Here is a 72089-nt window from a genome sequence, read left to right on the forward strand (position 1 = left end):
GTTAGGGACTTGCTGCTCATGATTGGGCACATAACGAGCTCAGTATTGGAGGAGGTAAATAGCATCCTGATCCCTGCCTTGGTTGACCTTATAAGGCTGAGAGCTTCAGAAAGTGATGCAGAGAATATGCTCCCCATCAGCAAAGACACCAACGAAGATTCAACCCAGGGCTCTGTCAGCTGTACCTCCCTACTCTCCAAAGTCAATGCGATCTGTCTCACTCAGAGTCCTGACAGTAGGTCCTCCCCAATCTCCATTGATGAACCAGTCACTGCTGTCCAGACTTATTGTAGCAGCAGTTCTCTGTCCAGTGAGGAACGAGCACACTCTTTCTCCAGTCAGATCTCCACTAAGAACCTGGCTGATTGGCCACGTTCTGCCAATCCACCATCTGCTAAAAACCACCACAATCTGCTAAACCACCTACTGCCACTGACTACTCTGGAACCTTATCTGCTGTGGTAGGTCGTGGGCATGTCATCCCTGTCAAACTGACCGTGGCCCCTTTCTCCTCCTTAATCTCCAGTGACGAGACCAACACCAACCTCTCCTCCAGCAGCCTCCCCTCCTCGTGCTCCATCAAGCTTTCAGACAGTAGGAGTGTAATTCCTTGCTCCCTGACTGTAAGCTCCATTTCAAATGTTCTTGGACCTGACTCTAGCAGCAGCCCTGTGCGGGAGAATCAATTTGCTACTGAGGTCTCGTCGATCTGCCTCAGCCAAGATAGAAATGGCCAAGGAGGGAGTGTGACACCTCCAGCCCCTTTGGATGTTTCCCTCCCCTCCATTATTGAGCGGGCTGGCGGACTTGTATGTTCCGTCATCTCCCAGTCTTTAGCAATTGTGGAGGCGCGGTCAAGTGTGAATGGTGAGGAGGGCTCTCCATCTCCCACCACAGTCTCCCATTCTCCTACAAGGGTGTTTGTCAGCCACTTAAGGAGTAGCCCACTAGGTGAGGACCTTGTAGATTCAACACTTGCGGATGTTATCTCTGTCCTGAAAATGGAGGGAATTCTTTCCTCCTCTCCGACTTTGGAGGAGGAGCTGCTTGATCTCTCCTCCAGTTGTTCTTCGTCATCAAGCGAAACACTGCAATGTGTGTCTGTTGGCCCTCTTGGCAGTGGGTCGGAGACGTCCTTCAAACTTCTTGGGGGTCGTACTCTGAGTATCGCCACCCCAACGGCCCATGTTACCACAGAGGACTTAGAAGTCTACAGTGATGAGATCATTGACGAAATCCTTATTATAATGAGGACCAAAAAAGATGATGACAGTGGAAGTGACGTCTCTGGTGCATCAACACCATGCAACACACCAGCACCACAGAGCCGGTCCTCTTCTGCACTGAGGGGAGTGCTTCCCCATGACAGGAGGATACTCAGCACAACACTGCTTGGAATCCAGAACACACTAGACAGTGAGAACCTCTCAGGAGAGTGTTCCACCTCACCACAGGACAATGCCAGAGTCCTGGAGATGATAAAGTTGCTGCAGAGGCGCCTTGAGGGGACACCCTCAGAGTCCTCCAGCCATATCACAGATGTGGCTTCACCCTTGGGCTTTCCTCTCCCTGTATCTCTCTATGCTGTTCAGTCGAGTGTATTTACCACTGACAAAGACCTGAAGGCAGAAAGAGTGAAGGGAGTCTTTGAAAGCCTGAGATCCCAGTTTATGAGCTACTCCATCAAGCCTGTGAGTAACATCATTACCAGGGCAACAACAAAGATGGCTGCCTCCAATCAGGTTAGTTCAGAGACACTCCAGGCAGCATCAGCAAAATCATCTGCTGTGGCTCAGAACCTTATTAGTTTGGTTTTATTTAAAGTTGCCAAGGTGTCCTGCTCTGATGACTTAGAGGGTCTGGGTGATCATCTCAGATGCCCCTCAACTTTGACCAGAGTTTTGACACCTTTGACCTCTGAGAAAGTTACACTGACACCTGCTGTTCTGAAGATCAGAAGGGAGATGTCTAAGGAAGTGGCCACCGAACTCCAGAGTTTCCTGATCAAGGAATCCCTTACTGACACCCAGACACCATCCAATGGACATGTTTGCACTTCTGGTTCTGCCCCAAGGGAAGCTGTGCGGGACATCCTGAGGAAAACCAAAGAGGAGGCTTCCAACAAAAGCCTGAATAATATTTTCTCTGTAAATTTGGATGAGCGGCTCACAGACTCCATTGCAGATGCCTTATATCCAAAGCTGCATGACAGATTGGAGTCCAAGAGAGAGCTGCAGGCTTCTTATTACAGCTCCCAGATAAGCTGTAGCCTCAGCCCCTTCAAAGTTGAGAGCAGCCTAGAGCTCCAGGAGTTCACTGACCCACTATCTGAGTCAGTATTGTGTCTCCTGGATAGGACATTTGGAGATAAAGCTCAGAACTTAAAGACAGGTGGGGGTGTTTTACAATATGTCACAGACCCAACCTATAAGAAGCTTTTGATTGGACCCCACACCAACGACGTCAATGTGGTTATGCACACGATTGCAGTGGAGGAGTTGCCTGTTGAGGGTTGTATTGCGCAAAGTGAGGCCAATCATGGCCTTCACAAGAAGCAAGAGTTACCTTCCAGCACCAGTGGCAGAGGGAATGAGACCCCGAGCCCTACTAATTGCCTACTGGAGGGTGTAGTGGGCAAACTGGTACGGAAGATGCTATTTGAGGGCCTTAACATCCCTGAGGTACCCATGAACTACAGCCGCTCTGAGAACTTTAAGCTACAGTATGAACTGGTTGCAAAGCTTTGTCCTTTGATAGTAAGGACAATCATGGCTACAACCATAGCCAATCAACCACCTACTATTCAAGAAGCAGCGATGTCTTCCGAGAACCTCCATGTGAAAGAGCTGTGTGAGGCAGGTATCAAACACCTCAAAGAGAACCATGTACCCAATGACTCAGAGACAAACATCATGGTCAGAGGGGCTTTGAGTGAAATTGAATCCTGTATGATTGAGACCTCCGACAAGGACTCTCCCAGTCTACATTCCACACCAGAGGTGGTTGTAGACCTGATCACCAAGCTGCTTCATGGGTATGAGCTTAACTCAGAGGACTTTGCATCACCTGTGTCATCCCCAACCACCACTCTCTCTGATGTGGCAATGGACATGGTGGTTTCTGTCCTTCGGGACATGTCCGATTCCCCAGATGTTACCTCAGCATTGGAAATGACCAAGGATCTCAAGACGCCTTACTCCCGCCCCTCAAGTGCAAGGATTGTAAGTGCCCTCTGCAGAGAGCTGGAGGAGCACATGGGCTCTCCTGATGCTCTGAGGCGAGCTTTGAGCCGTGGCAGCGGGGAGATGGCAACAGCCATTGCGAGTGCAGTCACCAGGGAAGTCAACCGTCTGGGTTCAAGCCTACCCAAAGTCTCTGTCAGGCCGCTCTCCTCAGACATCTGCCTAAGGACAGACCAGGACAAGGTCATGGTTAAGAGCCGATGTGGCTCAGCTGAGGTGAAGGCATCCCAACCGGTGTATATTATTGTTCATGTAGAGGCGGTGATGGATATCATTGTCCGGCTGCGGTCTCTGATTGTTCCTCGGACCCAGGATAAACTGGCCAGCTGGACCCTAGTTGAGGATGTGACCAACAAGCTGTCCAGTGCTCTGTGGGTGAGGGTGACTAACAGGTGGAGGGAAGCAAATGTCTGCCTGAAGGCAACAGACATCTTTCAGTTGGTGCTGTCTGTGCATAGAAAGTTGATGCAACGCTATGGCACAGAGGAAGCCCTACAGAAGATACTGTGCCACAAGGCACCCAAGCTGCACAAGGACATTGTCTGTCTTGTCACGAACGGAATTATGGATGCACCATCCAAACTTCAAGACACCAAAAATCTGGAATCTACACTCAACTTGAAAGAATTGACAGCCTTGTTTAATGAAATGACAACCCGTCAATCTTTGAATAAGAAAGCTGAGCAGAGCAGCATCAAGATTGAGATTGAACAGCCGGAGTGGTCCACTGTGGAACAAGTGACATCCGGTTCCACCAGCTTCATTAGGGAGCTTATATTAGAAGAAGTCCTGATGAAGCTTGTCAAGAAGATATGCCGTATGCCAAAAAGGACCAACAAGCGTCAGCGCATCCAGATCAGTGATCTGGTGACTGAGCTGATCCGATTGTTCGACGATGAGGTGGCCAAATATCTGATTGAGGAAATGGAAAGCCAGCAAAAAAGTTTCAATTCTAAGATGACATCGAAGCTGGCAGATGCCATCTACACTGACCTTGGGAAGGTCAAGCGTTTGAAACGCTCCTTGAAAATTGACGAATTATTTGAGGATCAGGAGATGCTTTCCATTGTCTCTGTCATTGTTTCCCACAAGCTACTGGCCATCTTGAAACCCTCAGTTTCCAACCCATATGACCGTGAGACCTCAGACCTTGAAGACTCATGCAGTAATGATTTGGAGGATGCGGAATCTGAGGGGGTGCATTATGCCACCGGCAGAAAGGTAAGACAAGCTCAGATTACTCTTGAATGGTCATTGGTTGTGCTTTTAGATATCGGCACCAGTAAGTATAGCTGTATAATTTATAGGAATATGTAAAGGAAGTGAAATTGAAGTTTAATTGTGCATTCTTGAATTCTGATCACAGTCCAACATGAGCATCGTCCTTAAAGACACTACAAACCAGCCAGAGATGTACATTGCTGTGGATTCTACACCTATGAGTGAGTTTTCCTGGGGGGAAATGTTCTTATGTGACAATTATATATAAAGAAGTAATAAATTGTTTTATCAGACAATTGTCCATCTGAAATTCTTACATATTTTCATCTTCTTGCCAGTTAAATTATCCAAGATGAGAAAAGGCATCCGGGACTTCTTCTGGGGAGTCCAGAAGGCCTGGAAACGCTTGGTCACCTGCAAGTCCTCTGGGTCCTCTGATGGGTAGCCTGGATGACGTGCAGCCCATGTCAGTTGCTTTTGCCAGGCTACATCTGAGGAGGACACCACAACTGGCCTCAATACAACATTTGTATTTTTGTTGTTCATTTCTGTTTTCATTTTGAATCCCCTAATGCTGCTATATTTGAACCAGGCTGTCAGTGGACTAGCTTACCATTAGTTTATACTCCTTAAGGAAGATCCACTATAGGCTACTCAACACCAAAATTCCATCTGGGTCTTTTGATCCCTTAATAGCTCCCACTCCTGTAACTAGGAATGTGAGCTTCTAAATGTCATTCAGACATCTACAGCTTCTCCTGTGATTAGGAAGATAAGCTAAGAAGCCCAACCAATTGACTAGATGTGCTGTACATCTGATGCCATCTCCCTATTGTAATCATTGAGCCACGTCCATTGCAGCCTCTAAATTTGATGTAGATATTTAGCCTAAATTAAAAAATGACAAGGAGGGAAGGCCGACAGCAGCTTCTACTCTTACGATTAGTGGTGCTAAACCTTTTGGGCTTTGAGGAACTATGTATTTTATTTTTCAATCACTTACATATTTTTTAATGGTTGTTTTAATAAAGCATTTGTATTGCAGATTTTGATTAATATTGTATCTTTCATAATTTTCCATTTTAATTTATTTAGGCATTCATTTGATGACATGGGACTAAAGCGTAGTTTATACCCTACATACGTACACAAGAAATAACTACAAGCAGCTACACAAAAAAACCTTTACACAAGAACGCAGCATCAGCATTTTGTGAAGCGTTCTTGTGTTGCACACGAAGGGTATGAACTAGGCTTAGTCATTTTATGACTTCTATAATAAGGGTATATAATGGTATCCATAGTGCAGTATTAAGATATTCATTATGGAGCTTTATATTATAGTAGAAATAATGTAAATGAATAAAAGTGAATTTAGGTATGTCAACTTGATGGCGATATTTGCTTGTTCAACAAAAGCTATATTGATGTCAGACGGTCTGAAGGTGCATGACATTCACATATTTATTTAATTGGCACGGCCCTGAAAGAGGTAGAAAAGGCCTCAAGATGGAGACAAATATCTTCTGTCAGAAAATCTAATCAATGTATTTATCACATGCGCTGAGTAGAACAGGTGAAATGCATACTTACATCTTCCTCTAACTCTGCCTTGGCAGAGAAGGGCTTGATGAATCATATACAGTATATTGAATTCAGAGTTTCTAGTGTGAAATACAACATTGCTGTCTGCCAAATGAATTAGCAGTATTAAAGCAGTGTAATATACACTGAGTGTACAAAACATGAGTGCTCTTCCCATGACAGATGGACCAGGTGAATCCAGGTGAAAGCTATGATCCTTTATTGATGTCACAGTGTAGATGCTGGGTTTTTGACACGCAACAGTGTCCCGTGTGTATCAAGAATGGTCCACCAACCAAAGGACACCCAGCCAACTTGAGGGGAAAAAAGGGTGCAACTAAATATTAGGAAGGTGTTCATGATGTTTTGTGCACTCAGTGTATATACTTCAGGTTGTATATATTTGAAGTTATCGAAGCATGTGAGTCTTACGGCCAGCTGCCATATTCTTGCATGTATTCTGTATCCGGAACAGTGAAGCCTGGCAAGCGAGTTTAGTATGATTTGACAAATGAAATTTATGCACCACATGTTTGTGTGACTACTCTCTGTTTGCCTAACTTGGGGAGACAAAGAAAGAGGACTTAGACATATTGAAAAAGAGGACTTTATCATGGCCCTTTCATACGAGCAGGGAAGCCCCTCTCAGAGGCTGAGGCGAAGAGGAGCAGTCATAAGCCCACTCCATGTGAGTGGCTTTACCGTAACCTCAAGCACAGTGGAACGGGGGAAACTCATCTGTATAATTGTGTTGAGGAGATCCAGAATGCATTTCAAATGGCACCCTATTCACTATACAATGCATTACTTTTGACCAGGGCCCATAGGGGTCTAGTCAAAAGTAGTGCACTGTATAGAGTGCCATTTGGGATGCAAGTTCAGACTCAGCTTTAATAAGGGGATTAGGTCTGCTAGCCAGTGTTTCTCTCTCTCTCTCTCTCTCTCCTGCAGGCATGCTCATGTACAATAAGGTGTTTTCAGGGCATGATGACTCAGCTCATCGGTGACCAAACTCACCTTTTGTTGTGTGGTGTTTATACTGCTGCTACACCTTAATCAGGACCTCACCCCCCAGCTAATTGGGGCGGCAGGGTAGCCCTAGTGGTTAGAGCGTTGGACTAGTAACCGAAAGGCAAGTTCGAATTCCCGAGCTGACAAGGTACAAATCTGTCGTTCTGCCCCTGAACAGGCAGTTAACCCACTGTTCCTAGGCCGTCATTGAAAATAAGAATTTGTTCTTTACTTAAAATTTAAAATAATTAAAGTATCTGGTGAACGAGATGACTTTAATCATAATTGATGTGCAAGTAAGTACTGTGGCAACCCTGCCTGTTAGTAGTTTGACACACATAATGCTTTACTTGAGGGCAACCTAGATTAGGACTTCATAAAATGAATCACCCATTTATACAACGGGTGGGTATAATCCGGAATGCTGATTGGTTAAAAGGTGGGTATAATCCGGAATGCTGATTGGTTAAAAGGTGGGTATAATCCGGAATGCTGATTGGTTAAAAGTGCATTCCAGCCGGTGTCTATTCCACAAATTACCACCAGCTAAATCTGACGTTAAAATGCTTATGTACTCTGTTCCATCTGACTGTCTCATCAGCCCAGGCAGGGAAGTTATAAACTTGATCTCCACTATAAAAAAGCATCTAGGCATTATCTCACATTTCTTTAGACTAACATTTAGTTTTCAACAGCAGAAATTTGTATAAACATGAGTCTCTCTCCGAAATCTGCAACATTGTTTCAAATATTCAAATTCGATCTTCAACTGTCCCATAGTAATGAACCTGCAGGGGGTCGGGAGTCGGGACGAGAAAGAGAGATGATATATACAAAGAAATGTAAATTGAAAAAAGGTCAAACGAAAGGAAGGGCAGCGAGTTTGCAGTCTTTCCAGCTCCAGTTTGAAGTTATTTTGTTTGCTGTGTTGTTGGCTAGCTCCTCTGAACAATAGTGTCCTAACAAGAGCACTTTTTTTTATGCCGGGTGAAATCGTAACTGATTAGCTCATTGTTATTGATGTATCCTCCAAGCCGGTGTTTGGAGGATATTGTCACGCCTGCTCCCACTTCCCCTCCGCGCCAGGCTACCTGTCTGTACATGCACCTGTCACCATCACAACGCGCAGCAGCGCCCATTGGACTCACATGGACTCCTTCACGTGGTTGTTTGCCCCTGTATATCTATCTGTTCCTCGTGGTGTTCCCTGTGTACGCATTACTTGGTGTTATGTGTTCCTGTCCAGACGCATTTCCTGTTCTGTTTAATGTCTTTCAGTTATCAAACCTTCACTCCCTGTACCTCTATTGACACTTCGTCTCAGGCCTATAAACACCCGTGCCCATATATCCACCTTCTCCGGCATTATCACTTAAATATCCACAGCCATTGGAGGCTGGAAAGTCCCACCAAAAATTGAATTTGCTCATCAGAGGGCGCGTCACTGCTTGCTTGAAACAAAGCACAACGCTGGAAATCTGTCCTCATCCACAGAAACTAGTCCCATCGTTCTTTGACGAACACAGATGGTTTTATATCAATTTCCGAGAGAGCGGTAGAGATACTCTGACACAAATGTACTGCCAGATCCTTGTTGGTTTGGCTGTACTCTGAGTATACAAAACGTATGCAAAAAGTATTTTAAAAAGCGTCCCATAGGGATACTGGCCCATGTTGATTCCAATGCTTCCCACAGTTGTGTCAAGTTGGCTGGATGTGCTTTGGGTGGTGGACCATTCTTGATACACACAGGAAACTATTAGCACCTACTACCATACCTCTTTCAAAGGCAATTCAATCTTAAATCTTTTGTCTTGCCCATTCACCCTCTGAACAGCACACAATTGTCTCTTCTTTGGTATTATGGTGGCCACAAATAAATGTCACAGGCGCACGCTGCTGTATTGGCTGTGTATCAGTCTACTATTCTATAGTATGAATTCCTTACACTTTGTGAATTAAAAAATATATAAAAACTAAAACTAAACACTAAAACAATTGCTTTACCAACTAACCCTGATCCCATTAAAACCTCACCACTATTCCACTACTTTGGCCCTATCTGATACTACTCCAGGCCAGCAGCCTGGGAGGATGGGACATTTTCATTCAAAACATCTTGTAACTCTTCGGCAGTGAAATCTCGTAAACCAAATTACTTCTCTTCAGCTGCCACCACATTGTCTATCCTCTGTGATTTACATTCTATTCCTGCGGTACAATTGACAACCATGACCATGAACGCCAAAAAACAAACCCAAGGAAGAAAACAAATACACACTCGCACACCAAAGCTTATGTTTGGAGGATACCCGTGCCAATATATCCTCCGAACACCGGCTTCTCGGACAGTATCACTTAAATAAACCACATTCATATGCAATTTCATAAGCAAACAAAAATATTAACTTGGGGTTGTTGTTAAAAGCAGACTTTTTCTAATGAAAATAAAATCTACAATGGTGCCCAGGGATTCCATTGGATTGTTTTGTGGTGACGTCCATACACATTAAAGGACAACAACGCCATATCCCCAGGCCTCAATTTGTCCCCACTGGTGCTCACTTTATTTATGTTTTACATCTAAGAAATGTTATGTTTCTTTCAACAGCTGAATATACAGTCAGCAGGGCCGGCTCTAGCCTTTTGGGTGCCCTAAGCAAGATTTGGTTGGGAGGCCCCCTGCCATGCGTAAACATTCTATAGTGGCCCCCCTCTTGAAGGTGGAGAAAAATGTAAGGTTTGAAGCAAGTTTTCTGCAATTCTACATATTTTGCTATGGGACAGCGAGAACTTTTTATAACAAATGCCATGCAATTATTCTCAGTATGCCATGGGGCACAGATTAAAAAAATAAAAAGAATTGACCCATTTTGCCATGGATAGAAATGTTTGCAGATTTAAAGCAAATTTCCTGCAATTCTACACATTTTGTAATGACTTATACCATGTTAATAAGATATCTGAGTGTGAATGACTAACAAAATAAATGGGTGTCCTCTGGAGGTCAGGGCCCCTGGGCACGGCATTTGGCAATAATTATTACTAGTTTAGATAGCCGGCTAAACTACACAACTTTACCAAAAGTATGTGGACACCTGCTCGTCGAACATCTCATTCCAAATTCATGGGCGTTAATATGGAGTTGGTTCCCCCTTTGCTGCTATAACACTAGATGTTGGAACATTGCTGCGGGGACTTGCTTACGTTCAGCCACAAGAGCATTAGTGATGTCGGGCACTGATGTTGGGCAATTAGGCCTGGCTTGAAGTCGGCGTTCCAATTCATCCCAAAGGTGTTCGTTGGGGTTGAGGTCAGGGCTCTGTTCAGGTGAGTCAATCTCTTCCACACCGAACTCAAACCATTTCTGTATGGACCTCGCTTTGTGCATGGGGGAATTGTCATGATGAAACAGGACAGGGCCTTCCCCACACTGTTGCCACAAAGTTAAAAGCACAGAATCGGCTTGAAAGGCATTTTATGCTGTAGTATTAAGATTTCCTTTCACTGGAACTAAGGGGCTGAGCCCGAACCATGAAAAACAGCCCCAGACCACTATTCCTCCTCTACCAAACTTTGCAGTTGGCAGTATGCATTGGGGCAGGTAGCATTCTCCTGGCATTCGCCAAACCCAGAATCGTCTGTCCTTCCAGATGGTGAGGCGTGACTCATCACTCCAGAGAAAGTGTTTCCACTGCGGCAAGCTTTACACCACTCTAGCCGACGCTTGGCATTGCGCATGGGGGCTTATGTGCGGCTGCTCGGCCATGGAAACCGATTTCATGAAGATCCTGACATACAGTCCTTGTCCTGACATTGCTCCCAGACGCAGCTTGGAAAGCGGTAGTGAGTGTTACAACCGAGGACAGACAATATTTACGTGTTACACTCTTCAGCACTCGGCAGTCCCGTTCTGTGAGATTGTGTGACCTACCACTGATTTTATATACCTGTCAGCAACGGGTGTGGCTGAAATAGCTGAATCCACTAATTTTAAGGGGTGTCCACATACTTCATGTATATGCACAACCACACTTTACTGTGTAAAAGTTTTGGGGGGTACGTTTATTTCTTTATTTTTGGTCAAGGGGCCCTCTAGCAGTCGGGGGCCCTATGCAACTGCTTATGTTGCTTATGCCTGGAACCGGCCCTGATGGTCAGTGTACAAAGCCACCTCTGTTCCTTTTGACATTCTATACCCTGAGTTGCTCAATATCAAGTACGTCATTTAGCAGACTCTTTTATCCAAAGCTTGAAAAAAGGATAAAGATTCCTTTTTCATTGTCTGATGTCATGTTTTAACCAATGGAACATCACAAAGAGAGCAGTCTCCTTGCCAGACAAATGCATGTGTTGAATGCAGTATACTTAGAGATGTGACTGACAAGTGTACATCTCCCTATATGTATGTGTCAGGGTTACAAATACTGTACATGTATTCCCTGAGAACTTGTGGCTCTTTTCTCTCCCTCATCTGCCTCACAGCACCTAATGAGAGATAGAGGAGATTCAGCTATAGTCTGAACACACACTCCAGAGCCCAACTGAGAAAAATCAATATGTGAACCTATTACCCCACTAGAGCACAGTGGCTCTAAATTGCTTTCTGCTTCAGCGGGTAAGCATTAGAAAGCTGATATCTCCTTCATGTCTGGAAAGCATGAATAAACATGATTTAAGGAAGGAAATTAATATTGTGTAATATGACTCTAATGACCAGAAGGAATGTATTGAATTAAGCTGCCTATTGTATATAAGCAGACTAAAATTATACTATGGCATTATTCATTGTCGGGTAAAATCAGTGATATGAGATATGGTATGTTTATTGAGGCAAGTAGAAAATGGGAAGAAAGGGGCTTAAAGTCAGACTTAAGAACATCCAACAGTTGTGCATCAGGCAAGTGCTTTACCTAAGTCAGAATTTTATGTGGAAAGCCCACTGATAATCTTTCTGTCATGTTATTATAATCTTTAAAGATTATTATTCAGAAAGTGATAGCATCATTGTTGACCGGACCTAAGGAGGATGGTAAAAGAGAAATGTTGTCTACCCTGTGTGAAAATAAATCACCCTACAGCTTTTTCTTGTATATTCTTCTGTGCTGAGACTAAATAATCATAGGCCATAAGGCTGCCTGTTAATCCGTCGTCTCTGTACTCTTTTCTTCAAGTCATCCTGGCCAGGGACGGCACTGGGGTAGGCAGGTCAATGACTTGTCTATCTCAAATCAAAAATATTAAAGAACCAGTGCTGCTGTAGGGGATCACACATCATTTCTTTAGACTGAAATCAGACATTCAAAATGAACCGTGGTAAATATCTGAGTACTTCAGAATAATTTATCACCTTTCTTCTGATTTGATGTAACATTTAATGGGCACACAATCTGACAGACTCCCACAGCAGTGGGCTCTAAATGGTAATATAGTGTTACTAACTGTGTTACAGTAGTTTAGAACAGTAAAGCACATAATCTAAATGACCCTAAAATCCTATTAGCCTTTTTCTTAACCTTTGTCTTTTCCTTTATATTTTAAATTATGATGTAATTATGTCAAATAAACAATATGTCTCACAGCAAATGACTATCACACTTCTGCTGATGCAGTGAACAGGATTTGTCTGAATTGTTATCAATAGATTCCCCAACTTTCTGAAAACCGTCCCTGTGATGATGTATGAATAAACAACAATGAAGACCTTTCAACCTGATATTCCTATCAGGGTGGGATTCTATTTGAAATTGAGATCAAATGGGAAGATTTGACATGAATCCTCCTATAGAGCCATACTGACAGGTTGCATTGAGCATCCCAAATGGCACCCTATTCCCTATATTGTGCACTACCTTCGACCAGGGTAGAGCACTATACAGGGAATATGGTGCCATTTGGGATGTAACCACAGATAAGACAGTTTGAGATATTCACAAATGTCCCAATAAGACAACCCAGTGAGTTATGAGAGACTCAATCACTTGATAACAGTGCCACTGATGACAATTTGGAAACTTCCTGTCAGTGCCAGATAGACATTTTAATTGTAGTAGCAGGCCTCGCTGAACTCATTGTCAACAGTGAGAGAGAGAGAGAGAGAGAGAGAGAGAGAGAGAGAGAGAGAGAGAGAGAGAGAGAGAGAGAGAGAGAGAGAGAGAGAGAGAGAGAGAGAGAGAGAGAGAGAGAGAGAGAGAGAAATGAACAGCACAAAAACAAACCAAATTAAACTGGAAAGGGGCACTGATAAGGCTTTGACATGTTTTAGAAAGGATTTTGCCTCAAAATTATTCTGAGCAGACATTCTTTCATTTCAGCCAGAGGAAGTCTTGACTGAATTCCATCTTAAAATGAGGGAAAAAGAAGACCCCAGTGTGCCCCTTCCTAAATAGCAATACAACTACATAAAGTTGGGGTCAAGTTGGGGTAAGTAAGCATTTCACTGTAAGGTCTACTACACCTGTTGTATTCAGCGCATGTGACAAAAAACATTTTATTTTATCTGATGGCACCTGAGGTCTTGACTGAATTCCATCTTAAAATATTGTGAAATTGTGATGTGACCACTGTGCTAAAATATAAATACATACATTTCCTGTCGAAAAATAGATTGTATTTACAACCACTGGGAAATCATTCTGCACTGTGTGAATCTCTTGTGTTTCCACAAGTTTCTTATGTTTTTAAGTTTTGAGCTTTAGCTGCCTACTTCATTTCCTACATGCCTTTTGAGAGCCCTCATCCTAGAATCTTCACTATGAATCCCCCGGTGACCCTTACAACAGTGTCACGCGGGACTAGGTGGGTGCAGGAATCAGACACAGAGAGAGTTCCACTGGGGTTAGGTGCTTTTTCTAAGGCACACAAAATAATAAGCCCAACAAATACAGGGCACTGACATTCAACTAGACAACCCAAAGACCACAGGGTGCCAAGTTTAAGAAAAGAAAATCCACCACTACCTAAAATGCACACACGTAACATAAAGACAATCCCGCACAAAACAAAGGCGTGCCTACCTACTAAATATAGGGGAGCTCATTAAAACAAACAACAGAAACACAGGTGAAACTAATAAGACAAAACAAACAGACAAACGAAAAAGGGATCGGAGGCGGCTAGTAGGACGGTGATGACGACCGCCGAGCACCGCCCCAACAGGCAGGGGAGCCAACTTCTAGTAGGACGGTGACGACGACCGCCGAGCACCGCCCCAACAGGCAGGGGAGCCAACTTCTAGTAGGACGGTGACGACGACCGCCGAGCACCGCCCCAACAGGCAGGGGAGCCAACTTCTAGTAGGACGGTGACGACGACCGCCGAGCACCGCCCCAACAGGCAGGGGAGCCAACTCTAGTAGGACGGTGACGACGACCGCCGAGCACCGCCCCAACAGGCAGGGGAGCCAACTTCTAGTAGGGTGACGACGACCGCCGAGCACCGCCCCAACAGGCAGGGGAGCCAACTAATAGTAGGACGGTGACGACGACCTACGAGCACCGCCCCAACAGGCAGGGGAGCCAACTTCTAGTAGGACGGTGACGACGACCGCCGAGCACCGCCCCAACAGGCAGGGGAGCCAACTTCTAGTAGGACGGTGACGACGACCGCCGAGCACCGCCCGAACAGGCAGGGGAGCCAACTTCTAGTAGGACGGTGACGACGACCGCCGAGCACCGCCCCAACAGGCAGGGGAGCCAACTTCTAGTAGGACGGTGACGACGACCGCCGAGCACCGCCCGAACAGGCAGGGGAGCCAACTTCTAGTAGGACGGTGACGACGACCGCCGAGCACCGCCCGAACAGGCAGGGGAGCCAACTTCTAGTAGGACGGTGACGACGACCGCCGAGCACCGCCCGAACAGGCAGGGGAGCCAACTTCTAGTAGGACGGTGACGACGACCGCCGAGCACCGCCCCAACAGGCAGGGGAGACAACTTCTAGTAGGACGACCGCACCGATCTCCCCCAACAGGCAGGGGAGCCAACTTCGGCGGAAGTCGTGACAAACAGTTCTAATAAAAATGGATGTACTTTGTTTCAGACTACTTGATCGTTTTTAGACTTCTATGTCCTTAGAGGATTTAAGCATAACTTCATGCACACCCACCCCTTTATAATCTATAACTAAAACATAATGACTGCCTCTGTAGCCAAAATGTCAAGGTTTATCCAAATCATTTTGCTTTTTGAAAAACTGTCAAACATCAACCAATGTGTTATAGATTAGGCAATTAGTAAAAAAAATAATCTGTTTGTTCTCAGTTCAGCTGAATTGATTATAAACTAGTTAGGAACTCTACATGTTTGTTTACTCTCCTTCCCCACATTGCCAGAGGCTAATACACAAATCCATGCTGACATTTCCTCCTTATGTCCCACATTATTGTTTCCCCTGCTTAACAGACATCCTGCTAATTAACCATGTAAAAAATAAAGGAGGGATATTGTTCCAGACTATTGGATTTGGGAGTCAGACATGAGTAAACGGACATGAGTCCAGAGACTGTCCAGTAAACAGTGGCTAACCACAACAACAAAGTGATACAATACGGTCAAAATCATACTGGCAGGAAAGGCCTGGTATGTCCTTTTCAGAAGACCTGTCAACTGATCTCTGTATCTCAAACTGTAACTCTAGAGGTCCAGGTGAGTAACACTGTTATCTACAATATTTTAAATACCATCCTGTTCTGTCAATGATAATCTTGGTATCTGACATACTGTAACTGTAGAGGTATTTTATTCCTATCCATATGCAATATTGTAAACACCATTTTTAAGTCACCACAAATGCATAAACTAAATCTATTTTCCTGTCATTTGCTAGGTTTCAGTCCAATTGGCTACAGATTTTCATGCAAATATTCAAACTTCTGCATGAAAAATTATGCATATATTCCCACCAGTGTGTTTCCATCAAATTGACTTGTTACAGATTAAGACGTAGTGCACATAAAATAACTTTTGCGGTTAAATTCCCATGTACCAAATAATAAAAAACAATTGGGTTTCCATTGCATTTTCAACTCTATTGATGGTTTTCTCACAAAATTGTTTGCGTTATATAGAGAATGTGCCCACTCTGGTCTAGGCACGTGTGCTCTTCCCAACAGCTCGCTGATAATTTGCGGGTATAGCCTATACTGTATGATTTTACTTGTCAAACGGCAGCTTGGCAGCCAAGCATCGATCATCATGCCATAAGAATTAGACCCTTGATATTTATTGGAAAGGAGCATCAAGATCATCAAGTTCATCGTAACTTATTTCATCTGTAGCCTAATAAACTGCATGCTTTCTCGAGTCATAGTGGGAGGACCACACAATATCATTGCGTGACTCTAAGTTTACTTCGATATAATGGTTATTATATAAATATTTGCGCATAAAGGCGTTTCCACCGCCATTTCTCGCATAATTCATTTTACAGACACAAAAACATCCAACCTTGTCTAGTGCATTTTGTTTTATTGACATTTGTAAGGTTGACCGACAAATTTGCTGTTTCCATCAGGCCTGTCATGAATTTTTTTATCCATCATGTCCTTTTGTCACACCCTGACCTTAGAGAGCTGTTTTATTTCTCTATTTGGTTAAGTCAGGGTGTGATTTGGGGTGGGCATTCTATGTTGTGCATTTCTATGTTGGCCTATGTGCAACCTGGTCAGGCCCCAGAACAACAACCATCAATGGCTACTTTGTGTCCTCACCCTGTTAGGACACACAAATGTCCCGATCATCTTAAAGACTTTGAATCAGAGCTTACAAATCAAATCAATCAAATCAAATTGTCACAATACAACAGGTGTAAACCTTACAGTGAAATGCTTACTTACGAGTCCCTAATCAACAATGCAGTTTCAAATAATACAGATAAGAATAAGAGATAAAAGTAACAAGTAATTTCAGTTCAGCAGTGAAATAACAGTAGCGAGACTATGTACAGGGGGGTACCGATCAGAGTCGATGTGTGGGGCACTGGTTATTTGAGGTAGTGTGAACATGTAAGTAGAGTTATTAAAGTGACTATGCATAGATGACAACAGAAAGTAGCAGCGGTGTAAAGAGGGGGGGGGGGGATCTTCGGGAGTCTTATGTCTTGGGGGTAGAAGTTGTTTAGAAGCCTCTTGGACCTAGACTTGGTGCTCCTGTACTGCTTGCCGTGCGGTAGCAGGGAGAACGGTCTATGACTAGGGTGGCTGGAGTCTTAGACAATTTGTAGGGCCTTCCTCTGACACGTCTGGTGTTGAGGTCCTGGATGGCAGGAAGTTTGGCCCCAGTGATGTACTGGGCCGTACGCACTACCTCTGTAGTTCATTGCGGTCGGAGGCCGAGCAGTTGCCATACCAGACAGTGATGCAACCAGTCAGGATGCTCTCCATGGTGCAGCTGTAGAACCTTTTGAGGATCTGAGGACCCATGCCAAATCTTTTCAGTCTCCTGAGGGGGAAAAGGCATTGTCATGCCCTCTTCATGAACGTCTTGGTGTGCTTGGACCATGTTAGTTTGTTGGTGATGTGGACACCAAGGAACTTGAAGCTCTCAACCTGCTCCACTGCAGCCCCGTCGATGAGAATGGGGGTGTGCTCGGTCCTCTTTTTCCTCTAGTCCACAATTATCTCCTTTGTCTTGATCACATAAATATATTTTCAATTTGAGGTCTTTCACTGTGCTGAAAATCAAGTATAGTTTGGTGGCAAGGGCAGTGTCCTGTTTTTTTGGGAGCAGTTTTCAGTTGTGTACATTGCATATGTCTTAGTAAAACGCCCTCGATGTTTGAAAATGTGAAGATTGAGAGAAGTGATGGATGTTGAGAGAATCGTTTGTAGATTTGTAAACAAAAGGAGCAAAACTAATTTAAAAGCAGAACAAATTATTTGGAAACTTATTTAAAAATAGTCTTTCATTTGAACTTTTCAAACAACCAACCCTATTGAATCCATTTCGCTCTTGCCTGCAGTTACTACCTTTGGTTAGTTGACTTGGATCTTTGCTTTCACTGCCAGTTTTTTTTCAATTGCGAGTTTTGGTGGTTTTATTTCGTCCTACTCAGTTGTGTAATTTTATGATTTCATGTCTATAGACTGTTTAGTGAGGAGCTAAACCGGAAATTGCTTCTGCTACATTTTTCAAGTACCATCCCTGAGATGACTAATACAAGAAATTATTAACAGTCATTTTCAGCGATCTATATAACCGGTCTAGTTTCCTGATCATATTGGAGCTCCCTGCTATGTGTTGCTTTGGATGTCTTAGTCTAACGTCTGTAACTAGATGCTTAAAAACCTGTAGAATGAGAGTAGTTACTCAATATTTTTCTATTGTTCAAGGCTCAAACTCCTATGGGTCCATTCGGCAAAACCACTCCCACCATCACCGACCGAGGTTGCAGCCATTGTGTCCTTTCCAAATAGCCTATATTTTTTGTATTTAATTACTTGTAAACTTCATACTTTTTAGTAGTTCCAATAGGCCTCCAGTGTTGTTGTTTGCTTGAACAGTCACTGAGGCTGTATTTAACATTAAACGATAGTTATTTCAGATGCATCAGGTTTAGATACTTTGCTAACTAGCATTGATAGCTTTGCACAAAAGATACAGGCTGAGAGACTAGGATTCCTGTATATTTTTCCTGTAAATGTTATTCTTCAAACAGGCTTAATGTTACATCAGAATTTCTGAACCAAGACGCGCAACATCACAAGACTTTCTTGAACGCTTACGAAACAAACCAAGCAGACCAGGGCAGGGTTTGACAAGTGAAAAATTCTTGCATTGGTTGTTAATTTTGTCAATCTACAGGCACAACCTGAATTCGAGCCAATAATAAGTAGTTGAACATGTTACTCCACAACCTTGTGAAAATGACATGTTTTTATTTTAGTCAAAAACAACTTTATTGAAGGAGTGCCTTTTGATATGACAGCCTGCGATTCGAGATTCTTGGATCCAACGGCCGTGTCTTTGTGAGACGCAGAGTAGGTGAACGGATGATTTCTGCATGTGTGATTTCCACCGTGAAGCATGGAGGGGTGGTGTGATAGTGTGGGGGTGCTGAGCTTTATTTAGAGTTCAAATCACACTTAACCAGCATAGCTACCACAGCATTCTGAGGTGATACGCCAGCCCATCTGGTTTTTGTTTAGTGTTAGTGTCATTTGTTTTTCAACAGGACAATGACCTAACCCCACTCCAGGCTGTGTAACCAACTGTCAGAGCAGCTCACAGATTACTGCACCTGTACATAGCCCACCTATAATTTAGCCCAAACAACTACCTCTTTCCCTACTGTATTTAATTTATTTATTTTGCTCCTTTGCACCCCATTATTTTTATTTCTACTTTGCACATTCTTCCATTGCAAATCTACCATTCCAGTGTTTTACTTGCTATATTGTATTTACTTTGCCACCATGGCCTTTTTTTGCCTTTACCTCCCTTATCTCACCTCACTTGCTCACATCGTATATAGACTTGTTTATACTGTATTATTGATTGTATGTTTGTTTTACTCCATGTGTAACTCTGTGTCATTGTATGTGTCGAACTGCTTTGCTTTATCTTGGCCAGGTCGCAATTGTAAATGAGAACTTGTTCTCAACTTGCCTACCTGGTTAAATAAAGGTGAAATAAAATAAATAAATAAATAAAGGGCTATTTGACCAAGATGAGTGATGGAGTGATGCACCAGATGACCTGGCCTCAACCCAATTAAGATGGTTTGAGATTAATTGGACTGCAGAATGAAGGAAAAGCAGCCAACAATTGCTCAGCATATGTAGGAACTCTTTCAAGACTGTTGGAAAAGTAGTCCAGGTGAAGCTGGCTCATGTCAAGAGTGTGCAATGCTGTTATCACGGCAAAGGGTGGCTACTTTGAAGAATCTCAAATATAAAATATATTTGGATTTGTTTAACACTTTTTTGGTTACTACATGATTCCATATGTGTTTCATAGTTTTGATGTCTTCACTATTCTACAATGTAGAAAATAGTAAAAATAAAGAAAAACCCTTGAAGGAGTGGGTACATCCAAACTTCTGAATGGTACTGTATAGCTTACACCAAAGGGTAAAAGCTATATATTTTGAGCAAAATAGTGCATCTCAGCATCTGTGGTCTAAGATTTATGCTTAATGATGTGGACTGCAAATTATATCATGATGGAAGTAGGCCTGGGCTCACAGAAATAAGAATGAATAGAATGGGCTTGGAACTCTAACCCTGGAAATTGACTGGTAACTTCATGGGTACACTCCCAATGGCTGCCTGGTATTGTGACGCAATAATTTCAATGTTTTTTTGGATTTTCTATTCATTCTTATTTCTAAGCCAGTTTAATATTCAGTAGCATTCAAGCTTTGGCAACCTCAGATGAAGTACGATGTTTTACCGGCTCATTTTGGAGAACGAATTAGGCGTGTAGCATGGACGGCGACGAGGCCCGAAAAGTAAGTCCATTTCTATCGCGACAGGCGTACCTTGAAATGATTGACTGTAGACAGTTTTTGTATTGATTACACTGAAAAATGTATGGAAACGGGTGCATGTCTGAGGTTATGTGTAAATCCCCTGTCGCCAGCATGGAGTCTATAAAATGGATCGATTTGGCTTAGATCATTGTGTGTTAGGAATTGCCATTTAATCAGACCCGTATGCCCGAGACCGCTCACGCACACCAGGCGTCAGGAAACATTTACTAAGGGGGCAGTCGAAATCGAGGAGGGGATACATTTTTGGGATGTTCTTGCATTGGAATTATATTGAATTCTGCTTATATCACAAACATAAAGTTCAAATGCTGAGACTCAGAGATCATTGAGTGCATTTGAAGTAAGGTAGGTTGGTGCAAAATCTGTAGTATTTCCGCTGCGTATCAGCACCATGGACAGTGCCCTACACACTAAAGCAAGGCCGTTTGGTAATGAATATACGCTTCAAGATAGATAGGATAATTCACTTATTACAAACAGCCTATGTGAATGCAGCTGTACAAAATAATACAAACTAAATGCTGAAAGTAGCCTAGTAGCCTAGTTATTCATGCATGCAAACAAAAATAGGCTACTGAATAGCAGTTTGGCTTGGAATAGCCTACTGACACAACTGTGAATGCAACGAATGATCGTGAACAGCGGTACCAAGTAGTATGACTAGTAAACAAAATGTAAGATTGATAAAGATATGACACAATCTACAGTATATTAAGGCTAGTTACATTAACAGTAAACAAATGCAGCAAACAAAAGGCAAATAACCAAAACATAGTCTACAGCCTGCTACAGTGAGATGCAGCCATGCACAGCTGTCTTGCCAAAACAACAGGCCCGCTTCAAACATGGAAAGTCGTGCTGCTCAGGGGTTCAGCAACACGTTGTGATATGGTACAATACACTTCTGTGGATCAAATTAGACCCACATAATCAATTAAGCAATGCCAGCCTACCATGAAATACGTTTCCAATATGTACTATTCCATTTACAACCACGAAACCAATAGGCTACAAAGAAAACCATAATAGAATGTATCTACTGTATTTCTATGATTAAACATACCAATATGTACAGTGCTTTCAGAAAGTATTCACACCCCTTGTCCTTTTCCACATTGTGTTGTGTTACAGCCTGAATATAACATTTATTAAATTGAGTTTTTGTGCCACTGATATACACATAATACCCCATAATGTAAAAGTGGAATTATTTTTTTAGACATTTTTACAAATTAATAAAAAATTAAAAGCTGAAATATCTTGAGTCAAAAAGTATTCAACCCCTTTGTTATGGCAAGCATTGGCTGATTGGGACAAATAATTCAGCCCTGGCAATTTAGCAACACATCATACCCTAGTGGTAACCACTATTACATATTATGCAATTGGCATTACATTTGTGTGTCTCTTTCTGTTTTCTTCCTACCGCCACTGCACCTACCTGTCACGATCGTCGTATGAAGGAGACCAAGGTGCAGCGTGATATGCGTACATTCTCTTTATTAAAAGAATGAACACCGAACAAACTAACAAAATAACTAACTAAACATTAAGCTATACAATATAGTGCAGACAGGCAACTACACATAGTCAAGATCCCACACCAGAAAGTGGGAAAAAGGGCTACCAAAATATGATCCCCATTTAGAGACAATGATAAACAGCTGTCTCTGATTGGGAACAATATCAGGCCAACAAAGATATACAATACCCTTAGACATACAAAAACCCTAGACATACAAAAAAACCTAGACATACAAAAAACTAGAGTACCCACCCTAGTCACCCTGACCTAACCCTGACCTGACCCTAGTCACCCTGACCTATATAGAAAAACAGAGATATTTAAGGTCAGGGCGTGACACTAACACCACTGAGCCATCTCTGCTAGGCCTAGCATCCTTTCTCACAGCTCTGGTACCAGTAGACCAGGGGACCACAATGCCTATACTGACCCAGCAACATCTTAGTTGTGAATGAATAAACAAATGTATTAGATAAAGAAGAAAAAATACTGAATAAATGCCTAATAGGTTACCATTGGCTCATAAAACCTTATATTTATTTGGCTAATTAGTGCCTCATCAAATCAAAATATATTGGTCACATTCCCAGAATATAGGACGTAAATGCTGCAGCAAAATGCTTACTCACAGGCTCTCCTCAACAGTGCAACACATACACATAGAAATAAATACAACCAAGTAATAGAAACATATTTTAAAAAGGAGGAAGGGTAGTAGGAATATATACAATGAATATACTATGAATATACTATGAATACTACAGAATATGCTGGGATGGAAAGGTAAAGAAAGAAGATACCTAGTCAGATGCACAACTGAATGCATTCAACTGAAATGTGTCTCCTGCATTTAACTCAACCCCTCTGAATCAGAGAGGTGCAGTGGGGTGTTCGTAGTAAGGATGATTGGCTACTATTTGGAACTTTGTGAGGTGAGCTTTCTGGTGCCCAGAAACGCTGAGGCATCACCCAAGTGGGTGCTACCCAGAGTGGAAGAGAAATCCAGTGGCTATAAGACTCAGGCTGGTTCCCAGACTTGCCCTCTACAAGATCATCAGCAAACTCCATCACCATCATTTACCATTCTCTGACCAGCTCTCTCCGCTCAAGCCATGAACGGATCCTCCATCTTCGGAGGATGCAGCTTTCAAAGACATGGCCTCTATTGGTTGACCTGTCCTGATATATTGCTTGTTTGTTTTTGTTGTTGAAGCGCTTTGAGAATCTATGAAAAGCGCTACAGAAATGCCATGTATTATTATTATTACTACTACTAGTATTATTATCAATACTATTAATACTATTATTACTGTCATTATAATTATTACTATTGTTATTATTACTATTTTTATGATTATTATTACTATTTCTATTATAACTATTATTATTATGATTATTATTACTATTATTATGAGTATTACTATTATTACTGTTGTTATTATTCCTAATATTATTATTATTACTATTACTATTACTATTAAGGACTCTGCATGGTCAATCCAAATTCTGCATTGGCCGCTGAAGTCAGAGCATTGATGCTTCTTGCGCTTCGCGGATGTCAGGGATCCCGCCGGAACTTTCATTACACACACCTGTCCCCTATTCCCACTGATTAGGGCTTGTATAAGTGTGCCCTTTGGTTTCCATTGGCCTGTTGATTATGATGACTCTGCACCAAACAGAGCTCGCACTCCTCCTCTCCAAGCGTCACAAAGCTGATGTTCCTTCCCTTTACCGCCTTGCGATAGGTTTCGTAACCGCAGCTGGCATCTTTGTTCTTCTCCTTGTAGTCATTATGCATGAACCGAATATTGACGTCACTAGGGAGGTAGAGGCGATGTGGGGCATGCTCTCGTCTGTAGTGCCTGATTTGGGGATGTAAGGACTCAATGTGTTGCAGGATTGGATTCATGTTCAATTTGCTCGCTGAAGCTTTCTTTCCCCTCTGATCCTTTGGTGGAATCAGTTTGGTTGTGATTGACTTGCCCATCATTGTGACAATCAACCTGTCATTTTTGAGGTGGTAGCCCAATGTTGTCAGAAAAAACACTTTGCACACCTGTTGTGCAGAAGCGCTCTGGTTTAGAAGATGGTACAGAAACGACCTGCCGCGTCGACTGTCAGCACCAACTACAACATTTTTCTTAGATTGCAGTGCCACCGTGTGGAAGATCCATGTCCTCTTCTCCTTATAATTCATCTCCCATTAATTTTCCCATATTTCCATTCGCCTAACCTCTGAAATATTCTGAGTACATTGTCTCGTGCATTTGGGACCACATGGCTTGCCCATTGGTGGAATCTTGGATTTCTTATTTGATAGGTGTTCTGGAGTTGTGTCCACAGGCTCAGCTGCTACTTGTGCTGGAACATCCAACTCTGAAGGTGGATGATAATCCTCATCATCATCATCATTGACAATTTATTTATCTTCTGATAGTCTGATGTCTAATGAGTCAGAGACCACCCACTGGTTCTCTATTTCTTCAAATAGTGTTGAAACTGTGACTTCAGTTAAAGGGGGTAGATCAGGAATCTTTGTTGAAATGTGGCCCTCAAAATCAACTGAAATAAATAGAGCAAATAATCAGGGACATGCATCCTAATGATTCTAATCTGTCATGGATGATAATAATTAATAGTGACATTTTCTGGTGTGCAAACATATGATCATAATCCTTTTCAGTTATTCTATAATATAGGATATAATCAATGTTGATTTTATCTTGTGCAAACATTATCTTAATAATTTTCAATGTCAAAACTCAGTTCATCTATTAATTTCATACCTGCTCCCAAAAAGGCTCTTACATTTTCATTTTTATTTACAAATACAAAAATATTGCATGGATGGACATTGACAGGAATAAAACCTAGTATTGACGTGGTTGTACTGTCTAATACACCCTCACATGGCAACTTTGATCCGCATTGATACTAATCATCTAGGCCACAGGGATTGGTGGAAGTCATGCAAAACAGTTTTTTCCGCATTCATGTAAAGATGGCACTGAAGCAGACACTTTGAGCATACGTTTGGCATGTCAAAGCTTGTTGTACTAATTACATATGCCACCAATAAAGGTGATGGATACAATTTGGGATTTTAACTTCCCTGACCAGGACAGTCACGCAATACTGGAATATAAAAGAAAACCAGAAACCCTAAACATGTGAGAGGATATATTATTAATGAGCAAGCAATGCTGTGTGTGCGCTCATCCGGAAAACGAGTGTGCGTGGCTTTTGACAATTCAGTATGGGGTGCACGTCCAACTGACCGTCAGCTGGCTAAAGATCGTGTGTGTGGTGTAACGTTACAGATTCAAATAACCCATTGAATGTCAGAATACAACTAAAAGGATAATATTAAATCCAGGTATAATAGATTGAAGCTAGTATAAACTGTTGATCGTCTCTTATGGGAACGTGTAGCACAAATCTATTGCTTCATGCTAATGCTAGCTAGGTAGGTTTTGAAGTTTTGGTAGGGGCGCGTCAGTTTTAGCTAGGTGGCTGTCACTGGCTAGAAATCGTGTGTATGGTGTACTGATTCAAAGAAACCAGCAGATGAAATTTCAGAATATAATTGATTATATGGCTAATAGATTGATGTTAGTATCAATTGCAGATCTCTTATGAGAGCAGAGAGCATTGTTAATCTATGCTAGCTAGCTAATCTATTTTGATGTCAGATGTATTTAGCCAGCTAGTTCCTACCAGTGTATGGATGTCGGCGTTTCAGAGCAAGTTCAACCATCATTTCCCCCCGGGAATGCTGTGCCATGGTGTTGTATCCCTAGATTAGCAATGTATATGTGTGTGTAGCTGTCAGTCAGTGTCATCCAGGTTCGATTGCATCACTATCAGAATAGAATGATATGATACAAAGGTAAAACGCAGTAACTGCAGCCAAGGGCAGGTTGAAACCAAACTAAAAGGCAGTAAGTTCAGTTACTGCCATTTACCTTGGTTTCACAGTAACTTTTTGCAGTTACTGCTAATACGACCCCCATTTTCTCCAAAACTCAATACAATAGAGGCAGGATACTTGTCCACTGACTCGCCAAACATGACCCTGTGTGAACCAAGGTCCTTTACACCACCAATTAATCCACACATAAAACGGTCAACCAAATAGTTTCTAGTCATCTCTCCTCCTTCCAGGCTTTTTCTTCTCTTGATTCTATATTGCGATTGGCAACTTTCATAAATTATGTGCCTTACCGCCACTGACCTCTTTGGTTTTTCAGTCACCCACGTGGGTATAACCAATGAGGAGATGGCATGTTGGTACCTGCTTCTATAAACCAATGAGGAGATGGGAGAGGCAGGACTTGCAGTGCGATCTGCATCAGAAATAGAACTGTCTTCTATTTTAGCCCTTTGCTATGCAGACGCTCGTTGGCAGCCCAAGCAGTGTGGGTGCAATAATTGAATAATATAGACGTAGTCGTGGTAATGCTTTAAATCCATCACTGCAAATGACTGACAATTTCGACATCGAATACACGTGGATCACATTTTAGGGTTGAGGTATGATTCTGTGGAAGTCTTGGCAACAGAGTGCACGTGTTGCAGCAAGCCCAGGCACAACTGGAGGTGTGCTTTATGGAGCGGGCACACCATAAATAAGCCTGTAGACTATATCAGTAGGTTAAGGCTACAATATCCTTTCATAGTGTTTATATCAGTACAACAACATAGGTCTATCAGATAGCGCACGTTTACTTGAGGGCATAGGGCCTACCTTTTCTGGAGACACAGGATAATCAAGTTTCAGTTATGACATCACTTGTTTACAATATTAGTCAATACACCTACTATGTCAAAAAGTGCGGGCAAAGAAGAAGAAAATGTGAGTAGGCCTAGGATAATGCTTTGTTTGTTCTTCATATTAATGTCGCTTCACATTTGTATAATTCTAAAGATGGACGATGAAAGACTATGAGATGAATATGTAGCCTACAGAATCAGTCATCATGTAGGCCTATGGCTAGTTGACTAGTTTAAGAATAGTTTAACAATGTAAATGGATCAAACTAATTTGTTTTAGAGATAAGCTTGATTCAACATTTTTCATGCATGTGAATTGGCAAAAGGTGGAATTATTGCAAACCAAGTGACAGGGATGGGGTCTACTATCAAAATCCTTACCAAAACCCCACGTCTGAAAAGTTTTGTCATGATTGTCTCTGTCTTTGTAGGGGTTACAGGAAGCCCCAGAAAGGACATTCCCTGTATTCTTCAGAGGAAAGCTGGGGGAGAAGGTTAGTGTGATAGTATGACATTCCAAATGATCTGAGATCCTCAATTTCTTTCAAATTAAATGTTACCTAATTATATATTTTTAATTACTTCCTTCCATTTCCAGTCCTAATTCCAAAACCATTCCCACTGTAGTATCCATTGCCCTGACATTGAGGTTTGTTAAAACACAATCCACAGCTCCATCAGGAGACCCCAGGGTTTGACCTGTTGGACCCCAACATGAGAGTCATAGATGTTAGTTATAACTGCCTCCACGACAAACACCTGAAGAGTTTTTTCCGCCATCCGGAAAGGAAGAAGCGGCTGGTGAAGCAAGGCCTCATCACCTCAAATGAGAAGGCAAGGCAGACCTCCCTTTTCTTTCCAAAATCTAAAAGTGACACTAAAATGGAACTGAGAAAATTGGACAGGTGTAAGCAGTATGATGGCTCGGTGAAATGTTTGCCATTTTTTTTTGCACAAATCCAAATCTACATATGGTCATTGTTAGTGCAGGTTGTAAAAGAGAATGTGTTCTTAATGTCTTACCTGGTTAAATAAAGGCAAAATCAATCAATATTGGGGTTTCGGTTAGAGGTAGATTTGGGATTGGGTGTTTGTACACATGAACTTCCTCTAAAAATGGCTCTTTTGTGGCTCCTCCCTTTCAGGTGCTGTGTACGTGTAAAGAGTACAATCGCTACAGTAGCTACATCAAGTCAGTTCAGTTGCTGTGGGAGAAGCAGTGCTGTGCCCAGCAGGTTAGAGTGGTCTGCTTTCTAGATGTACAATTATAAAAACACAAATGCTATATTGTAAGACACCTTTCCATGCGTTTTATTTCAACTGTGTATGTAACTTGCTGTCGCTCATGGATCGGGAAAGGGTTTTCTGATCACGTCACAAGACCAGGAAAAACTTGAGGAAGGCAAGGGTGCAAATTAATCTCTCTCTCTCAGAAAATGCTTTTGAAGCAGTTCCTAGTCTTGCAGCAGCAAGGGGAGGTTCCGTCCCACATCTCACTGACGGATATTAGAGATTGGCTCATTGCCAAGGGTAGAAACTACTTCAAGAACACGTGAGTGTTTTTAGAATCTTTTACTGAATTTGTTAAAAAAAACATAAGCAAAGGTGTGGAATCACGTTGACCTATCTAGCAATAACTTAAGATATAGATATGGTGGACAGTTTGAGTTGAAGAAAAATTAAGGTAAATCATGTTTTATGTTCCCTTGTATGTGAAGGTTTCAGAGTGAAATGGAAGAGGGGAAGAACCTTCACTTGGCCGAACTGGCTTGGGATGTGAAACGACGCCTCAGGCTTAAAGGAGCTGGAAAGAGAAGTGTGCAGGGAGCTGCGCCTGGAGCGCCGAATCCGCTGGTCGGTGATTGGACAGGTAAGGATGGAACAGCGGCCCTCCTAGGGCTGATATCAACTCACAGTTGCTTAAGCAGCAGTAGGACCTCAGTGTTTCTGTTGGTATCTTCATCCATTTGCCGCTCTTTCTCACCCGTCTCTCTTAGCCTGGTAGCCAGATGGGAGACTGGAGACCCCTCGGCATGGAGACACACACACCTCTGGGAATGGACTCTCCCTTCAGACACTCCACCTCCTCGATGGACACTCTTTCCAGTCACATCTCGACTGAGAACCTCGAGGTTGCTAGGCTACATACTGCCAGACCACATATTGCCAGACCACAAACTACCAGACCACGTTCTGCCAGACCACCAACTGAAAGACCTAGCAGTGACTCTGATCACTCTGGAACCTTGTCTTCTGTGATAACCTGCTCAGCCACATTCAGCTAGCCCGTCAGTGGTAGGTCATTTTGGTCATGAATATGTTCCCAGCTTTCACTCTTTGGGGGCTGTAGACATATTACTGCTTCCCTGTCTCCCATCTACTGGGAAATCCATATCCAAGTACTGTGGCAAGAAAAAGTATGTGAACCCTTTGGAATTACCTGGACTTCTGCGTAAATTGGTCATAAAATGTTATCTGATCTTCATCTAAGTCACAACAATAGACAAACAATGATACTTTTTCATGTCTTTATTGAACACACGGTGTAATCATTCACAGTGCAGGGTCGAAAAAGTACACTCAGCAAAAAAAGAAACTTCCCTTTTTCAGGACCCTGTCTTTCAAAGATAATTCATATAAATCCAAATAACTTCACAGATCTTCATTTTAAAGGGTATAAACACTGTTTCCCATTAATGACCATGCATCTGTGGAACGGTCGTTAAGACACTAACAGCTTACGGATGATAGGCAATTAAGGTCACAGTTATGAAAACTTAGGAAACTAAAGAGGCCTTTATACTAACCTTTCTACTAACACCAAAAGAAAGATGCCCAGGGTTCCTGCTCATCTGTGTGAACGTGCCTTCAGCATGCTGCAAGGAAGCATGAGGACCGCAGATGTGGCCAGGGCAATAAATTGCAATGTCCATACTTTGAGACGCCTAAGACAGCGCTACAGGGAGACAGGACGGACAGCTGATTGTCCTCACAGTGGCAGACCTTGTGTAACAACACCTGCACAGGATTGGTACATCCGAACATCACACCTGCGGGACAGGTACAGGATGGCAACAACAGTTGCCCGAGTTACACCAGGAATGCACAATCCCTCCATCAGTGCTCAGTTTGTCCGCAATAGGCTGAGAGAGGCTGGACTGAGGGCTTGTAGGCCTGTTGTAAGGAAACCGGCAACAAAATCGCCAATGGGCACAAACCCACCATCGCTGGACCAGACAGGACTGTCAAAAAGTACTCTTCACTGACGAGTCATGGTTTTGTTTCACCAGGGGTGATGGTCGGATTTGCGTTTATCGTTGAAGGAATGAGCGTTACACCGAGGCCTGTACTCTGGAGCGGTCGATTTGGAGGTGGAGGGTTCGTCATGGTCTTGGGCGATGTGTCACAGCATCATCGGACTGAGCTTGTTGTCATTGCGGTCGGTCTCAACACTGTGCGTTACAGGGAAGACAACCTCCTCCCTCATGTGGTATCCTTCCTGCAGGCTCATCCTGACATGACCCTTCAGCATGACAATGCCACCAGCCATACTGCTTGTTCTGTGCATGATTTCCTGCAAGACAGGAATGTCTGTGTTCTGCCTGCCATGCCCAGCGAAGAGCCCGTATCTCAATCCCATTGAGCACGTCTGGGACCTGTTGGATCGGAGGGTGAGGGCTAGGGCCGGGCCCCCCCCCCTCAGAAATGTCTGGGAACTTGCAGGTGCCTTGGTGGAAGAGTGGGGTAACATCTCACATCAAGAACTGGAAAATACTTTGATTTTGAACCCCCTTTTTGTTCAGGGACACATTATTCCATTTCTGTTAGCCACATGTTCAGTTGATCCTGTTTGGGATAGGGGCAGTATTTTCACATTCGGATGAAAAGTGTGCCTAGAGTAAACTGCCTGCTACTCAGGCCCAGAAGCTAATACATGCATAGTATTTGTAGATTTGGATAGAAAACACTCTGACGTTTCTAAAACTGTTTGAATGATGTCTGTGAGTATAACATAACTCATATGGCAGGCGAAAACCTTAGAATAATCCAACCAGGAAGTGGGGAAGCTGAGGTTTGTAGTTTTTCAACTCATTGCCTTTCTACTATTCAGTGTAAATGGGGTCATATTGCACTTACTAAGGCTTCCACTAGATGTCAACAGTCTTTAGAACCATGTTTCAGGCTTCTACTATGAAGGGGAGCGACTAAGAGCTGTTTGACTAAGTGTTCTGGCAGAAGGCCATGAGCTAAGTCATGCACGCGGCCGTGAGAGCGAGCTGCGTTCCTTTTCATTTCTGAAGACAAAGGAATTGTCCGGTTGAAACATTATTGAAGATTTATGATAAAAACATCCTAAAGATTGATTCTATACATCGTTTGACATGATTCTACGAACTGTAATAGAACTGTTTTGACTTTTCGTCTGGACTTTCATCTGGACTTGACCGCGCCTTGTGAATTTCGATTGGTGAAATAAACTCGCTAACAAAAAGGAGGTATTTGGACTTAAAGATGAACTTTATCGAACAAAACAAACAATTATTGTTTGCATCACCCAACTTCTGTTGAGTTTCAATTGGCGAACAGCCTTACATTCTCCTGCAAAATGTCTTGATAAACTTGGCAAATCATTTTTCCATCGATGATAGCTCGCTGTCCAGACCCTGAGGCAGCAAAGCAGCTCCAAACCATGATACCATGCTCCCTTAACCATACTTTACAGTTGGGATGAGGTTTTGATATTGTTGTGTGTTCCTTTCAAACAACTGAACTTTAGTTTCATAAATATCTTTCTCCACAGAATCTGGAACATCCAGATGCTCATTTTGAAGAACTTCAAACATGCAGCAATGTTTTTATTTGGACAGTCGTGGCTTCTTCCGTGGTGTCCTCCCATGAACACCATTCTTGTTTCTTGTTTTACGATGATGGGTAGACCTGTCAACAGAGATGTTAGGATGTTCCAGAGATTTCTTTAAGTCTTCAGCTAACACTCTAAGATTCTTCTTAACCTCATTGAGCATTCTGCGCTGTGCCCTTGCAGTCATCTTTGCAGGATTGCCACTCCTAGGATTTTAGCGACAGTGCTGAACTTTCTCCATTTATTTACAATTTGTCTAACCGTGGAGTGATGAACATCAAGGCTTTTAGATATACTTTTGTAACCCTTTCCAGATTTATGCAAGTCAACAAATCTTAATCTTGGGTCTTCTGAGATTTCTTTTGTTTGAGGCATGGTTCACATCAGGCAATGCTTCTTGTGAATCGCAAATTCAAATTTTGCAAATGAGTCTCTTTTTTAGGGCAGTCCGCTCTAACCAACATCTCCAATCTCGTCTCAATGATTGTACTCCAGGTTAGCTAACTCCAATTAGCTTTTGGAGAAGTCATTAGCCTAGGGGTTCAAATACTTTTTTCAACTTACTCTGTGAATGTTTAAATGATGTATTCAGTATAGACGAAGAAAATACAATCATTTGTGTGTTATTAGTTTTAGCAGAATGTGTTAATCTGTTGTTGTGACTTAGATGAAGATTAAATCTAATTTTATGCCAATTTATGCAGACATTCAGATAATTCCAATAGGGTTCATATACTTTGTCTTGCCACTGTAATTGGATAATATGATGTGATATGTGTTTGCCAATTTGGTAAATGTAAAAAGTCTAGATGAGGAAGATGATTAAGGTATACTTGTTATATTTACTTTTTAAAATAATTTGATATGTATTAACATGTGTTTTGATTTCCAACATACTGTGAATCTTAATCAATTCTGTTGATGTTCATAAATACAGATTACTGTTAGGGACTTGCTGCTCATGATTGGGCACATAACGAGCTCAGTATTGGAGGAGGTAAATAGCATCCTGATCCCTGCCTTGGTTGACCTTATAAGGGTGAGAGCTTCAGAAAGTGCTGCAGAGAATATGCTCCCCATCAGCAAAGACACCAACGAAGATTCAACCCAGGGCTCTGTCAGCTGTACCTCCCTACTCTCCAAAGTCAATGCGATCTGTCTCACTCAGAGTCCTGACAGTAGGTCCTCCCCAATCTCCATTGATGAACCAGTCACTGCTGTCCAGACCTATTGTAGCAGCAGTTCTCTGTCCAGTGAGGAACGAGCACACTCTTTCTCCAGTCAGATCTCCACTAAGAACCTCCTGGCTGATTGGCCACGTTCTGCCAATCCACCATCTGCTAAACCACCACCTGCTGAACCACAATCTGCTAAACCACCTACTGCCACTGACTACTCTGGAACCTTATCTGCTGTGGTAGGTCGTGGGCATGTCATCCCTGTCAAACTGACCGTGGCCCCTTTCTCCTCCTTAATCTCCAGTGACGAGACCAACACCAACCTCTCCTCCAGCAGCCTCCCCTCCTCGTGCTCCATCAAGCTTTCAGACAGTAGGAGTGTAATTCCTTGCTCCCTGACTGTAAGCTCCATTTCAAATGTTCTTGGACCTGACTCTAGCAGCAGCCCTGTGCGGGAGAATAAATTTGCTACTGAGGTCTCGTCGATCTGCCTCAGCCAAGATAGAAATGGCCAAGGAGGGAGTGTGACACCACCAGCCCCTTTGGATGTTTCCCTCCCCTCCATTATTGAGCGGGCTGGTGGACTTGTATGTTCCGTCATCTCCCAGTCTTTAGCAATTGTGGAGGCGCGGTCAAGTGTGAATGGTGAGGAGGGCTCTCCATCTCCCACCACAGTCTCCCATTCTCCTACAAGGGTGTTTGTCAGCCACTTAAGGAGTAGCCCACTAGGTGAGGACCTTGTAGATTCAACACTTGCGGATGTAATCTCTGTCCTGAAAATGGAGGGAATTCTTTCCTCCTCTCTGACTTTGGAGGAGGAGCTGCTTGATCTCTCCTCCAGTTGTTCTTCGTCATCAAGCGAAACACTACAATGTGTGTCTGTTGGCCCTCTTGGCAGTGGGTCGGAGACGTCCTTCAAACTTCTTGGGGGTCGTACTCTGAGTATCGCCACCCCAACGGCCCATGTTACCACAGAGGACTTAGAAGTCTACAGTGATGAGATCATTGATGAAATCCTTATTATAATGAGGACCAAAAAAGATGATGACAGTGGAAGTGACGTCTCTGGTGCATCAACACCATGCAACACACCAGCACCACAGAGCCGGTCCTCTTCTGCACTGAGGGGAGTGCTTCCCCATGACAGGAGGATACTCAGCACAACACTGCTTGGAATCCAGAACACACTAGACAGTGAGAACCTCTCAGGAGAGTGTTCCACCTCACCACAGGACAATGCCAGAGTCCTGGAGATGATAAAGTTGCTGCAGAGGCGCCTTGAGGGGACACCCTCAGAGTCCTCCAGCCATATCACAGATGTGGCTTCACCCTTGGGCTTTCCTCTCCCTGTATCTCTCTATGCTGTTCAGTCGAGTGTATTTACCACTGACAAAGACCTGAAGGCAGAAAGAGTGAAGGGAGTCTTTGAAAGCCTGAGATCCCAGTTTATGAGCTACTCCATCAAGCCTGTGAGTAACATCATTACCAGGGCAACAACAAAGATGGCTGCCTCCAATCAGGTTAGTTCAGAGACACTCCAGGCAGCATCAGCAAAATCATCTGCTGTGGCTCAGAACCTTATTAGTTTGGTTTTATTTAAAGTTGCCAAGGTGTCCTGCTCTGATGACTTAGAGGGTCTGGGTGATCATCTCAGATGCCCCTCAACTTTGACCAGAGTTTTGACACCTTTGACCTCTGAGAAAGTTACACTGACACCTGCTGTTCTGAAGATCAGAAGGGAGATGTCTAAGGAAGTGGCCACCGAACTCCAGAGTTTCCTGATCAAGGAATCCCTTACTGACACCCAGACACCATCCAATGGACATGTTTGCACTTCTGGTTCTGCCCCAAGGGAAGCTGTGCGGGACATCCTGAGGAAAACCAAAGAGGAGGCTTCCAACAAAAGCCTGAATAATATTTTCTCTGTAAATTTGGATGAGCGGCTCACAGACTCCATTGCAGATGCCTTATATCCAAAGCTGCATGACAGATTGGAGTCCAAGAGAGAGCTGCAGGCTTCTTATTACAGCTCCCAGATAAGCTGTAGCCTCAGCCCCTTCAAAGTTGAGAGCAGCCTAGAGCTCCAGGAGTTCACTGACCCACTATCTGAGTCAGTATTGTGTCTCCTGGATAGGACATTTGGAGATAAAGCTCAGAACTTAAAGACAGGTGGGGGTGTTTTACAATATGTCACAGACCCAACCTATAAGAAGCTTTTGATTGGACCCCACACCAACGACGTCAATGTGGTTATGCACACGATTGCAGTGGAGGAGTTGCCTGTTGAGGGTTGTATTGCACAAAGTGAGGCCAATCATGGCCTTCACAAGAAGCAAGAGTTACCTTCCAGCACCAGTGGCAGAGGGAATGAGACCCCGAGCCCTACTAATTGCCTACTGGAGGGTGTAGTGGGCAAACTGGTACGGAAGATGCTATTTCAGGGCCTTAACATCCCTGAGGTACCCATGAACTACAGCCGCTCTGAGAACTTTAAGCTACAGTATGAACTGGTTGCAAAGCTTTGTCCTTTGATGGTAAGGACAATCATGGCTACAACCATAGCCAATCAACCACCTACTATTCAAGAAGCAGCGATGTCTTCCGAGAACATCCATGTGAAAGAGCTGTGTGAGGCAGGTATCAAACACCTCAAAGAGAACCATGTACCCAATGACTCTGAGACAAACATCATGGTCAGAGGGGCTTTGAGTGAAATTGAATCCTGTATGATTGAGACCTCCGACAAGGACTCTCCCAGTCTACATTCCACACCAGAGGTGGTTGTAGACCTGATCACCAAGCTGCTTCATGGGTATGAGCTTAACTCAGAGGACTTTGCATCACCTGTGTCATCCCCAACCACCACTCTCTCTGATGTGGCAATGGACATGGTGGTTTCTGTCCTTCGGGACATGTCCGATTCCCCAGACGTTACCTCAGCATTGGAAATGACCAAGGATCTCAAGACGCCGTACTCCCGCCCCTCAAGTGCAAGGATTGTAAGTGCCCTCTGCAGAGAGCTGGAGGAGCACATGGGCTCTCCTGATGCTCTGAGGCGAGCTTTGAGCCGTGGCAGCGGGGAGATGACAACAGCCATTGCGAGTGCAGTCACCAGGGAAGTCAACCGTCTGGGTTCAATCGTACCCAAAGTCTCTGTCAGGCCGCTCTCCTCAGACATCTGCCTAAGGACAGACCAGGACAAGGTCATGGTTAAGAGCCGATGTGGCTCAGCTGAGGTGAAGGCATCCCAACCGGTGTATATTATTGTTCATGTAGAGGCGGTGATGGATATCATTGTCCGGCTGCGGTCTCTGATTGTTCCTCGGACCCAGGATAAACTGGCCAGCTGGACCCTAGTTGAGGATGTGACCAACAAGCTGTCCAGTGCTCTGTGGGTGAGGGTGACTAACAGGTGGAGGGAAGCAAATGTCTGCCTGAAGGCAACAGACATCTTTCAGTTGGTGCTGTCTGTGCATAGAAAGTTGATGCAACGCTATGGCACAGAGGAAGCCCTACAGAAGATACTGTGCCACAAGGCACCCAAGCTGCACAAGGACATTGTCTGTCTTGTCACGAACGGAATTATGGATGCACCATCCAAACTTCAAGACACCAAAAATCTGGAATCTACACTCAACTTGAAAGAATTGACAGCCTTGTTTAATGAAATGACAACCCGTCAATCTTTGAATAAGAAAGCTGAGCAGAGCAGCATCAAGACTGAGATTGAACAGCCGGAGTGGTCCACTGTGGAACAAGTGACATCCGGTTCCACCAGCTTCATTAGGGAGCTTATATTAGAAGAAGTCCTGATGAAGCTTGTCAAGAAGATATGCCGTATGCCAAAAAGGACCAACAAGCGTCAGCGCATCCAGATCAGTGATCTGGTGACTGAGCTGATCCGATTGTTCGACGATGAGGTGGCCAAATATCTGATTGAGGAAATGGAAAGCCAGCAAAAAAGTTTCAATTCTAAGATGACATCGAAGCTGGCAGATGCCATCTACACTGACCTTGGGAAGGTCAAGCGTTTGAAACGCTCCTTGAAAATTGACGAATTATTTGAGGATCAGGAGATGCTTTCCATTGTCTCTGTCATTGTTTCCCACAAGCTACTGGCCATCTTGAAACCCTCAGTTTCCAACCCATATGACCGTGAGACCTCAGACCTTGAAGACTCATGCAGTAATGATTTGGAGGATGCGGAATCTGAGGGGGTGCATTATGCCACCGGCAGAAAGGTAAGACAAGCTCAGATTACTCTTGAATGGTCATTGGTTGTGCTTTTAGATATCGGCACCAGTAAGTATAGCTGTATAATTTATAGGAATATGTAAAGGAAGTGAAATTGAAGTTTAATTGTGCATTCTTGAATTCTGATCACAGTCCAACATGAGCATCGTCTTTAAAGACACTACAAACCAGCCAGAGATGTACATTGCTGTGGATTCTCCACCTATGAGTGAGTATTCCTGGAGGGAAATGTTCTTATGGGAATATTATAAATAAAGAAGTAATAAATTATTGTTTTATCAGACAATTGTCCATGTGAAATTCTTACATATTTTCATCTTCTTGCCAGTTAAATTTTCCAAGATGAGGAAAGGCATCCGGGACTTCTTCTGGGGAGTCCAGAAGGCCTGGAAACGCTTGGTCACCTGCAAGTCCTCTGGGTCCTCTGATGGGTAGCCTGGATGACGTGCAGCCCATGTCAGTTGCTTTTGCCAGGCTACATCTGAGGAGGACACCACAACTGGCCTCAATACAACATTTTTTATTTTTGTTGCTATGCTGCTATATTTGAACCAGGCTGTCAGTGGACTAGCTTACCATTAGTTTATACTCCTTAAGGAATATCCACTATAGGCTACTCAACACCAAAATTCCATCTGGGTCTTTTGATCCCTTTTTAGCTCCCACTCCTGTAACTAGGAATGTGAGCTTCTAAATGTCATTCAGACATCTACAGCTTCTCCTGTGATTAGGAAGATAAGCTAAGAAGCCCAACCAATTGACTAGATGTGCTGTACATCTGATACCCTCTCACTATTGTAATCATTGAGCCACGTCCATTGCAGCCTCTAAATTTGATGTAGATATTTAAGGCCGACAGCAGCTTCTACTCTTACGATTAGGAAAGTGGTGCTAAACCTTTTGGGCTTTGAGGAACTATGTATTTTATTTTTCAATCACTTACATACTTTTTAATGGTTGTTTTAATAAAGCATTTGTATTGCAGATTTTGATTAATATTGTATCTTTCTGAATTTTTAATTTATGTATTCATTTGATGACATGGGACTAAAGCGTAGTTTATACCCTACATACGTACACAAGAAATAACTACAAGCAGCTACACAAAACAAACTCTACACAAGAACGCAGGATCAGCATTTTGTGAAGCGTTCTTGTTCACACGAAGGGTATGAACTAGGCTTAGTCATTTTATGACTTCTATAATAAGGGTATATAATGGTATCCATAGTGCAGTATTAAGATATTCATTATGGAGCTTTATATTATAGTAGAAATAATGTAAATGAATAAAAGTGAATTCATGTATGTCAACTTGATGGCGATATTTGCTTGCTCAACAAAAGCTATATTGGTGTTAGACGGTCTGAAGTTGCATGACATTCACGTATTTATTTCATTGGCACGGCCTTGAAAGAGGTAGAAAAGGCCTCAAGATGGCGACAAATATCTTCTATCAGAAAATCGAATCAATGTGTTTATCACATGCGCTGAGTCGAACAGGTGAAATGCATACTTACATCTTCCTCTAACTCTGCCTTGGCAGAGAAGGGCTTGATGAATCATATACAGTATATTGAATTCATAGTTTCTTGTATGAAATACAACATTGCTGTCTGCCAAATGAATTAGCAGTATTAAAGCAGTGTAATATACACTGAGTGTACAAAACATGAGTGCTCTTCCCATGACAGATGGACCAGGTGAATCCAGGTGAAAGCTATGATCCTTTATTGATGTCACAGTGTAGATGCTGGGTTTTGACACGCAACAGTGTCCCGTGTGTATCAAGAATGGTCCACCAACCAAAGGACACCCAGCCAACTTGACACAACTGTGGGAAGCATTGGAGTCAACATGGACCAGCATCCCAGTGGAATGCTTTTGACACTTTGTAGAGTCCATGCCCCGACAAATTGAGGCTGATCTGAGGGGGGGAAAGGGTGCAACTAAATATTAGGAAGGTGTTCTTGATGTTTTGTGCACTCAATGCATATTCTTCAGGTTGTATATATTTGAAGTTATATGAGAATGTGAGTCTTACGGCCAGCTGCCATATTCTTGCATGTATTCTGTATCCGGAACCGTGAAGCCTGGCAAGCGAGTTTAGTATGATTTGACATATCATATTTATGCACCACATGTTTATGTGACTACTCTATGTTTGCCTAACTTGGGGAGACAAAGAAAGAGGACTTAGACATATTGAAAAAGAGGACTTTATCATGGCCCATTCATACGAGCAGGGAAGCCCCTCTCTCAGAGGCTGAGGCGAAGAGGAGCAGTCATAAGCCCACTCCATGTGAGTGTCTTTACCGTAACCTCAGGCACAGTGGAACGGGGGAAACTCATCCCTATAATTGTGTTGAGGAGATCCAGACTGCATTTCAAATGGCACCTTATTCACTATACAATATGTTACTTTTTGAACAGGGCCCATAGGGGTCTAGTCAAAAGTAGTGCACTGTATAGAGTGCCATTTGGGATGCAGGTTCAGACTCAGACTCAACATACTATGTGCCCATTACAATCTGTGCAAAAATCGGAATGCATGATTTGTCAGCGGTAATTGAAAAACGTGAATAAAATAGTAAATAAATCAATAACACCACACAAAACATTTTCTGATTGTGATTTATTGATACAAATGGCGCGTGCAGGCAGTCAATCACATAACCTCTCACTCCCACTCTGAGCCATTCAGTGTAGTTATGTACGTAGCTAATGAGCTAAGCTGTAGCATTAGCAATGTCTTTCAAAAGGAATAAAGAAAAACTCTGACAATGAGTCTGAAAGTCAGGAATCAGATTCTGACAGTGACAGAGGACCCCTTGTCCACTGACAAAGTCCCAGTTCCCTTTGAAGATGCTGGTGGTGATGGAGGCAGACCGATAGTGGATGAAGTACAGGGAAGGCTGCCAGCCATTTCACCCCTCCTGGCCCTGCTGTTTGTGTTGATGAGTCCCAGTCTGGAGTGCAACGCCCCTTGCCATTTCCATCTGAGTGCTTCAAGTTGTTTCTGACAGAGGAGCTGGTGGGAGACATATTAGAGACCAATCGCTATGCCTTGGAGCTACAGGAAAAGAGAGAGCCAGGAGTGGGGGGGCAGCCACAATGAGTGAAATGTATACATTCCTGATGACAGTAAAGAAGAACTCCCTAAGGGAATACTGGAGCAGAGATCCTATGTTTGCAACTCCCTTCTTTGCCACCCTCTTTTCCCAAGACTGCTTTCTAATTCATTCCATCAACAACGCTACTGCCATCCCAAATGACCCATTATACAAAAAAAAATGTTAACAGCTGGCAGTAAAGTGCCATGACAAACAAGACGTCCATGTCCTCTCCACTGTCCATACAGCAACCATGTCGGCCACAGGGAAGGTGGACCACCTGACGGGAGAGAGAAACAAACCAGACAGGGCAACATCAAACCAGACTGCGTGCTTGACTATAACCTCAAAATGGGGGCAGAAAATGACCAAGTGGTATAAGATATTTTTTCAGGGTAGCGTCAAAATACAACATGCCAATACTTCTGACGCATTTAGCACAGTTTTGCAGAGCTAATAGAAGAATGTAACTAGCTACAAAAGTGTAGTAGAGTTAAATTGGTTATTCCATCAAACGTCAAATTATTAGAATAGTACACTACGCAGAACAGAACAACCAGGTTGAGGGTCAGTGGCCAAAGCCCGCGAACAGGAATATTCCAAGTTCAGACAGAGGGGGGAGGCAGATCGCTATGATCGCCAAAAACTTTAGTTTTGGTGTCTTTTTTAAATTGTTGCGCTACTGGTGCTGCCTGTTGATGTTAGGTAGGCAGCTACAGTAGCTGAATGATGTTAACATCTTCGGGTTTTGTTTCATTAAATGTATTTTATTTCATCTGGGTGCTTGTGTCACCTACTAACACCCTGGTACTACCCGTAACTCCCGTTCTCCTCAGTCGGAGAAAACACAGAGAGAAAGGTATGTGTTGTAGATTACTCTTTTGTAGAAGTACATAACTTGAAATAAATAAAACATCCCAAGGTTAATGCTGTAGATATTGTTGTAAGGGAGTGTGAGACTATTGAAACGTAACTTTCAGAGTTGTATTGTTGTTATTAATACAGTTTACAGAGTGCTAAAAGTGCTGCTGTTGCAAGCTAGCATGCCTTTCTGTGATGCATACGGCTTGCTGAGCTGCGGACTGGTGCTAGCGTTGCATTATGGGAGATGTAGTTTTGTCCTCCACGGTCCGAATGGAATAGAGGCGATTTCACGTTGTAACTTGTTTATGTTGCAGTGGTTTTGTACATGAGTTGTTTTATTTTGCTACTGTCAACACTGAAAGCACCTAGCAATTTATTGAGGATGTGAGACAGGATATGTGTTTTACATTTCTTTATGCTCCTGTGTAGAACAACTTGTCAGATGGTGCATTGGAGACTGATGTGTTCCTGTCCTGTCTTTTCACAATACTATTGCAGGTATGGTTCTATTGTCTAGGAATTAAGATTATACATGCTCTGTATTAAGGACTGGTTATTATTTTATAGTATACATTATTGCTTTATGTATGAGTGTGATTGTGTGAGTCTGAGAAAACACTGAGAGAGAAAGAACAACTTGTCAGATGGTGCATTGGAGACTGATGTGTTCCTGTCCTGTCTTTTCACAATACTATTGCAGATCAACATAAAAGCCTAAAAGACAGCCGTGGTATCGCTCTTCATTTCTTGGTTCTCCTGTGGTACATAAGAAACCCGCTACATAAGCACGATTGAATATAACACCATAAAAGGTGAGTAACATGAGTAACGTTACCTAGCGTGTCCGCGGTTATAAGGAATATACACAAATATATTTAGCTCCATACACATAGTGAGCTACAGTAGAAACGGTATAACACAACACAAAGAGAAACTATTATAACGTAATAAGGCACTTACTTTGATAGAAACGCAGTCTGGATTTGAAGATGGGTGTCTGTAGTGACTCCTCTAGCACTGAGACACTGTGCCACTTGGGAGTCATAAGGCCAGGGTAACTTCAAAATACAACACATGCTAATACTTCCCTGACGCAATTAGCATAGTTTTCCAGAGCTAATAGAAGAATGTAGCTAGCTACCTAATCATTGAGTATAACACCATAAATGTTATGAAATGAGTAACGTTACATCGCGTGTCCGCGGTTATAAGGAATATACACAAAAACATTATGCTACAGTAGAAACGACATAACACGACATGCAGAAACTATTATAAAACGTAATAAGGCACTTTGATGGAAACGCACACATTTACAAAGTTATTATTGGTAATGAAAAGAACTTTGATTGCGATGCAGGCGACAGGTGGAAAATATGAATACGTGTGTGCAGGATGGCAGATGAGCAAATGTCTGCAGTCTTGAACTGCACAAACAATTGAGAAGTGTTTGGGGAATTTTGTCAGGGTCAGAAATGTCTAAAAAATGAATTAGTCCGCAAAAGTAAAAATTACTACTTTTATGTGAATGAATGAGGTGGAACACACATTTCAAACTGTTATTAGAAAATAAAAACTTACTAGAAAATAATTTAAAATGGACAAATAAAAACAGGCTGCATGCTTTGGTTTGAGGGCAGCGTGGAATAAATGTACTGTTACCTAACAATCACATTCTGGAATGGAGAGAACGTTCGAACATCACGTGCATAAAAAAACTCACGCATGAAAGAGATATTTGGAACTCACGCATGAAAGGGTTCATTAGGAACGTGTAGGGAGTCGGGACGAGAAAGAGAGATGCCAGGCAGCATTCTCAGCCAGTCGAAATCATGAATCAGCTGGCATAATTTTTATGGAAATATACAAAGAAATGTCAATTGAAAAAAGGTAAAACGAAAGGAAGGACAGCTAGTTTGCAGTCTTTCCAGCACCAGTTTGAAGTTATTGTGTTAGCTGTGTTGTTGGCTAGCTCCTCTGAACAATAGTGTCCTAACAAGAGAGCACATTTTTTATGCCGGGTGCAATCATACCTGATTAGCTCATTGTTATTGATGTATACTCGAAGCTGGTGTTTGGAGGATATTGCCACGCCTCCTCCCACTCCCCCTCCGCGCCAGGCTACCTGTCTGTACATGCACCTGTCACCATCACTACGCGCAGGACTCACATGGACTCCTTCACGTGGTTGATTGCCCCTGTATATCTATCTGTTCCTCGTGGTGTTCCCTGTGTACGCTTTACTTGGTGTTGTGTGTTCCTGTCCAGACGCTGTTCCTGTTCTGTTTAATGTCTTTCAGTTATCAAACCTTCTCTCCCTGTACCTGTATTGGCACTTTGTCTCAGGCCTATAAACACCCGTGCCAATATATCCTCCAAACACCCGCTTCTCCGGCATTATCACTTAAATAGTCCCACCTAAAATTGAATTTGCTCATCAGAGGGCCCGTCACTGCTTGCTTGAAACAAAGCACAACGCTGGAAATCTGTCCGCATCCACAGAAACTAGTCCCATCGTTCTATGACGAACACAGATGGTTTTATATCAAATTCAGAGAGAGCGGTAGAGAGACTCTGACACAGATGTACTGCCAGTTCCTTGTTGTTTGGCTGTACTCTGAGTATACAAAACATTAAGAACACCTTCCTAATATTCCATTGCACCCCTTTTGCCCTCAGAACACCCTTGTCGAGGCATGGACTCTACAAGGTGTGAAAAGCATCCCATAGGGATACTGGCCCATGTTGATTCCAATTCTTCTTACAGTTGTGTTAAGTTGGCTGGATGTGCTTTGGGTGGTGGACCATTCTTGATACACACAGGAAACTATTGGCACCTACTACCATACCTTGTTCAAAGGCAATTAAATCTTAAATCTTTTTTCTTGCCCATTCACCCTCTGAACGGCACACAATCCATGTATCAATTGTCTCTTCTTCTTCTGTATTATGGTGGTCCACAAATAAATGTCATAGGCGCATGCTGCTGTATTGGCTGTGTATCAGTCTACTATTTTATAGTATGAATTCATTACACTTTGTGAATAAAAAAAAACTAAATATAAAAACTAAGACTAAACTTACCAACTAACCCTGATCCCTTTAAAACCTCACCACAATGCCTCTACTTTGGCCCTATTTGATTCTACTCCAGGTCGGCAGCCTGGGAGGATGGGACATTATCATTCAAAACATCTTGTAACTCTTCGGCAGTGAAATCTCATACACCAAATTACTTCTCTTCAGCTGCCACCACATCGTCTATCCTCTGTGATTTACATTCTATTCCTGCGGTACAATTTACAACCATGACCATGAATGCCAAAAAACAAACCTAGGAAGAAAACAAATACACACTCGCACACCAAAGCTGGTGTTTGGAGGATACCCGTGCCAATATATCCTCCGAACACCGGCTTCTCGGACATTATCACTTAAATAAACCACATTCATATGCAATACATAAGCAAACAAAAATATTAACTTGGGGTTGTTGTGAAAAGTGGACATGCATTTATGAAAATAAAAATGTATTTATTATTTATTATATATTTTGGTAATGAAGCACAGATTAGATGTTTTTGAGACAAGAATTTGGTGCAATGCCATAGGCCTATGTTTACTGACCAGATTGAATAGGCAAAGGTACAGTATAACTATAAAATACTATAAAAATATGTTAGATAAAAAACATTTCTCTCTCTCATGTATATATAAAGTCAGCAAAAGAAGAAACGTCCCTTTTTTAGGACCCCATCTTTCAAAGATAATTCGTAAAAATCCAAATAACTTCACAGATCTTCATTGTAAAGGGGTTAAACACTATTTCCCATGCTTGTTAAATTAACCATACTGCCCTCCCAAGCAAAAAGGCAGTAACTGCTCATTTGGTCGAAAAAGAGTTAACTTCTTGAAACTCCCCATCCCGGATCCGGGTTTGTGACTAAAGCCTCAGGCTCATTAGCATAACGCAACGTTAACGATTTCTGAAAATCGCAAATAAAATGAAAATAATGCGTCTGCTCTCAAGCTTAGCCTTTTCTTAACAACACTGTCATCTCAGATTTTCAAAATATGCTTTTGAACCATAGAAATTGACTAATTTGTGTAAGAGTATGCAAAGCTAGCATAGCATTTAGAGTAGCATTTAGCACGCAACATTTTCACAAAAACCAGATAACCAAATAAATAAAATAATTTACATTTGAAGAGCTTCTGATGTTTTCAATGAGGAGACTCTCAGTTACATACCAAATGCGCAGTTTTTCCTGAAAGCGTCTGTGTGTAGGAGAAGTCATTCCGTTTTCTACATTGCGTCTGGCTACTGAAACGAACCGAAAATTCAGTCACCTACAACGTAAAACTTTTTCCGGATTAACTACATAATATCGACCGAAACATGGCAAACGTTGTTTGGAATCAATCCTCAAGGTGTTTTTTCACATATCTCTTCATTGATATGCAGTTCGTGGAAGCTTGCTTTCCTCTCTGTATCCCATGTAAAAATACTGGCAGGTGACTTTTGCGCACCAATTTCGGCGCAGGACACCGGGCGGACACCTGGTAAATGTGGTCTCTTATGGTCAATCTTCCAATGATCTGCCTACAAATACGTCACAATGCTGCAGACACCTTGGGGAAACGACAGAAAGGGCAGGCTCATTCCTCTCGCATTCACAGCCATATAAGGAGACAATGGAAAACAGAGCCTCAAAAATCCTTGTCATTTCCTGGATGCCATCTCATCTTGGTTTTGCCTGAAGCTCACGTTCTAGGGCACGCACAGAGAATATCTTGGTATTTCTGGACACGTCAGAGTGTTTTCTTTCGTGTGCTATCAATTATATGCATAGTCGAGCATCTTTTTGTGACAAAATATCTTGTTTAAAACGGGAACGTTTTTCATCCAAAAATGAAATAGCGCCCCCATAGATGTAAGAGGTTAATGTCATTTTCTGTTACATTTAATGCGTGCTTAATCATGTGGACATGTATCCCGCCACTATTGTATTATGTTTTGGAGAAAATGGGGGTCGTATTAGCAGTAACTGCAAAAAGTTACTGTGAAACCAAGGTAAATGGCAGGAACTGAACTTACTGCCTTTTAGCTTGGTTTCAACCTGCCCTTGGCTGCAGATACTGCGTTTTACCTTTGTATCATATAATTTTATTCTGATAGTGATGCTATCGAACCTGTATGACACTGACTGACAGCTACACACCCATACATTGCTAATCTAGGGATACAACACCATGGCACATCATTCCCGGGGGAAATGATGGTTAAAGTTGCTCTGAAACGCCGACATCCAGACACTGGTAAGAACTAGAACTGAATTAGCTAGCTAGCAAGCTAAGCTAGCTAACTAGCAGGCTAAGCTAGCTAACGAGCATAGACTAACAATGCTACCTGCTCTCATAAGAGATCTGCAATTGCTACTAACGTCAATCTATTATCCATATAATGAATTATATTCTGAAATTTCATCTGCTGGTTTCTTTGAATCAGTACACCATACACACGATTACTAGCCAGTGACAGCCACCTCGCCAAAACTGACGCGCCCCGACCAAAACTTCAAAACCTACCTAGCTAGCATTAGCATGAAACAATAGATTTGTGCTACATGTTCCCATAAGAGACGATCAGCAGTTTATACTAGCTTCAATCTATTATACCTGGATTTAATATTATCCTTTTAGTTGTATTCTGACATTCAATGGGTTATTTGAATCCGTAACGTTACACCACACACACGATCTCTAGCCATTTGACGGTCATTTGGACGGGCACCCCATACTGAATTGTCAAAAGCCACGCACACTCGTTTTCCAGATGAGCGCGCACACAGCATTGCAAGCTCAATAATATATTAATGATATGTCTACTCACATGTTCAGGATTTCTGGTTGTCTTTTATATTCCAGTATTGCGTGACTGTACTGGCAAGGAAAGTTAAAATCCCAAATTGTATCCATCACCTTTGCTGAGCCCGTGGACACAACTCCAGAACACCTATCAAACAAGAAATCCAAGATTCCACCAATGGGTAAGCCATGTGGTCCCAAATGCAAGAGGCAATGTATTCAGAATATTTCAGAGGTTAGGTGAAAGGAAATATGAGAAAAGTATTGGGAGATGAATTATAAGGAGAAGAGGACATGGATCTTCCACACGGTGGCACAGCAATCTAAGAAAAATCTTACAGTTGGTGCTGACAGTCGACGCAGCAAGTCGTTTCTGTTTCCATCTTCTAAACCAGAGCGGTTCTGCACAACAGGTGTGCAAAGTGTTTTTTTCTGACAACATTGGGCTACCACCCCAAAAATGACAGGTTGATTGTCACAGTCACCACCAAACTGATTCCACCAAAGGATCAGAGGGGAAAGAAAGCTTCAGCGAGAAAATTGAACATGAATCCAGTCCTGCAACACATTGAGTCCTTCCATCCCAAAATCAGCCACTACAGACGAGAGCATGTCCCACATCGCCTCTAACTCCTTAGTGATGTCAATATTTGGTTCATTCATAATGACTACAAGGAGAAGAACAAAGATGCTAGCTGCGGTTATGAAACCTATCGCAAGGCAGTAAAGGGAAGGAACATCAGCTTTGTAAAGATTGGAGAGGAGGAGTGCGAGCTCTGTTTGGTGCAGGGTCATCATCTGAAGATGGAGCACAGGGAGAATGAGGCCATGGAAACCCTAGCCTGCCAAGACAACAGCCATGCAGCACCTGAATTCACAATCACCAACCCAGACTGTATGCAATGTAGAAAATATGAGGAACATCAGAAGTCTGCAGGGTTGATGCACAGAAAGATTGGCCGGAGGACTGGTCTGTGAGGAGCGTTTATATGCAAAAAGTCACCAAGCTCCCTCACATGCCAGGTGTGAAAACAGCATTGTTCACAAGAAGAATCGTTGCCTATCACGAGACATTCGCCAACATTGGAAAGATGTCTCAAAAGAAGAAGTAAACAATCTCAGCTGTATGGCAGGAAGGAACAGCTGGTTGGAAGGCAGAGGAGATTACTTCCTCTTATGTAACAGCACTGGAGAGTGAGAGAGATGTCAAACATGCAGTGTATTGGGTGGATAACTGCACTTCTCAAAACAAAAACTGGTGTCTCCTAACATCACTGGTGAGCGTTGTCAATGCTGTCTCACCTTTGATGGAGGACATCACCCTCAAGTTCTTGGAGCAAGGACGCACCTTCATAAGTGCAGACAGTTTCCACCATGGCGTGGAGCAGGAAATGAAAGCTCGACCTGGAGGTATGGTGTACGACTTCGGGGACTTCCTCCATGTGGTCGCTACTTCAAATGCAGGCAAGGTGCAGGTGGTCGGAATGAAAAAGGAAATCATCCTGGCATGGTAAGCTGGCCATTCCATCGTCAAGCTGAAGTAGGGAGCAGCACCAAAGCTGGCAGAGATGGCTGAGATCCAGTTGAGTCGTGGATCCAGGAGCCTCTTCTACAAAGTCTCCCATGAAGAAAAGGACTTCACAGAGTTTGACTTCATCATGAAGAAAGTCACTCTAGAGACACCCTCGATACTACGTATGCAGGATAGAGGGATAGAAGAGTCCAAGAAGATGGACATAATCACCAAGATGTGTGTCCTCTGATGCCTGCAAATCGAAGGCAGTTCTGCAATGACTTGCCTGTGAACAGCATTACTGAGGATGAGGAGTGATATTGAAGAGCACTGAAGAAGTTTTACTTAAAAACGAAATGTTACTTAAAAATGAAATGTAACTATTCAGTGCTTTATCAATTGTAGCTAAATGTCATTTGGGTCCTCTTGTGAATATGAACATGTAAATATGTTTAACATTTATTCTTAAAGCTGTTATTTATTCATTCAAAAGTGTTATTTGAAAAATAAAATGTTTTTATTATCAATCTCATGGTGATTTTTTTATAAATTGTATTACCCTATGGTTAACACACGGGACGAGACCCGATTGACCATGCAGAGTCCTCAATAGTAATAATAATAACAGTAGTAGTAATAATAGTAGTAAATAGTAATAATAGTCATAATAATTATAGTCATAATAATTGTAATAGTAGTAATAATGTATGGCATTTCTGTAGCGCTTTTCATAGAATCTCAAAGCGCTTCAACAGCAAAAAAACAAACAAGCAATATATCAGGACAGGTCAACCAATAGAGGCCAAGTCTTTGAAAGCTGCATCCTCCGAAGATGGAGGATCCGTTCATGGCTTGAGCGGAGAGAGCTGGTCAGGGAATGGTAAAGGATGGTGATGGAGTTTGCTGATGATCTTGTAGAGGGCAAGTCTGGGAACCAGCCTGAGTCTTATAGCCACTGGATTTCTCTTCCACTCTGGGTAGCACCCACTTGGGTGATGCCTCAGCGTTTCTGGGCACCAGAAAGCTCACCTCACAAAGTTCCAAATAGTAGCCAATCATCCTTACTATGAACACCCCACTGCACCTCTCTGATTCAGAGGGGTTGGGTTAAACGCAGGAGACACATTTCAGTTGAATGCATTCAGTTGTGCAACTGACTAGGTATGTTCTTTCTTTACCTTTCCATCCCAGCATATTCTGTAGTATTCATAGTATACTCATAGTATATTCATAGAATATTCATAGTATACTCATGGTGTACTCATAGTATATTCATGGTATGTCGTGTATATATTCCTACTTCCCTTCCTCCTTTTTAAAATATGTTTCTATTACATGGTTGTATTTATGTCTGTGTGTATGTGTGTGTGTATTGCACTGTTGAGGAGAGCCTGTGAGTAAGCATTTTGCTGCAACATTTACGTCCTGTATTCTGGGAAGGCACTAATTAGCCAAATAAATATAAGGTATTATGAGCAAATGGTAACCTATTAGGCATTTATTAAGTTTTTTTTTCTTTATCTAATACATTTGTTTATTCATTCACAACTAAGATGTTGCTGGGTCAGTACAGGCATTGTGGTCCCCTGGTCTACTGGTACCAGAGTTGTGAGAAAGGATGCTAGGCCTAGCAGAGACGGCTCAGTGGCGGTAGTGTCACGCCCTGAACATAGATATCTCTGTTTTTCTTTATATTCTGGTTAGGTCAGGGTGTGACGAGGGTGGGTACTCTAGTTTTTTATATGTCTAGGTTTTTTTGTATGTCTAGAGTTTTTGTATGTCTAAGGGTTTTGTTTATCTTTGTTGGCCTGATATTGTTCCCAATCAGAGACCGCTGTTTATCATTGTCTCTGATTGGGGATCATATTTAGGTAGCCATTTTTCCCACTTTCTGGTGTGGGATCTTGCCTATGTGTAGTTGCCTGTCTGCACTGTATTGTATAGCTTCATGTTTAGTTTGTTCGGTGTTCATTCTTTTAATAAAGAGAATGTATGCATACCACCCTGCGCCTTGGTCTCCTTCATACGACGATCATGACAGGTAGGTGCAGTGGCGGTAGTAAGAAAACAGAAAGAGACACACAAATGTAATGCCAATTGCATAATATGTAATAGTGATTACAACTAGGGTATGATGTGTTGCTAAATTGCCAGGGCTGAATTTTTTTCCAGTCAGCCAATGCTTGCCATAACAAAGGGGTTGAATACTTTTTGAAAGCACTGTACAAATTGGTATGTTTAATCACAGAAATACAGTAGATACATTCTATTATGGTTCTCTTTGTAGCCTATTGGTTTCGTGGTTTTAAATGGAATAGTACATATTGGAAACGTATTTATGGTAGGCTGGCATTGCTTAATTGATTATGTGGGTCTCATTTGATCCACAGAAGTGTTTTGTGCCATATCACAACGTGTTGCTGAACCCCTGAGCAGCACGACTTTCCATGTTTGAAGCGGGCCTGTTGTTTTTGAAAGACAGCTGTGCATGTGTTGCCGATGTGAAATGGCTAGCTCGTTTGTGGTGGTGCGCGCTAGTTGCGTTTCAATTGGTGACGTCACTTTCTCTGAGACCTTGAAGTAGTGGTTCCCCTTGCTCTGCAAGGGCCGCGGCTTTTGTGGAGCGATGGGTAACGATGCTTCGAGGGTGACTGTTGACGTGTGCAGAGCGTCCCTGGTTCGCGCCTAGGTCGGGGTGAGGGGTCGGGCATCAAGTTACACATGGCTGCATCTCACTGTTGCCTTTTGTTTGCTGCATTCGTTTACTGTTACTGTAACTAGCCTTAATACACTGTAGATTGTGTCATATCTTTATCAATCTTTCATTTTGTTTACTAGTCATACTACTTGGTACCGCTGTTCACGTTCATTCGTTGCATTTCACAGTTGTGTCAGTAGTCTATTCTAAGCCAAACTGTTATTCAGTAGCCAATTTTTGTTTGCATGCATGAATAACTAGGTTACTAGGCTACTTTCAGCATTTAGTTTGTGTTATTTTGGTAAAACATAGGCTGTTTGTAATAAGTGAATTACCCTATCTATCTTGTAGCCTATATTCATTACCAAACGGACTTGCTTTAGTGTGTAGGGCACTGTCCATGATGCTGATACGCAGCGGAAATACTACAGATTTTGCACCAACCTACCTTACTTCAAATGCACTCAATGATCTCTGAGTCTCAGCATTTGAACTTTATGTTTGTGATATATAAGCAGAATTCAATATAATTCCAATGCAACAACTCCCAAAAAAGTGCCCCTTCATCGATTTCGACTGCCCCCTTAGTAAATGTTTCCTGACGCCTGGTGTGCGTGAGCGGCCTCGGGCATACGGGTCTGTTTAGATGGCAATTCCTAACACACAATGATCTAAGCCAAATCGATACATTTTATAGACTTGATGTTGCGACAGTGGATTTACACATAACCTCAGACATGCACCCTTTTCCATAAATTTTTCAGTGTAATCAATACAAGAACTGTCTACAGTCCTTAATTTCAAGGTATGCCTTTAGCGATAGAAATGGACTTACTTTTCGGGCCTCGTCGCCATCCATGCTATAGTCCTAGTTCTTCTCCGTTCTCCAAAATGAGCTGGGAAAACTTCATCTGAGGTTGCCAAAGCTTGAATGGTACTGAATATTATTAAACTGGCTTAGAAATAAGAATGAATAGAAATAAAAAAAAACATTGAAATTATTGCGTCACAATACCAGGCAAGCATTGGGAGTGTACCCATTAAGTTACCAGTCAATTTCCAGGGTTAGAGTTCCAAGCCCATTCTATTCATTCTTATTTCTGTGAGCCCAGGCCTACTTCCATCATGAAGTAATTTGCAGTCCACATCATTAAGCATAAATCTTAGACCACAGATGCTGAGATGCACTATTTTGCTAAAAATATATAGCTTTTACCCTTTGGTGTAAGCTATACAGTACCGTTTAGAAGTTTGGATGTACCCACTCCTTCAAGGGTTTTTCTTCATTTTTTACTATTTTCTACATTGTAGAATAGTGAAGACATCAAAACTATGAAACACATATGGAACCATGTAGTTACCAAAAAAGTGTTAAACAAATCCAAATATATTTTATATTTGAGATCTTCAAAGTAGCCACCCTTTGCCTTGATAACAGCTTTGCACACTCTTGGCATTCTATCAGCCAGCTTCACCTGGAATGCTTTTCCAACAGTCTCGACAGAGTTCCCTTTTCCTTCACTCTGCGGTCCAATTACTCTCAAACCATCTCAATTGGGTTGAGGCCAGGTCATCAGGTGGATCACTCATCACTCATCTTGGTCAAATAGCCCTTACACAGCCTGGAGGTGGGTTAGGTCATTGTCCTGTTGAAAAACAAATGACACTCCCACTAAACACAAACCAGATGGGCTGGCGTATCGCTGCAGAATGCTGTGGTAGCCATGTTGGTTAAATGTGCCTTGAATTCTAAATAAAGCAAAGCACCATCACACCTCCTCCTCCATGATTCACGTTGGAAATCACACATGCAGAAATCATCCGTTCACCTCCTCTTTGTCTCACAAAGACACGGCCGTTGGATCCAAGATTCTAAAATCGCAGGCTGTCAAATCAAAAGGCACTCCTTCGATAAAGTTGTTTTTGACTAAAATGAAAACATGTCATTTTCACAAGGTTGTGGAGTAACATGTTCAACTACTTATTATTGGCTTTAATTCAGTTTGTGCCTTTAGATTGACAAAATTAACAACCAATGCAAGAATTTTTCACTTGTCAAACCCTGCCCTGGTCTGCTTGGTTTGTTTCGTAGCGTTCAAGAAAGTCTGGTGACGTTGCGCGTCTTGGTTCAGAAATTCTGATTTAACATTAAGCCTGTTAGAAGAACGACATTTACAGGAAAAATGTACAGGAATCCTAGTCTTTCTGCTTGTATCTTTGGTGCTAAGCTATCAATGCAAGTTAGCTAAATATCTAAACCTGCTGCATCTGAAATAACTATCGTTTAACGTTAAATACAGCCTCAGTGACTGTTCAAGTAAACAACAACACTGGAGGCCTATTGGAACTAATAACAAGTAATTAAATACAAAAAATATAGGCTATTTGGAAAAGACACAATGGCTGCAACTTCGGTCGGTGATGGTGTGAGTGGTTTTGCCAAATGGACCCATAGGAGTTTGAGCCTTGAACAACAGAAAAATATTGAGAAACTACTCTCATTCTACAGTTTTTTAAGCATCTAGTTACAGACGTTAGACTAAGACATCCAGAGCAGCACATAGCAGGGAGCTCCAATATGATCAGGAAACTAGACAGGTTATATAGATCTCTGAAAATGACTGTCAATCATTTCTTGTATTAGTCATCTCAGGGATGGTACTTCAAAAATTTAGCAGAAGCAATTTCCGGTTTAGAGGTAGTGCGTACAGCCCAGTGCATCACTGGGGCTAAACTTCCTGCCATCCAGGACCTCAACACCAGGCGTTGTCAGAGGAAGGCCCTAAAAATTGTCTAAGACTCCAACCACCCTAGTCATAGACTGTTCTCTCTGCTTCTGCACGGCAAGCGGTACCGGTCTCGGTCCAAGAGGCTTCTAAACAACTTCTACCCCCAAGCCATTAGACTCCTTAACATCAAGTCAAATGGCTTCCCAGACTATTTTCAGTGCCCCCCCCCCCCCACACACCCTCTTTATACCGCTGCTACTGTCTGTTGTCATCTATGCATAGTCACTTTAATAACTCTACTTACATGTTCACACTACCTCAAATAACCGGTGCCCCGCACATTGACTCTGATCGGTACCCCCCCTGTATACGGTCGGTTATTTCACTGCTGCTCTTTAATTACTTGTTACTTTTAGCTCTTATTCTTATCTGTATTTTTTAACTACATTGTTGGTTACGGACTCGTAAGTAAGCATTTCACTGTAAGGTTTACATGTGACTAAAACAATTTGATTTGATTTGTACAGCTCTGATTCAATGTCTTTAAGGTGATTGGGACATTCGTGTGTCCTAACAGGGTGAGGAGACAAAGTAGCCATTGATGGTTGTTGTTCTGGGGCCTGACAGTTTGCACAGCTAACTGGCCATTCTGGAGCAGTATCTTTCCTGTATGACTGGCAGGGTATTCAGGGCTGTGTGGTGATCAGTTTCCAACTACATCAGTTGGTTCCAGGCCCATTGACTAACTGGATGATGCTAGGATTCTCCAGTAGTGGAATGGTTAGTTGTCTGGTTGTGAAGGAGAGTCTGTGAAAGTTCTGTCACTAAAGCCTTGTTCACCCTGCAATCATTACAGGTGAAGCTGGTTGAGAGAATGCCAAGAGTGTGCAAAGCTATCATCAAGGCAAAGGGTGGTTACTTTGAAGAATCTCAAATCTATTTAGATTTGTTTAACACTTTTTTGGTTATTACATGATTCCATATCTGTTTTTTCATAGTTTTGATGTCTTCACTATTATTCCACAATGTAGAAAATAGTACAAATAAAGAAAACCCCAGGAATGAGGGAATGAGTATGTATGTCAAAACATTTGACTGGTACTGTGTAAGAAATATAAAATAATAGCAATGATACATGTCCATTGGGGGGGGGGGGGGGCAATTTTACCAACACAAAAAGATTCAAACTTGTCTAGCGTATTTTGTTTTGTCGACATTTGGAAAGGTCACCAACAAAATTCCTGTTTCCATCAGGCCTGTTGTGATATTTTTTTCACCCGCCATGTACTTTTCTCGCAGTAAAAGGTTGGATGGAAACCGGATTAGTGTGACCATTTACGGTATCTAGTTGTTGATTCTAAAGAGCAGAAATGTGTGTCTTACTACTCACAATCATTCCAATGCCTAATTGGTCTGTGGGTGGAAATTGTTATGTTGAATGTGGCAAAATGTCCTGCAGGTCACATTCTACATATTCCTTCATATTCCTTTGGAAGTCAGGTAGGATGGCAGATATTAGCTCTGGGTGGTTGGCTGTGATTACAGTTGGGAGCAGGCCCTGCAGGGGACATGGAGAGGGACAGAACCGGGGAGGGTGACCTCAGGTTAACTACAGGTTACTTAGAGGGTAGGTCATAGACTACGCCTAAGAAGCGTTATGAGGGACGTAGCACAACTCCACACGCATTTTCATTTGAATTGGATCGCTGGACTTTGATGGAAAGTTGTGCATTGTGCACAAAGACCACTATCTCGCAATAGATCCCCAGCCACCATACACAATGACATATAGCATATTTGTTTTAGTTTGTGGACGTGCTACCTGTCCCAGACCTGCTGTTTTCAACTCTCTAGAGACAGCAGGAGTGGTAGCGATACTCTTAATGATCGGCTATGAAAAGCCAACTGACATTTACTCCTGAGGTGCTGACTTGCTGCAGCCTCGACAACTACTGTGATCATTATTATTTGACCATGCTGGTCATTTATGAACATTTGAACATCTTGGCCATGTTCTGTTATAATCTCCACCCAGCACAGCCAGAAGAGGACTGGCCACCCCTCATAGCCTGGTTCCTCTCTAGGTTTCTTCCTAGGTTTTGGCCTTTCTAGGGAGTTTTTCCTAGCCACCGTGCTTCTACACCTGCATTGCTTGCTGTTTGGGGTTTTAGGCTGGGTCTGTACAGCACTTTGAGATATCAGCTGATGTATGAAGGGCTATATAAATACATTTATTTGATTTTGTCCATTTTAAGGGGCCTCTTTTTTTTGTCATAGATGGCATATGTCCATAGCTGATTTTGCCTAGTTTTTATTGGATTGCTCCTCAAGCGGCCATGACAGAAGTCAAACGTGAGTTGGCTTGGGTGTGTGGTTTGATGTTTGTGTTCTTGAGTGTGTCCTTGCCACCTCCAAGACCAACACCAAGGCAAAATTGAGTGTTAAAAAAATATGTTGCTATAGTTTACTAATGTTCTCTGTATCAGACAACACAGTGCCTAACACCTCTTTGCTCTAAAATAAGACCTTGTCCAAGGTCAGGAGTTTTCCCTGGTCAGTTCATTTGGTAAGGAAAACCTCCTTACCCTGCTCATACTTTACAGATATGCCGCTGGGTCAAGGTCGGATCCCATCCCTTCAGCATCACTGTGCTTCCTCTATGTATGAAGGGAGTGAATACTGAATATACATTGCTTTTCCACTCTTTGGTTTACTGCTGCTGGCGAGTGTATGTAGTGACCTGCAGGGGCACTCTCAAATTCCAAATGGGGTTTGAAGGCATTTGTCAGTCCACTTCATCCTCGCGCAGGAAAAATACACTCATGGCTGTGCTTTTAAAGAAGAGACATGCTTTTAGTATGTGTTACGGTTTTCTATGTGTGAAGGAGAGTCGGAACAAAATGCTGCGTGTAGATTACGATCCATGTTTAATAAACTCAAGAAACACGAATCAAAATATAAACACTACAAAAACAATGAACGTAACGAAAACCGAAACAGCCTAATAATGGTGCTGTCATGCATAGGTGTAATAGGTGGCAGGGAAGTCATGCGCATGAGAGTCAAATAGTGTAAAATTGAGTTTTTTAATAAAGTTCACGGAGTATGCTCCATAACACTAAATGTACGTAAACAAACAAACATGGGTACGAGGACCTGACGCGCACCTATACAACATCACACTACACTGACAATAAAACAATCTCTGACAAAGACATGAGGGGAAACAGAGGGTTAAATACACAACAGGTAATGAATGGGATTGAAAACAGGTGTGTGGGAAGACAAGACAAAACCAATGAAAAATGAAAAAAGGATCAATGGCAGCAGCGCCGTACAGGCGGGAGACTCCGGCAGCAGCGCCGGACAGGTGGGACACTCCGGCAGTGGCGGAGAGGAGGAAGGCTCTGTCAGATCCTGGCTGACTGGCGGATCTGGAAGAGTCTGGCTGACTGGCGGATCTGCAAGAGTCTGGCTGGCGGATCTGGAAGAGTCTGCTGCGGATCTGGAAGAGTCTGGCTGACTGGCGGATCTGGAAGAGTGTGGCTGACTGGCACATCTGGAAGAGTCTGGCTGACTGACAACTCCACGCTGACTGACAGCTCTGGCTACTTCATGCTGACTGGCGGCTCTGGCTGCTCCATGCTGACTGGCGGCTCTGGCTGCTCCATGCTGACTGGAGGCTCTGGCTGTTCCATGCTGACTGGCGGCTCTGGCTGCACCATGCAGATTGGCAGCTCTGGCGGCTTCTTGCAGACTGGCAGCTCTGGCAGCTCCTTGCAGACTGGCAGCTCCTTGCAGACTGGCAGCTCCGGCTGCTCCATGCAGACTGACAGCTCTGGCTGCTCCATGCAGACTGACAGCTCTGGCTGTACCATGCAGACTGACAGCTCTGGCTGTACCATGCAGACTGACAGCTCTGGCTGTACCATGCAGGACAGCTCTGGCTGCAACCATGCAGCGGACAGCTCTGGCTGCGCTAAACAGGCAGGAGACTCCAGCAACGCAGGAGTGGCGGAAGGCTCTAGCTGCGCTGAACAGGCGGGAGACTCCAGCAGCGCAGGAGAGGAGGAAGGCTCTGGCTGCGCTGAACAGGCGGGAGACTCCGGCAGCGCAGGAGAGGAGGAAGGCTCCGGCAGTGCTGGAGAGGCGAGGCGCACTGTAGGCCTGATGCGTGGCGCTGGCACAGGTGGTACTGGGCCGAGGACACGCACAGGAAGCCTGGTGCGGGGAGCTGCCACCGGAGGGCTGGGGTGTGGAGGTGGTACTGGGTAGACCGGACCGTGCAGGCGCACTGGAGCTCTTGAGCACCGAGCCTGCCCAACCTTACCTGGTTGAATACTCTCGGTTGCCCTGCCAGTGCGGCGTGGTGGAATAGCCCGCACTGGGCTATGCAGGCGAACCGGGGACACCGTGCGCAAGGCTGCTGCCATGTAAGCCGGCCCAAGGAGACGCACTGGGGTCCAGATGCGTACTGCCGGCTTCATGGCATTTGGCTCGACGCTCAATCTAGCCCGGCCGATACGCAGAGCTGGAATAGAACGCACCGGGCTATGCAATCGCACTGGAGACACCGTGTGCACCACAGCATAACACGGTGCCTTCCCGGTCTCTCTAGCCCCCCGGTCACCACAGGAAGTTGGCGTAGGTCTCCTACCTAGCGTTGCCATACTCCCTGTGAGCCCCCCCCATACATTTTTGGGGCTGACTCTCAGGCTTCCATCCGCGTCGTCGCGCTGCCTCCTTGACTCTCAGGCTTCCATCCGCGTCGTCGCGCTGCCTCCTCATACCAGCGCATCTCAGCTCTCGCCGCCTCCAGTTCTTCCTTGGGGCGGCGATATTCTCCAGGCTGATCCCAGGGTCCTTCTCCGAATAATTCCTCCTCCCATGTCCATTCCTCCTTTTGTTGCTCCTTGGGCGGCTACACTCCCCTGGTTTAGCCCAGGGTCCTCTCCCGTCGAGGATTCCCTCCCAAGTCCAAAAGTCCCTTTTTCGCTGCTCCTGCTTCTGCCTTTGCTGTTTCCTGTTACCACGCCGCTTGGTCCTGTTGTGGTGGGTGATTCTGTCACGACTTTCGTTGTGGGAAGGCGGAGCGGACCAAATTGCAGCATAGTTTTGATTCATTTTATTAAATACGGAAACAACACACGATAAACTAACAAAATAACAAACCTACGAAAACCGAAAACAGCCCTATCTGGTGCAAAACACAGAGACAGGAACAATCACCCACAAACACACAGTGAAACCCAGGCTACCTAAATATGGTTCCCAATCAGAGACAATGACTAACACCTGCCTCTGATTGAGAACCATATCAGGCCAGACATAGAAATAGACAAACAAGACATCCAACATAGAATGCCCACTCAGATCACACCCTGACCAACCAAAACATAGAAACATACAAATAAACTATGGTCAGGGTGTGACAGTTGTTGGCTACAGCACACGTGTCTAGACCAGAGTGGGCACATTCTCTATATAAAGCAAACAATTTTGTGACAAACCATCAATAGAGTTGGAAATGCGATGGAAACCCAATTGTTTTTTATTATTTGGTACAGTACATGGGAATTTAACCGCAAAAGTTATTTTATGTGCACTACGTCTTAATCTGTAACAAGTCAATTTGATGGAAACACACTGGTGGGAAAATATGCATAATTTCTTCATACAGGAGTTTGAATTTTCACATGAAAATCTGTAGCCAATTGGATGGAATTCTAGCAACTGACAGGAAAAGAGATTTATTTTATGCATTTGTGGTGATTTAAGAATGGTATTTACAATTTTGCATATGGATAGGAATAAAATACCTCTAGTTACAGTATGTCAGATACTCGAGGTATCATTGACAAAACAGGATGGTATTTAAAATATTGTAGATAACAGTGTTACTCAACTGGACCTCTAGAGTTACAGTTTGAGATACAGAGATCAGTTGACTGGTCTTCTGAAAAGGACATACCAGGCCTTTCCTGCCAGTATGATTTTGACCGTATTGTATCACTTTTTTGTTGTGGTTAGGCACTGTTTACTGGACAGTCTCTGGACTCATGTCCGTTTATTCATGTCTGACTCCCAAATCCAATAGTCTGGAACAATATCCCTCCTTTATTTTTTACATGGTTAATTAGCAGGATGTCTGTTAAGCAGGGGAAACAATAATGTGGGACATAAGGAGGAAATGTCAGCATGGATTTGTGTATTAGCCTCTGGCAATGTGGGGATGGAGAGTAAACAAACATGTAGAGTTCCTAACTAGTTTATAATCAATTCAGCTGGACTGAGAACAAACAGATTTTTTTTTTTACTAATTGCCTAATCTATAACACATTGGTTGATGTTTGACGGTTTTCCAAAAATGATTTGGACAAACCTTGACATTTTGGTTACAGAGGCAGTTATTCTTTATTAGTTATACATTATAAAGGGGTGGGTGTGCATGAAGTTATGCTTAAATCCTCTAAGGACATAGAAGTCTAAAAACGATCAAGTAGTCTGAAACAAAGTACATCCATTTTTATTAGAACTGTTGTAAGGGTCACCGGGGGATTCATAGTGAAGATTCTAGGATGAGGGCTCTCAAAAGACATGTAGGAAATGAAGTAGGCAGCCAAAGCTCCAAACTTTAAAAAAAATAAGAAACTTGTGGAAACACAAGAGATTCACACAGTTTTGAATGATTTCCCAGTGGTTGTAAATACAATCTATTTTTCGACAGGATATTTATGTATTTATATTTTAGCACAGTGGTCACATCACAATGTCAGGTGTCATCAGATAAAATAAAATGTTATTTGTCACATGCGCTGAATACAACAGGTGTAGTAGAACTTACAGTGAAATGCTTACTTACCCCATGTAATGACGTTCTTCGTTTGTCGAAAGAGAGTCGGACCGAAATGCAGCGTGTTGGTTACTCATGTTTTTAATGGAACAAATGACGATACACAAAATAACTTATAAATACAAAAACAACAAATGGAACGTGAAAAAACCTATTCAGCCTGTCTGGTGAACACTAACACAGAGACAGGAACAATCACCCACGAAATACAAAGTGAAACCCTGGCTACCTAAATACGGTTCCCAATCAGAGACAACGAGAATCACCTGACTCTGATTGAGAACCGCCTCAGGCAGCCAAGCCTATACAACACCCCTACTCAGCCGCAATCCCAAATACTACAAAAACCCCACTATGAAATACAACAACATAAAACCCATGTCACACCCTGGCCTGACCAACTAATTAACGAAAACACAAAATACTAAGACCAAGGCGTGACATAACCCCCCCCTAAGGTGCGGACTCCCGGACGCACCTCAAAACCATAGGGAGGGTCCGGGTGGGCGTCTGTCCATGGTGGCGGTTCCGGCTCGGGACGTGGACCCCACTCCATAAATGTCATAGTTCCTCCCCTTCGCGTCCTGGGATGATCCACCCTCGCCGCCGACCATGGCCGAATAGTCCTCACCCAGATCCCCACTAAACTGAGGAGCAGCTCGAGACTGAGGGGCAGCTCGGGACTGAGGCAGCTCGGGACTGAGGGGCAGCTCGGGACTGAGGGGCAGCTCGGGACTGATGGGCAGCTCGGGACTGAGGGTCAGCTCGAGACTGAGGGACAGCTCGGGACTGAGGGGCAGCTCAGTACTGAGAGGAAGCCCAGTACTGAGAGGAAGCCCAGTACTGAGATGAAGCCCAGCCAGGCATTTGAATCCGGCAGATCCTGGCTGACTGGCGGATCTGGAAGAGTCTGGTTGACTGGCAGATCTGGAAGAGTCTGGTTGACTGGCAGATCTGGAAGAGTCTGGCTGAATAGCAGATCTGGAAGAGTCTGGTTGACTGGCAGATCTGGAAGAGTCTGGCTGACTGGCAGATCTGGAAGAGTCTGGTTGACTGGCAGATCTGGAAGGGTCTGGTTGACTGGCAGATCTGGAAGGGTCTGGTTGACTGGCAGATCTGGAAGAGTCTGGCTGAATAGCAGATCTGGAAGAGTCTGGTTGACTGGCAGATCTGGAAGAGTCTGGCTGACTGGCAGATCTGGAAGAGTCTGGCTGACTGGCAGATCTGGAAGAGTCTGGCTGACTGGCGGATCTGGAAGAGTCTGGCTGACTGGCGGATCTGGAAGAGTCTGGCTGACTGGCGGATCTAGAAGAGTCTGGCTGACTGGCGGATCTGGAACAGTCTGGCTAACTGGCGGATCTGGAAGAGTCTGGATGACTGGCGGATCTGGAAGAGTCTGGCTGACTGGCGGATCTGGAAGAGTCTGGCTGACTGGCGGATCTGGAAGAGTCTGGCTGACTGGCAGATCTGGGAGAGTGGCTGACTGGCAGATCTGGAAGAGTCTGCCTGACTGGCAGATCTGGAAGAGTCTGGCAGATCTGGAAGAGTCTGGAAGAGTCTGGCTGACTGGCAGATCTGGAAGAGTCTGGCTGATCTGGAAGAGTCTGGAAGAGTCTGGCTGACTGGCAGATCTGGAAGAGTCTGGCAGATCTGGAAGAGTCTGGCAGATCTGGAAGAGTCTGGCAGACTGGCAGATCTGGAAGAGTCTGGCTGACTGGCAGATCTGGAAGAGTCTGGCTGACTGGAAGAGTCTGGCTGACTGGCAGATCTGGAAGAGTCTGGCTGACTGGCTGCTTCATGCAGATTGACAGCTCTGGCGGCTTCTTGCAGACTGACAGCTCTGACTGTTCCATGCAGACTGGCAACTCCATGCAGACTGGCAACTCCATTCAGACTGGCAGCTCCTTGCAGACTGGCAGCTCCTTGCAGAGTGGCAGCTCTAGCTGCTCCATGCAGACTGGCAGCTCCTTGCAGACTGGCAGCTCCTTGCAGACTGGCAGCTCCTTGCAGACTGGCAGCTCCATGCAGACTGGCAGCTCTAGCTGCTCCATGCAGACTGGCAGCTCTGGCTGCTCCATGCAGACTAGCAGCTCAGGCTGCTCCGAACAGGCAGGAGGCTCCGGCAGCGCTGGAGAGGAGAAAGGCTCCGACCGGGCAGGAGAGGCGAGGCGCACTGTAGGCCTGATGCGTGGTGCTGGCACTGGTGGTATTGGGCCGAGGACACGCACAGGAAGCCTGGTGCGGGGAGCTGCTACCGGAGGGCTGGGGTGTGGAGGTGGTACTGGATAGACCGGACCGTGCAGAGCTGGAGCTCTTGAGCACCGAGCCTGCCCAACCTTACCCGGTTGAATACTCTCGGTCGCCCTGCCAGTGCTGCGAGGTGGAATAGCCCGCACTGGGCTATGTAGGCGAACCGGAGACACCAAGCGCAAGGCTGGTGCCATGTAAGCCGGCCCAAGGAGACGCACTGGGGACCAGATGCGTAGAGCCGGCTTCATGGCATTTGGCTCGACGCTCAATCTAGCCCGGCCGATACGCGGAGCTGAAACATACCGCACCGGGCTATGCACCCGCACTGGGGACACCGTGCGCACCACTGCATAACACGGTGCCTGCCTGGTCTCTCTAGCCCCGGTAAGCACAGGGAGTTTGCGCAGGTCTCCTACCTGGCGTAGCCATACTCCCTGATAGCCCCCCCCAAGAAATTTTTGGGGCTGATTCCCGGGCTTCCATCCACGTCGCCGTGCTGCCTCCTCATACCAGCGCCTCTCCGCTTTAGCCGCCTCTAGTTCCTCCTTGGGGCGGCGATATTCACCAGGCTGAGCCCAGGGTCCTTTTCCGTCCAGTTCTTCCTCCCATGTCCAATTCTCCAAATGGTGTAGCCTCTCCCACTGAAGCTTCTTCTGTTGCCTCTCGTGTGGCTCCTGCCTGTTAACACGCTGCTCGGTCCGTGTGTGGTGGGTGATTCTGTAACGACTTTCTTCGTTTGTCGAAAGAGAGTCGGACCGAAATGCAGCGTGTTGGTTACTCATGTTTTTAATGGAACAAATGACGATACACGAAATAACTTATAAATACAAAAACAACAAACGGAACGTAAAAAAAAACAATACAGCCTGTCTGGTGAACACTAACACAGAGACAGGAACAATCACCCACGAAATACAAAGTGAAACCCTGGCTACCTAAATACGGTTCCCAATCAAAGACAACGAGAATCACCTGACTCTGATTGAGAACCGCCTCAGGCAGCCAAGCCTATACAACACCCCTACTCAGCCGCAATCCCAAATACTACAAAAACCCCACTATGAAATACAACAACATAAAACCCATGTCACAACCTGGCCTGACCAACTAATTAACGAAAACACAAAATACTAAGACCAAGGCGTGACACCCCAACTTGACTCCAACTTTATATAGTTGTATTGCTATTTAGGACGGGGCACACTTGGGTCTTCTTTAACCCTCATTTTAAGATGGAATTCAGTCAAGACTACCTCTGACTGAAATGAAAGAATATCCGCTCAGAATAATTTTGAGGCAAAATCCTTTCTAAAACATTTCAAAGCCTTATCAGTGCCCCTTTCCACTTTAATTTGGTTTGTTTTTGTGTTGTTAATTTCTCTCTCTCTCTCTCGCTGTTGACAATGAGTTCAGCAAGGCCTGCTACTACAGTTAATACGTCTGTCTGGCACTGACAGGAAGTTTCCAAATTGTCATTAGTGGCACTGTTATCAAGTGATTGATTCTCTCATAACTCACTTGGTTGTCTTGTTGGGACATTTGTGCATATCTCAAACTGACTTATCTGTGGTTACGTACCAAATGCACCCTATTCCCTGTATAGTGCTCTACCCTGGTCAAAGGTAGTGCACAATATAGGGAATAGGGTGCCATTTGGAATGCTCAATGCAACCTGTCAGTATGGCTCTTTTGGAGGATTCATGTCAAATCTTCCCATTTGATCTCAATTTCAAATAGAATCCCACCCTGATAGGAATATCAGATTGAAAGGGCTTCATTGTTGTTTATTCATACATCATCACAGGGACGGTTTTCAGAAAGTTGGGGAATCTATTGATAACAATTCAGACAAATCCTGTTCACTGCATCAGCAGAAGTGTGATAGTCATTTGCTTTGAGGCCTATTGTTTTATTTGACATAATTACATCATAATTGAATATATAAAGGAAAAGATAAAGGTTAAGAAAAAGGCTAATAGGATTTTAGGGTCATTTAGATTATGTGCTTTACTGTTCTAAACTACTGTAACACAGTTATTAAAACTATATTACCATTTAGAGCCCACTGCTGTGGGAGTCTGTCAAATAGTGTGCCCATTAAATGTTAAATCAAATCAGAAGAAAAGTGATAAATTATTCTGAAGTACTCAGATATTTACCACAGTTAATTTTGTAATGTCTGATTTCAGTCTAAGGGCCACAAATGATGTGTGATCCCCTACAGCAGCACTGGTTCTTTAATATTTTTGATTTGAGATAGACAAGTCATTGACCTGCCTACCCCAGTGCCGTCCCTGGCCAGGATGACTTGAAGAAAAGAGTACAGAGACGACGGATTAACAGGCAGCCTTATGGCCTATGATTATTTAGTCTCAGCACAGAAGAATATACAAGAAAAAGCTGTAGGGTGATTTATTTTCACACAGGGTAGACAACATTTCTCTTTTACCATCCACCTTTGGTCCGGTCAACAATGATGATATCACTTTTTGAATAATAAACTTCAAAGATTATAATAACATGACTTCAAAGAAAGATCATCAGTGAGCTTTCCACATAAAAGTCTGACTTAGGTAATGCACTTGCCTGATGCACGCACAACTATTGGATGTTCTTAAGTCTGACTTAGGTAATGCACTTGCCTGATGCACAACTGTTGGATGTTCTTAAGTCAGACTTTAAGCCCCTTTCTTCCCATTTTCTACTTGCCTCAATAACCATACCATATCTCATATTACTGACTTTACCCGACAATGAATAATGCCATAGTATAATTTTAGTCCGCTTATATACAATAGGCAGCTTAATTCAATATATATTACATAATATTCATTTTCTTCCTTAAATCATGTTTAGTCGTGCTTTCCAGACATGAAGGAGACATCAGCTTTCTAATGCTTACCCGCTGAAGCAGAAAGCAATTTAGAGCCACTGTGCTCTAGTGGAGTAATAGGTTCACATATTGATTATTCTCAGTTGGGCTCTGGAGTGTGTGTTCAGACTATAGCTTAATCTCTTATATCTCTCATTAGGTGCTGTGAGGCAGATGAGGGAGAAAAAGAGCCACAAGTTCTCAGGGAATACATGTACAGTATTTGTAACCCTGACCCATGACACATACATATAGGGAGATGTACACTTGTCAGTCACATCTCTAAGTATACTGCATTCAACACATGCATTTGTCTGGCAAGGAGACTGCTCTCTTTGTGATGTTCCATTGGTTAAAACATGACATCAGACAATGAAAAAGGAATCTTCAACCTCTTTTCAACCTTTGGATAAAGGCGTCTGCTAAATGGCATACTTGATATTGAGCAACTCAGGGTATAGAATGTCAAAAGGAACAGAGGTGGCTTTGTACACTGACCATCAGTGCCGGTTCCAGGCATAAGCAACATAAGCAGTTGCATAGGGCCCCCGACTGCTAGAGGGCCCCCCGACCCAAAAAATAAACGTACCCCCCAAAACTTTAACTCAGTAAAATGTGGTTGTGCATATACATGAAGTATGTGGACACCCCTTCAAATGAGTGGATTCGGCTATTTCAGCCACACCCGTTGCTGACAGGTATATAAACTCAAGCACACAGCCATGCAATTTCCATAGGCCTTACTGAAGAGCTCAGTGACTTTCAATGTGGCATCGTTAATGAATGCTTCCTTTCCAATAAGTCAGTTTGTAAAATTTCAGCCCTGCTCGAGCTGCCGTAGTCAACTGTAAGAGCTATTATTGTGAAGTGGGAACTGTCAAAGGGCAACAACGGCTCATCTGCAAAGTGGTAGGTCACACAATCTCACAGAACAGGACCGCTGAGTGCTGACGAGTGTAACACGTAAATATGGTCTGTCCTCGGTTGCAACAGTTACTGCCACATTCCAAACTGCGTCTGGGAGCAACGTCAGGACAAGAACTGTTTGTCGGGAGCCTCATGAAATGGGTTTCCATGGCCGAGCAGCCACACACAAGCCTTAAATCCACATGCACAATGCCAAGCGTCGGCTAGAGTGGTGTAAGGCTCGCCGCAGTGGAAACACTTTCTCTGGAGTGATGAATGAAGCCTCATCATCTGGAACAACAGACGATTCTGAGTCGGCCGAATGCCAGGAGAATGCTACCTGCCCCAATGCATACTGCCAACTGCAAAGTTTGTTGGAGGAGGAATAATGGTCTGGGGCTGTTTTCCATGGTTCGGGCTGGGCCCCTTAGTACCAGTGAAAGGAAATCTTAACCCTACAGCATACAATGCCGTTCTAGACTATTCTGTGCTTCTAACTTTGTGACAACAGTGTGGGGAAGGCGCTGTCCTGTTTCAGCATGACAATTCCCCCATGCACAAAGCGAGGTCCATACAGAAATGGTTTGTCGAGATCGGTGTGGAAGAACTTGACTTACCTGAACAGAGCCCTGACCTTAACCCCATTGAACACCTTTGGGATGAATTGGAACGCTGACAGCGAGCCAGGCCTAATCGCCCAACATCAGTGCCTGACATCACTAATGCTCTTGTGGCTGAACGTAAGCAAGTCCCCGCAGCAATGTTCCAACATCTAGTGTTACAGCAGCAAAGGGGGAACCAACTCCTTATTAATGCCCATGATTTTGGAATGAGATGTTTGACGAGCAGGTGTCCACACACTTTTGGTAATGTAGTGTAGTTTTGCCGGCTATCGAAACGAGTAATAATTATGGCCAAATGCCGTGCCCAGTGGCCCTGACCTCCAAAGGGCACCCATTTATTTTGTTAGTCATTCACACTCCGATATCTTATTAACATGGCATAAGTCATTACAAAATGTGTAGAATTGCAGGAAATTTGCTTTAAATCTGCAAACATTTCGATCCACCCCATGGCAAAATGGGTAAAGTTGAGGGGATGAGGGAACTGTAAAAATGTCATTTTTTTTTTGTAGAAATCCAGAGTTACAAGATGTTGAATGATAATCCTCCCAGGCGGCTGGCCTGGAGTAGTATCAGATAGAGCCAAAGTAGTGGAATTGTGGTGAGGTTTTAATGGGATCAGGGTTAGTTGGTAAAGTAATTGTTTTTGTATTTAGTTTTAGTTTTTATATTTAGGGATTAATGTATTCACACTATAAAATAGTAGACTGATACACAGCCAATACAGCAGCATGCACCTATGACATTTATTTGTGGACCACCATAATACAGTAGAAGAAGAGACAAATGATACATGGATTGTGTGCCGTTCAGAGGGTGAATGGCCAAGACAAAAGATTTAAGATTAAATTGCCTTTGAACGAGGTATGGTAGTAGGTGCTAATAGTTTCCTGTGTGTATCAAGAATGGTCCACCACCCAAAGCACATCCAGCCAACTTGACACAACTGTGGGAAGATTTGTAATCAACATGGGCCAGTATCCCTATGGGAAGCTTTTGACACCTTGTAGAGTTCATGCCTCGACAAGTTTGTTCTGAGGGCAAAAGGGGTGCAATGGAATATTAGGAAGGTGTTCTTAATGTTTTTTTGCACTCAGTGTACAGCCAAACAACAAGGAACTGGCATTACATCTGTGTCAGAGTCTCTCTGCCTCTCTCTCTGAATTTGATATAAAAACCATCTGTGTTCGTCATAGAATGATGGGACTAGTTTCTGTGGATGCGGACAAATTTCCAGCGTTGTGCTGGAGATATTGTAGTGATGGTGACAGGGGCATGTACAAACAGGTAGCCTGGCACGGAGGGGGAGTGGGAGCAGGCGTGACAATATCCTCCAAACACCGTCTTCAAAGATACATCAATAACAATGAGCTAATCAGTTACAATTTCACCCGGCATAAAAAAATGTGCTCTTGTTGGGACACTATTGTTCAGAGGAGCTCGCCAACAACACAGCTAACACAATAACTTCAAACTGGAGCTGGAAAGACTGCAAACTGGCTGCCCTTCCTTTCGTTTGACCTTTTTTCAATTGACCTTTCTTTGTATATATCCATAAAAATTATGCCAGCTGATTCATTATTTCGACTGGCTGAGAAACGCTGCCTGGCATCTCTCTTTCTCGTCCCGACTCCTGACCCCCTACACGTTCATTACTATGGGACAGTTGGAGATCGAATTTGAATATTTGAAACAATGTTGCAGATGTCGGAGAGAGACTAATGTTTATACAAATCTCCACTGTTGAAAACTAAATGTTAGTCTAAAGAAATGTGAGATAATGTCTAGATGCTTTTTATAGTGGAGATCAAGTTTATAACTTCCCTGCCTGGGCTGATGAGACAGTCAGATGAAACAGAGTACATAAGCATTTTAACGTCATAGATTTAGCTGGTGGTAACTTGTGGAATAGACACCGGCTGGAATGCCTTTAACCAATCAGCATTCCGGATTATACCCACCCATTATATAAATGGGTGATGAAAGTGTTATGAAGTCCTAATGTTGGTAATCTTCAAGTAAAGAATTATGTGTGTCAAACTACTAATAGGCAGGGTTGCCACACAACATACTGGCCCACAAGTTATGATTAAATTTATCTCGTTCACCAGATACTTAAATAGCCGGGGGATGAGGTCCTGATTAAGGTGGAGCAGCAGTATAAACACCACACTACAAAAGGTGAGTTTGGTCACCAATGAGCTGAGTCATCATGCCCCGAAAACACCTTATTGTACATGAGCATGCCTGCAGGAGAGGGAGAGAGAGACGGAACACTGGCTAGCAGACCTAATCCCCTTATTAAAGCTGAGTCTGAACTTGCATTCCAAATGGCACTCTATACTGTGCTCTACTTTTGACTTTTTGTGTAGCTGCTTGTAGTTATTTCTTGTGTATGTATGTAGGGTAAACTACGCTTTAGTCCCATGTCATCAAGTGAATACCTAAATTAAAAGGAAAAATTCTGAAAGATACAATATTAATCTAAATCTGCACTGCAAATGCTTTATTAAAACAACCATTAAAAAGTATGTAAGTGATTGAAAAAACAAATACATAGTTCCTCAAAGCTCAAAAGGTTTAGCACCACTTTCCTAATCGTAAGAGTAGAAGCTGCTGTCGGCCTACCCTCCTTGTCATTTTTTAATTTAGGCTAAATACATCAAATTTAGAGGCTGCAATGGACGTGGCTCAATGATTACAATAGGGAGAGGGCATCAGATGTACAGCACATCTAGTCAATTGGTTGGGCTTCTTAGCTTATCTTCCTAATCACAGGAGAAGCTGTAGATGTCTGAATGACATTTAGAAGCTCACATTCCTAGTTACAGGAGTTGGAGCTAATAAGGGATCAAAAGACCCAGATGGAATTTTGGTGTTGAGTAGCCTGTAGTGGATCTTCCATAAGGAGTATAAACTAATGGTAAGCTAGTCCACTGACATCCTGGTTCAAATATAGCACCATTAGGGGACTCAAAATGAAAACAGAAATGAGCAACAAAAATAAAAATGTTGTATTGAGGCCAGTTGTGGTGTCCTCCTCAGATGTAGCCTGGCAAAAGCAACTGACATGGGCTGCACGTCATCCAGGCCACCCATCAGAGGACCCAGAGGACTTGCAGGTGACCAAGTGTTTCTCGGCCTTCTAGACTCCCCAGAAGAAGTCCCGGATGCCTTTTCTCATCTTGGATAATTTAACTGGCAAGAAGATGAAAATATGTAAGAATTTCAGATGGACAATTGTCTGAAAAAACAATAATTTATTACTTCTTTATACTTCTTTATATATAATTGTCAAATAAGAACATTTCCCACCAGGAATACTCACTCATAGGTGGAGAATCCACAAGCAATGTACATCTCTGGCTAGTTTGTAGTGTCTGTAAGGACAATGCACATGTTGGACTGTGATCAGAATTCAAGGATGCACAATTCAACTTCAATTTCACTTCCTTTACATATTCCTATAAATTATACAACTATACTTACTGGTGCCGATATCAAAAAGCACAACCAATGACCATTCAAGAGTAATCTGAGCTTCTCTTACCTTTCTGTTGTTGGCATAATGCACCCCCTCAGATTCCAAATCCTCCACATCATCACTGCATGAGTCTTCAAGGTCTGAGGTCTCACGTCATATGGATTGGAAACTGAGGGTTTCAAGATGTCCAGTAGCTTGTGGGAAACAATGACAGAGACAATGGAAAGCATCTCCTGATCTTCAAATAAATTGTCAATTTTCAAGGAGCGTTTTAAACGCTTGACCTTCCCAAGGTCAGTGGAGATGGCATCTGCCAGCTTCGATGTGATCTTAGAATTGAAACTTTTTTGCTGCCTTTCCATTTCCTCAATCAGATATTTAGCCACCTCCTCATCGAACAATCGGATCAGCTCAGTCTCCAGATCTGGATGCGCTGACGCTTGTTGGTCCTTTTTGGCATACGGCATATCTTCTTGACAAGCTTCATCAGGACTTCTTCTAATATAAGCTCCCTTATGAAGCTGGTGGAACCGGATGTCACTTGTTCCACAGTGGACCACTCCGGCTGTTCAATCTCAGTCTTGATGCTGCTCTGCTCAGCTTTCTTATTCAAAGATTGACGGGTTGTCATTTCATTAAACAAGGCTGTCAATTCTTTCAAGTTGAGTGTTGAGTCCAGATTTTTGGTTTGGATGGTGCATCCATAATTCCGTTCGTGACAAGACAGACAATGTCCTTGTGCAGCTTGGGTGCCTTGTGGCACAGTATCTTCTGTAGGGCATCCTCTGTGCCATAGCGTTGCATCAACTTTCTATGCACAGACAGCACCAACTGAAAGATGTCTGTTGCCTTCAGGCAGACATTTGCTTCCCTCCACCTGTTAGTCACCCTCACCCACAGCACTGGACAGCTTGTTGTTCACATCCTCAACTAGGGTCCAGCTGGCCAGTTTATCCTGGGTCCGAGGAACAATCAGAGACCTCAGCTGAGCCACATCGGCCCTTAACCATGACCTTCTCCTTGTCTGTCCTTAGGCAGACGTCTGAGGAGAGTGGCCTGATAGAGACTTTGGGTACGATTGAAGGCTGACGGATGACTTCCCTGGTGACATTTCTCGCAATGGCTGTTGTCATCTCCCCGCGGCTCAAAGCTCGCCTCAGAGCATCAGGAGAG

General features: G+C 43.4%; 3 protein-coding genes across 3 annotated transcripts; all 3 read left to right on the plus strand.

Annotated features, from left to right (window-relative positions):
• Positions 1-418: 418 nt before the first annotated feature.
• LOC135509539 (uncharacterized) lies at positions 419-5507 on the plus strand. The gene is made up of 3 exons (XM_064930277.1): positions 419-4463; positions 4609-4684; positions 4802-5507. The coding sequence occupies exons 1-3, from the start codon at positions 1002-1004 to the stop codon at positions 4906-4908; spliced, it is 3645 nt and encodes a 1214-aa protein (XP_064786349.1). The 5' UTR covers positions 419-1001; the 3' UTR covers positions 4909-5507.
• Positions 5508-20241: 14734 nt separating this feature from the next.
• Positions 20242-28855, plus strand: LOC135508843 (fibrous sheath-interacting protein 2-like). Its single transcript, XM_064929050.1, has 7 exons — positions 20242-20507; positions 27282-27344; positions 27523-27684; positions 27996-28085; positions 28284-28402; positions 28569-28720; positions 28848-28855. The coding sequence occupies exons 1-7, from the start codon at positions 20484-20486 to the stop codon at positions 28853-28855; spliced, it is 618 nt and encodes a 205-aa protein (XP_064785122.1). The 5' UTR covers positions 20242-20483.
• Positions 28856-32627: 3772 nt separating this feature from the next.
• On the plus strand, positions 32628-39761 carry LOC135509540 (mucin-17-like). The gene is made up of 3 exons (XM_064930279.1): positions 32628-37130; positions 37276-37351; positions 37472-39761. The coding sequence occupies exons 1-3, from the start codon at positions 32673-32675 to the stop codon at positions 37576-37578; spliced, it is 4641 nt and encodes a 1546-aa protein (XP_064786351.1). The 5' UTR covers positions 32628-32672; the 3' UTR covers positions 37579-39761.
• The last annotated feature ends 32328 nt before the right edge of the window (positions 39762-72089 follow it).

This window comes from Oncorhynchus masou, chromosome 22 (assembly GCF_036934945.1).
Source record: "Oncorhynchus masou masou isolate Uvic2021 chromosome 22, UVic_Omas_1.1, whole genome shotgun sequence".
NCBI classification, from domain to species: Eukaryota; Metazoa; Chordata; class Actinopteri; order Salmoniformes; family Salmonidae; genus Oncorhynchus; species Oncorhynchus masou.

Excerpts from the sequence above, each read along its gene's own strand:
- LOC135509540 (XM_064930279.1), top strand. The coding sequence starts at position 32,673 with ATGATTGGGCACATAACGAGCTCAGTATTGGAGGAGGTAAATAGCATC. Across the intron at positions 37,131-37,275 it reads ATTATGCCACCGGCAGAAAG|TCCAACATGAGCATCGTCTT; the intron begins GTAAGACAAGCT and ends TTCTGATCACAG. Across the intron at positions 37,352-37,471 it reads TGTGGATTCTCCACCTATGA|TTAAATTTTCCAAGATGAGG; the intron begins GTGAGTATTCCT and ends TCTTCTTGCCAG.
- LOC135509539 (XM_064930277.1), top strand. The coding sequence starts at position 1,002 with ATGGAGGGAATTCTTTCCTCCTCTCCGACTTTGGAGGAGGAGCTGCTT. Across the intron at positions 4,464-4,608 it reads ATTATGCCACCGGCAGAAAG|TCCAACATGAGCATCGTCCT; the intron begins GTAAGACAAGCT and ends TTCTGATCACAG. Across the intron at positions 4,685-4,801 it reads TGTGGATTCTACACCTATGA|TTAAATTATCCAAGATGAGA; the intron begins GTGAGTTTTCCT and ends TCTTCTTGCCAG.
- LOC135508843 (XM_064929050.1), top strand. The coding sequence starts at position 20,484 with ATGGACGGCGACGAGGCCCGAAAA. Across the intron at positions 20,508-27,281 it reads ACGGCGACGAGGCCCGAAAA|GGGTTACAGGAAGCCCCAGA; the intron begins GTAAGTCCATTT and ends CTGTCTTTGTAG. Across the intron at positions 28,086-28,283 it reads AGCAGTGCTGTGCCCAGCAG|AAAATGCTTTTGAAGCAGTT; the intron begins GTTAGAGTGGTC and ends TCTCTCTCTCAG.